The sequence below is a fragment of the Pinus tabuliformis genome, chromosome 3_2 (genome assembly GCF_031772625.1).
Source record: "Pinus tabuliformis cultivar Carrire ecotype Pingquan chromosome 3_2, CPIR1, whole genome shotgun sequence".
NCBI lineage: Eukaryota > Viridiplantae > Streptophyta > Pinopsida > Pinales > Pinaceae > Pinus > Pinus tabuliformis.
Genome location: NC_142302.1, coordinates 586,853,289 through 586,925,377, shown reverse-complemented (window position 1 = coordinate 586,925,377; position 72,089 = coordinate 586,853,289). Strand labels below are relative to the sequence as shown.

At 36.5% G+C, this 72,089-nt stretch overlaps 2 pseudogenes across 1 annotated transcript; both read left to right on the top strand.

Moving 5' to 3' along the window:
- The first annotated feature begins 38,658 nt into the window (after window positions 1-38,658).
- On the top strand, window positions 38,659-59,171 carry LOC149181927 (ACT domain-containing protein ACR3-like; annotated as a pseudogene).
- A 7,469-nt stretch (window positions 59,172-66,640) lies between these two features.
- Window positions 66,641-68,910, top strand: LOC149181926 (E3 ubiquitin-protein ligase CSU1 pseudogene; annotated as a pseudogene). The gene is made up of 2 exons (XR_016257575.1): window positions 66,641-66,795; window positions 68,240-68,910. The product of XR_016257575.1 is annotated as an E3 ubiquitin-protein ligase CSU1 pseudogene (transcript).
- Window positions 68,911-72,089: the final 3,179 nt, after the last annotated feature.

Genomic DNA, 72,089 nt, shown 5'->3' with positions numbered 1-72,089 from the left:
GAGGCGTGCCTGGAATCATCTCAGATCATGGACCATGGAAGTCATAGCATGGATCTCCCAATGACATTTTTGAATCTTAAGGAGATGCTCTAGATCTTCCCGAGGAAGCGATCTTGGATACCTAGTGGAAGTCGCGATGGGAGGCTGCAAATATTACTCTACAAGAGCCGAGAACACTATAGTTTAAGGTAATAACTTTCCATTCATCTTTGAGCCATTTTCGATTTCTGATGATTCTTCTTGGAAAACTCAGTTCAATACAGGTTTATCTCATTTGTTCCAAATTTTAATTCAATTTCAAGTCAGTGGCTTTAAAATATGTATAATCTATTAGAGCCTAGATTGACCTTAGGTTGAAGGGAGGCAATCATAAGATAACCACAAACCAAGCTTAACCTGGTAGCTAACCCTACCAGGTCGGGAGAGGGCTCTCTCCTTGTCGATATCAATTGAGATGACTGATTCAAATATGGATTTTAGGCTAGGTATAGTAGCTCTAAGGTTTTTTGGTTGATTTTGATGGTTTTGTTGCTGGATCAAATGGAGCAGGTGGCTTTGGGTCGGGGAAATCAAGTTAGGAATGCAGGGTGTTCTATGGGGCGAGGTAGGTAAGTGTTTTGGAACTTGTAATTGAGTCACATGGCAGGTCTAAGACTGATGAGGAGCTAAACAGGGCATGCGAAGCTCATGAGTCCTCTTCAAATAGCTAAAAACATAAAAAACTAAATGTATTCCCAAGGCAGAGCATTGTTACCAATGTATTCTACCTATCTATCTTGATTTCATTTAGTTGAGAAGAATGAATTAGATTTTGGCACACATAACACATGAGAAAAACTAATGACAGAAGGAGAAACAATGCAAAACAAATTACCACAAGAATCCCAAAAAAATAGCTGCAAATCCTAGTTTATTTCCTTGCCAAATTGTTGTAGAGATGTACAATATAGCTCAAAGCATCCAAGAGAGTCCAACCTTTACAAATGACTGAAAAAATACAAAATATAGACATCAAAGCCACCTATTCTAGCCATCAAGGGTCAAATCCAAGAGATAAGGGATTGTTTCAACCATATCTAAACTAGGAACAGGAATATAGGCAATGGAACAGCTTGCCTCTAAAACCATGGAAACTGATTCATTAACCCCCAAACCACCTCAAAATTATGAATATACCTTCTAAGGTCATTTTACAATTACATTTACATAGAAAAGCATCATTTACAATCATAAATTCATCCAAAATGAGAGAAAAGGTCCACTTGTAGAAAAACTAGGTGAAATTTGGACTTTTGAGCAAACTAGCCAGGTGCGTAGCGCCACTGGCCAGGCGCGTAGTGCCACTTCTTAGTTGCGTTTGGAGGCCTCCCCCTTATCTAAATTGAGCCCAAGATAGCTCATTAGAAAGGTCTTCCTATCTAGTTTTTGGAACATCTTGAATTTTTGCATTTGGAGGTTATTTCCCCCCTCAAACATGGGATCTCCCAATGCTACTTCCTATGTGTCCAAAAAGAGGTAGAGAAGTATTTTTTGATGGTTTTTTGACCTTTAGGTGACCAAGTTTTACTCCAAAATTGCTGAAAATTTCAGGGATTGATGCTCCCATCATGCTTAATCCAAATATGCAAACCATTTCTCCAAAATGTCTCCCAGTCAAAAGCGTAGCGCTGGTGGCGCTACACACCTAGGGCAATTTTCTGTGTTGCAAAATTCCAAAAATTGAAAATGACCAAAGTTTTCCAAAACTTGTCTAGATTTGGCACAAGGCTCCATCATTAATTGCTTTGATGGGCTAGTGAGGCTTTAGCCAAGAGTTTTAGCTTGTCTTGCTCCTTTTTGCTCCTCAAGGCCTTCCTCAACCTTGCCTTAAGCTTCCTCGTCCTTATATTGCATATTTTGTTCTGGGTCATATAGTGATAGGCCATGTGGCAAAGCATCTTCTTGTCTCTATTGGCCTTCTCAAGCGGCTTTTCAAGGTGTATGTTGACTCTTTCAAGCCATTTTTCCCGGTCATTCTCAATCTCTTACTCAATCGAGGTCAACTTGACCTTTGCCTTCTTAGCCTTTTGCCAGTTCTCCTTGATCATTTGCAACTCCATGAGGACTTGCTTGTCGGTCAATTGTTTGTTTTCTTGCTATAGATATTTGATGACCCATTTAGCCCTCTCTAAATTCACTGGCAAAGCTTGTATCTCAGCCTCTTGTTCCTTAATGATCATGTCTTTGACAGTCCTTGGATCTTGAGCATCCAAGTCAATGACATCCACTCCTTGTGTCTCCTCATGATCAAAAAGGTCAAAATCTCTCTCTTGCCCATCACTAGGATCCTTCTCATGCATTTTTCCCTTGCCTTTACCTTTGCCCTTGTGTTGTTGCCCAACCTGTTCCTGTTTAGTTGAAGAAGAAGGAAAAGCCCCTTCTACTCATTGTGGAGATAGCATTTGCCTGTGACCTAAAGATGAAGGCGAGACCCCTTCCACACCTTGTGGAGATAATACTCACCTGACAGTAGAAAAAAGTTTCCTAGTTCCCCTCTCATATGTCACAAATACTTGCACTCCAACAGTTTCAGTCTCTTGGACCTTCTCATGTCCTGAAGTTCCACCTTCTTCATGAGGAACCGATGAAAAGACTTGAGGGCCTTTGAACATTTCATGAGAAATGAAGGTCTCCCATGGCATGTTAAGAAGCTTTAGTTGATGCAAAACAACGATTTTAATCAAAGAGTAGTGGTAGATGCTGGTTAACTGTTGGGGGTATGATTTCTTCTTTATAATGAATGCCATCTTCTCTATGTTTTTGAACATGAAGTAGGGGATATTCATCATTCTCACCCTAGTGAAATGCATCAACAGTCTAACGTGGTAGGCATACAGTCGGGAGAACCTGCCTTCACAAGTAAAGTACTTGATGATGATCTTCATCAATGGAACAAACATGTCCTCCAAGAATTTAAAGGGGAATACTCTCTTGAGTCCGTTATGATATTTAGCCTTGATGTAAGGCTCATAGTACTCTATGTCAATGTCCTGACCTTTGTTCCACTTTTCACCCACATTTGGAATACCTGTAGCCTCTGAAATGACAGCTGGTGAAAAAGTGAATGTAACTCCAGCAAGGTTTACCTCATTGTTGTCCAAATGTGTCACAAACAACCTTGCTAATTCATGATGAGATTTTACCCTTTCCACCATTTCACAAAAACTGGAACATGACTGATGTCTGAAACAAGAAAGGGCAAATGGGAAGGCTTGCAGCTCCCTCAAACTGGTGGGCTCCTCTATGATATGTTTTCCTCCCTTATGAGGCTTTCTGCCCTGTGTGTCTCTCTCCCTTGAACTGTCACTATGTGTTTCTTCCTCCATTTCATACTCATTGTCCTTCTCCATTGTTGTACAGTTGTTCCTCTTTGTGGTGAATGAAGAGCGGTGGATTGGTGAATGGAAGTAAGATGAGTATGAAGAGATTTGAATATGAAAACAAGTGAGGATGAAAAAGAATGGGAAAGGGATGTAGGGAGTGAGTAGGGTTAGTGAATAGTGTAGGGTTTGGGAGTAGGGTTTGGGGTATATGTATGGGTATAGGGTATGGGATGTATGGGTATAGGGTTTGGGAATTAGGGAAAAGTTTAGGGAATGATATCTAGGGAATTATGGATGGGAGGGTAGGGTTTAGGGAAACAGTAAAAGATGATATAGGACAGCAGTAATGAGTGTGTTTTTACAATATATGAGATAATTTAGTGACAATTAGGGTTTGATGTTTTGTTTGATGTTTTTTGAGATATATGATGAAACTGTTAATGGGAATCCTTACACAAAAATGCAACCTGATGATGTGACTGTTTATATATTCTGGCTATTTGGTGAGGAAGGAGAAGGACCAGCAGACATGGTGACCCAGAAGGCAGCGGATGATGCAACAATTATTTTCAGCAAGAATAGGGACGTTACTTACTTGCAATGGAGGAATTTGGGAGTTTTCAGGCAATTTGATGCAATTTGAAATAATTGGTAGCTCAACTTCCAGGTGTGTAATGCACTCTCCCAGGTGCATATCGCTAGTTCAAAATGACACAGCCAGAAAAACCCAGGTGTGTAGTGCCGCTCCTATGCGTAGTGCCGAGCTTTGGTGTGTAGCGCCAGGCAAATTTCTCCAAAAACACAACAATTTCCCTCCCTTTGCTCAATAACACCTCAAATCATGTTTTTGCTCTTGAACCTCAACTTCTAACAATGAAATAACTTGAGAGTAAAATGACCTTTATATGGCTTGGTAACTTTTGATTTTTCATTCTTCAAAACCCACTTTATAATGTCTATTGCCTTTTTCAAATACTCTGTTTTTTGGATGCTTGCTTTTTGCTTGAAATAGGTGAACTAATGCTTGTTTTATTTGACTTTTTGAAGTGACATGTATTTGAAATATCAGCAGGTGACTAGGAGCAGCATGAGACCATTAATTACATATGAGAAATAATAAAAATTACATGAAATTTACAAATAAATACCAATGTTTTGTTTTCACCTCAAACTGGTTTTGAGGTGAAAAACTTATTAAGTTTACAAATTATGATATTAAAACTTTCTTGATGATTATTGTCATACTCATGTGTCTGCTAACCAAATAATCAGTCAATGGTTACTGAAAATTTGACATGGTGAAACCCTAATACCTAATGAGACTATAACCCTAAAACCTAAGGCCTATGTAATGAAATAAACTGAAAATGAACCTGGACCTAAAACATCGACTAAATCACACATGACAAGAGGTTAGAAAATAAGTGTCATGAGGGAAAAACTGAAATGTTCCTACCATCAGTTGATCCATGACCTAATGGAATGCAACTCATTGAGAATGGGACTCCTAATATGAATGCAAAAGAGTGAATTTTGATCACTGATGGTAGTGTGAAGACACTGACACTAACATAATCCACATGGCTTAAATTGTATATTCTGATAAAGAAGTCTGGGCACAAAATGCATGAATAAATATATATTAAATTTTAATGTTCGTTGGCCTTAATTATTACTCTTAAGGAAGCAGAGGCTTGTCAATTATTCTGGCAAACCGAGAGACACAATAATGACGGTATACGTCTGAATTCAAGCAGTGACAATGCCAGCCCCATTGAACATCCAAGGGAGGTAGTAGAGAGCATCCAAAATTGTTTGTACTTTTTAATGGCCTGTAAGACCAGAGGACCAAGCATATTACCCATAAATTTGAGAAACTGAAGCTTTTTTGTCGCAGCAGCCACCAAATCAATGCTAATGAAAATTTTCTTGGCAGCTTTGATTTCATTTCTTTCAGCTTCGAGTGTAGTGGAGTGGAGTGTCAAAAGGGCACCTGTGTGGAGTCTATCATGAGTATTATTTTCTTGCAGATCAACAATGATAAATAGGGTGAATGGTAAACTCAAAAATCATAGTTGCCTTTGCTAGAATACATGCTTGACTTGCCTTGATTGTTTTTGGTTCATGAAACCTTAGTGGCTTTGCTGGAAAGTTTGATAATAAACAAATTTTGAATGCGTAAATGTGAATAGCGATGAGGTTCAAGGTATATAGTGGAAAAAATTTCGTTAAGGCCAAATTCAATGATTGATATCTCAAAGGAACCGAATGGTGTGTATACATTTTAAGCTTAAAAGAAAGCCTTTCATCACTTTTTATAAAGTGACTTCATAAAGTTCATTACATTATGGAAAGTATGTGAAATAATTTTAAAGAGTGATCATATTTTTTTTTTTATGGAGGGATAAGAGTGGTATGTAATAGTGAGGGCATATTTTGTATTTGGAGTGATAAGAAAATTTTCTTTTTTGAGAAAGTCATTGTTGTACTCCAAAGTAATATCTTACTTTGAGAGAGATTGAGTAAGTGAACATCCAGTTTTTGAAGACAATTTGCCTCAAAGATGAAAGGTTGATGTACTTAAATACTTAATAAAGACATATTTTTTGTGGTGTTGAAGTGTCCTAGATCCGCCCGAAATTGAATAAGGGGATCTTAGGTACACCTTGTGTAGTGATTGATTGTGCATGTTTTGTGTCTACTTTTGACACTATTATTATATTATCTAACACACACAAGGAGTCTAAAGAAAGTGAATGAAACAAGCACATTAATCAAAGCACCTTAAGTTAAGAAGTTGCAACAAGCATTCAATAAAGCACAAACAATCACATGCATTTGCGCAACTACAACACATAATCAAACATCAACATTCTACATCAACAAGAAAATTCACTCAAAGAAAATCACGTTAATAAAGCTAAAACCTCAAGGGTTCCAAGGAAAAGTCTACGTCAACATTCAACGGCACTTAGTCATTGTATAACTTGCCAATAAATCTATTTTTTGTAAGTTAACTTGTAAACAAATTCAAATAAAATTGATTTGAATTGTACTGGTGCATTCTTGGTCAAAATCAACACCCAAATTGTGAATTTATAGGAGGTAAATTGCGTCAGTTCTCCTCAAATGATTCAATTAAGTGAGCCAATATCATTTGAACTTGTCATTGTAAACATTGGGTGCATTTTTGGTGGTATCTGACACCCTCATCCTAGTACAAAATTCAAGCGAGCGTGAGTTCAACCATTCCATTGATAAACTAAATCAAGCACACAAGTTCAAGAATTCAAGCGAGCGAGATCTTCAAATCCCGCAAGTGTTACAAGCAAGCATCAAGAAAAATCAAGCAAGCAAGCAAGCTAGTACAAGCAAGCGTGTCAAAAGTCATAATGGGTAAAGGAGGAAAACGTCTTCAAAGTGCAGAACTGGAGATTAAAGATTTGTAAGATTGCAATCATGAGTTACAGAACAAAGTTGAAATACTGGAATGGAAGTTGAAGCAGAATCAAACCTTAATCAATCAAATGACCAGTACATTAGAAGCAGAGAAAGACTTTCAATATGAACTCAAAGTGAAAGAAAAAATCATTCATGCACTTCAAACTAAGTTAAGTGAAAAGAAATATTTGCTAGATGCACAATGGTACAGAAGATAGATGTAAGTTGTGACATAGAAGACCTCATCACAATAACAAATGAAAGTTGTGATACAAGTGATCTTATTCAGCATATTAATGAAGGTTGCAACATAGATGATCTAAGCAAACTAGTTGATATAAGTTGCAACACAAGTGATCTCATCCAATCAGTTGTACTACTAAATAATGCAACAAGTAATACCAAAGATCAAATTGATCATTTTGATGCATCATGTCAAAGAGATGAACCGTTAATGATTGATTCCCAGTGTGGCACAGAAGGTTTAATAATTCAAGGACAGGATGTTAGCAGTAACAACAAGTATGCAGAACAACAGTAGGATAGTCTTTCCAAGAAGGTGATCAGACCTTGGGAAGAAATCTCCTTCAACAAAGATCGACATGGCCTAGGATACAACAAAGACAACACTTTGTTTGTTCCAGATTTCTCAAAACCAGTTCAGTTTGTAAGTGCTGGTTTTCTAGACATTGATTAGAATATGGTTAAGTGTAACCATTGTAAACTAAATGGCCATGTGGAGAGCACATGCTTTGACCTCCATCCTTGTCATCATTTTGGCAAGAAAAATCATTCATTTGAAAGATGCTGCAAGCGAAATCCACCTAGAGCGAAGATCAATTACGCATGGATTGATCCTTGGAAGTGGTCATCTACAGTCAAAAAATTGTCTATGTGTCACCAAAGGATTCAATCTCACATGAACACCAATTCTATAATAAAATGAAGATAGTGAAACTATCCTACACCTGAAGGGGGGGAGTTCAAAATTCGAGTGCAAATGATTGTCTCTCCTTTCAGATGACAAAGGGGGGAAACGATAATGGAATTAAGGGTGGTTGTTAGACTGAAAGTATCGACAACATCATCAAAATCAGCTAGTGGGCATCATCAACAAATCAGCCAGTGGGCATCGTCAAATTATCCAGTGGGCATTCATCAACATCAAATCAACCAATGGGCACTTTCAACATCAACAAATTCGCCAGTGGGCGTTCTCAATATTTTGTTAGTGGACAAGCAAATTCGCTAGTGGGCATCATCAACATTTTGTCAGTGGACAAAGGATGCTGATTGAAAGCAAAGGACAGATGGATCCTTTTGTATCTTCGCACATGATGGAGTCATCAAGCAAAATTCAAAGATGAATTAGACTTGCAGTTGATTCATGTTCTCTTCAGATTAAAGTTTTTTCAGCATCCATCTTTGGCATTTTTTCAAGCAGTGTTTTTGAGGATCAACAGTTTCAGCATGAGAACTTGGAAGATGGTTCCTAGTTCTTATTTTGGACTTATCATTGAGGGGGGAAATGTTAGCCTCACTCTCATGTGATGAAAGAAATTATAAGTCCAAAACAATTAAATTAATTAAAATCAAGAAAGTTGGATTTATTCCTACCTTTCTAGATTGAGTTTGTTCCTCATGGTTAGGATTCAGTTTAGGCTTAGCTAGTTGAGATATTCTCTCCAACTAGTTAGGCTCCGAAATTAGTGTTTGTTTGAGAGATTTTCTCAACCATAGTGTCCAAGATAGATGTATTATCTTGAGACAAACTTCCTCATGTATTTATATGTGTATCATAAACATTACATTGAGAGTGTGAGGAATATAATACAGTGAGGTTCTCAGGCCTTTTCCGCCATGTCTGATTTGTATATATGTCTGTTTTTTATTTTATTAATGTTTTATTATTTTATTGAATACCCTCCACGCTATCTTGGGGAAACCTCCCCACACTACAAGGTTTGAAAAATCCCACTTGCGGCAAGGGATATTTAGAGAAATACAATATACACTGGAGAAGACCTCCCCTTCAAGTGATAATGAGAATAGAATGTTAGAAATTCATATTGGTACTTAGCATTAGATGTCACATGCTTTTCCATGTGGGGGGATGGTCACACCACCCCCTCTTAGATGAATTCTTTGGAGGTGCAATGGCAGGCTCGCCCCCTAACCCCATGCCCTGCCTTGTTTTCCAGCCCCATTGGGAGCTATCCACATAACTTTAAAAGGAATTCCTAAACTCGTATTTTCCTCACACATATGATTTCTAATATGAGATCTTAGAGAGTCTGTAACAACACTAGGCTTTGGAGCAACAATAGAAACTTTGGAGGTTTTTTATCATCTTGGAGTTTGTTTGTAGCTATCTAGTGGAGTTAGTGTCTTTGAGGTAAGGCTTTAACAACTGGTTTTCATTTCCAGGTATGATTTCTCTCTTGAAAATTTTTAGATTTGACTGTTGTCCCCATTTTCATTTTTTTCCTTCTATTTTAAGTAAAAAGGGTTTGGGTAGGCTAAATATGTCTCTTTTTTTGTTTTGAAATTTATAATAGGTTTTACATTTTACTTAGATGCATTTTTCTTCTTTTATTTGTAGATCTCTTTCCATTCAAATCTTCAATTTCATCATCCATCATGGCCCCAAAAGCCAAAGATCCTATATGGCTCACTGTGATGTTGTTGGTGGAAAAATGTTGGTCAAATACTGCAAGTGCCCAATCTTTAGTGGGGACATATATAGGTTGAACAAACACTTGGGATATAGTGGCCATGTAATCCCATGTGATGCATCAAATGAAGTGATAAGACCTAATAGGGCAGGATACCTTGAAAAGTTTGATAAGTTTGAGGAGACGAAGGGTAGGGAAACAGCTATACAAGCATAAATTTGATGAAAAATCGATTCATATTGTCTATTAATTTCAATTTTATATTATAGCAGTGACCTAATACTTTGAGCGATGCATTGTTTTTGGACTTTAGAGACCATTTGGAAGTTAGAACCTTGTTGATTATGTATTTTGTTGATGATATGTATTGCACTTTGTGCCATTTTGATGCATGCACCCTAACATGGTATATAGATTTGCAAAATTTGCAAATTTTACCTCTAATAATTTGGAACAGTGTTATGAAATTCTGAAAACAAAATTTTCCATTAAAAACAATTGTTTTATATATTCTTTCTTATTTGTTTGATCTGGTTTAATTGAGTCTCGATTCGACCTAATTTGATATATCACCCATTCAAAACCTAGTTCCAATTTTGTTACTCTAACTTGTCATTAAAATTAAGTTAATTGAATAACTTAAACTATTGTACACATTTACATAACTGTTGGGTTTTAAAGAACTCTCAACATCTACATATCAGTTTGTTTTTAAATAATTTATAAAAAACTATTTAATCAACACTAAAAAAATGCATACGTTTTGACAATTTCAATACCCAAATATATTATTATACCCAAGAACATATCAGTGTTACATTAATTGATTCTTCGCGTATGACAATGACATTTTTCAATTGGAAAATTTTATTGAACCTTAAACATCCAAAAGAAATGTGAAAACACGCCATAAGAAACAAAACAAAGTCATGATGGAAGAATCTAATTAAATATTTTAAAGTATGAATATTTAAAGATATGGTCATTTATAGGAATTGAACAGAAAAGAGATATTGGATAAAGTCCTGAAATAACATTTGTAAAATTTGATAGATATTTAGTGATAACACCATTAATACTAGAGTTCCAAAAAATCTTGAAGTGTAAGTGAAGCATGAGTGGAGATTAATGTCTATAGGGCTTTAAAATATCATTTACATAATCATATTTATGGAGAATATATTAATTAGTTGATATGGGATTTGATTAGATAAATTTATACAATCTATTTGTAGTATTTTATTTTTGAAAAAATATTATTTTATTTTTAAAAATTAATTTTAATTTAATAAATAAATAAAAACAGTGCTATAATATTGTTGGATTATATATAGCTCACTGAATATAGAGTAAATAGTGATAGCTTTATTATTAAGATATTTTGTGATGTAAAAGTTATTGAAATTTAATAAACAAAAATCCAATCATGCTAAAAATTTATATAGTAATGATTTCTAAGACTTAAATACCTTTAAATCACAATTATTCAAATCACAAATTAAAGATATCATTAATATAAAAAATCAAAACCTAACGAATTATATATATCATAAATTAATTATTTCTCATTCATATATATATCTTCCGATGGAGACTGATGTGGGCATGTATGACTTAAGACTTAGTTTTTTCCACGTGTTAGTTATTTGTGAACCAATTTATTATCATCAGTCTCATTTATAACGCTTCCCATAACTTTCATGTTTATAAAATCTCGCTTTCTTATTATCACTTAGTATTAGTCTCATTTCTACTGCTTCCCATAATTTTCAGGTTTATAAAATCTCTAATTTAATTTGATCCGCAAAGTTTCTATACTAATACTCGTAGATTAAGGGGTTATAATTTTGCTTAAAGAAAATTTTGTTTTAAAAAATTTGACCATAAATATATTTGAATGGTTTTTTTAAAAAATAGATTAACATTATTAGGAACTCTCCAAAAACTCTGCTGTACATAAAATTTGGAAATCTTACAACAATAACTTAAATCTCCCCCCCCCAAACAAAAAAACCAATAAAATATATCAGATTTTCTATTCCTTTTAAACAAAAACATAGTTTCCTTAAACTACTCATTGCTCTTTTGCTAGTTGTTTAAATATTTCTTTCTAGTTACAGCGAATTTCAAATTTTAACTATTTTATAGAATAGAACTTCAAAATCCAATTATTCTTACAAAAACTAATATAACTTGTTATCATAATTAAAATAAGTAATATTAAAAATGGTAATACTTTAATTTCAAACTTCAAATATTAACAAAACAACATATTCGATTTTAGGAGAACCAGAGATTAAATTATATTGTATAAATAATTTATTTGACTAACCTACATTAACTCGATGTCTTTATGGCTGAAGATGAAGGTGAAATATGATGTAGTATATTTCGGACTCAAAACCTTGGCACGCCCTTGCGACAAATATAAAAAGGAGTTCGTAAATGACTCTGAACTTGCATTTTCCGTTGCAGCGCAAATGCTTCCATCTGTACAAATGCTATGAATTTCCACCCTATGCTGCTTGCATCCTGAGGAAAGAGCTCGTTTAGCGCGTCTCTGATGATAATATTTCCTCATAATAACACCATCGCAACTTTAACAGACTGTACCGCCACTGAGCCTCTTTTTATTTATGACCCTTGAAGCTTCATGTTCATGGCAGCTGCTTTAAGAAATAATTGAACACTTTTTTCAACAAAATCCGCAACGATCGCTGGATGCCAGAATAAATGTGTAAGCAAACGCCTTCTGCATGGTCTCCACAATTAATGGAGCAGAATCAGATCGAGACGCAACAACCCCAATTCCATTATAAATAAACTTCACGCGTAGGCATTCTGCAGTCACATCAGAGTTATCCATTGGAGCTGTCTGCAAACATTCGATTGAATTCTCACAGTGAAATTCTTGATGTAATGGCACGTTCTGTAATTCCCGTCATGTGGCCCATTCTAGCGTCCATCGCAGTTGTATTGGTTTTGATGCCCAATATGACTTTGGAACTAGATGACCGGGAGAGCCGGGATCTGTGGGAAGCAACTCCAAGCAAACCTAACGCGTGTAATTCTATGTCTAATTCTGATCCCAGAAACCCTAGCGGGTCTGGTTCCGGTCGGGCTCCCAGAAAACCCGGTGCTCCTGCACCACGAATCTCATCCACTGGCGGAATATAGATTCGGTTTGCTGTTTATATGAATCTAAATAAATAAATGACAGTTTCAAGGTTATATGTCTGTATATGGATTAGATGATCGGCCGGGGTGGCCAACTTTGGGACTCCTCGTTAGAGTAAAATTCAGGGCTGTGCTATATATAATCAGATTACAAAATTCCTGAGGAGATTTAAGTAAAAAATACAAAAGAATTACGTGTGAGAATCCTTATGCATGAATAATTTTCTGATTGCGTTGATTTTGTTTCAGTATATCATGTTCTTTCGTATAAAGGTTAGAAGATGATGCAATAACGTGGAAGAAACTTTTATCGGTTTTTCCAATGTAAGTAACCAGTCCAACTAATTAATACATTTGAATAATATTTCATGATGTATCACGATTTTCAATCCACCCTTTTTAAACAAATGTCAACCCTGTTAATGAAATGCCAGAAACTTTATGGATGTCTCATCACCTATTTCAGCGCAGTTATCTCTGTACAATCGACTTTGGCCTAATGTTTTAAAGCAACATCTAGGATGGTTGACATGATCATAGAAAAATTGACAAGAAATACTCAAATTTTCAATCCACTGTGGTTAGCCAACTATGTCAACCCTGTTAATGAAATGCAAGAATTTTTATAGATGTCTTTATCACCTATTCCAAGAGAGTTATCTCTATACAATTGAATTTGACGTAATATTTTAAAGCAACTTCTAGGATGGTTGATATCACAGGAAAATTGATTAGAAATGCTTAATTTTTTTGGTTAAACAATGTTATAAAATCATCCATGATTTCTTTTCTTTATCCCCGGAGAGAGATTAAGCAATCCACTGAATACGATATCGTATTAATATGTTCCGGAATCTTTCAGAATTGATCGACTAAAACATGGGTTCATTTTTAATAGGGTGAACCTAATCATGTTGAGAAAAAATAATTTACATGGGATTCTTGTTTTTATATATGATAAGACTCTATTTCATATATATATAAAATTTATGTTAGTAATAATTTTAATTTTAATTTTTTATTTTTTTTTATTTTTAATTAGCTTTATAAGTTTATAAAGTAGTTGGCAGTGGTTGTAGTACTGGAAGTTTTGGGTTGAAATCTTGTGCTATCTCTCCAATCAGGGTGAGAAGTTGGACAAGCGAGACATCAAATTGGTGCATGAGACCCCTTGTTTGTGGGAATGCATACATACTCTACCCCTCTTGGTGTATGAGACCCCCCTGTTTGTGAGACAAGGGACCCACCTCCGCAATTTGACTACTAAGTCTACGAAGGCATACATACTCTATCCCTTTGGTTTTGAACCCGTGACCTCTTAGTAGGAAACACATGCTCTTAACAATTAGACCTACTCAAGCTCTATTAATAAATTATAACTATAAATTTATAAAAAAATTAATAATAAAGTATAACTATTGACTTTATAAAAATTTAAAAGTTATATATCTAAAGTTAGTTAGTATAGATTTTGATATCTAAATTTTAATTTAGAAAATAATATAAATTATTATATTAAATGTTGTTTTTTTTGGGTTGAATATTAACTTAGCATTCATAGTTGTGAGCTCCAACATATAATTTAGATCGAAAATATAACTAAAATCATATATATATAGATAGATATATATAATTTTGAGGTTTTCATTATTATGTTAAATATAATTAATTTATAAATATTAAATACTAGTAGTGGGTTGGTTACAATATGTTTTTATAAATATTTTCACCAAATCACTTGAGATAAAAAATAAAATAAATAAATAAATTACTTTTTAAATACTTATTTTTAATAAATTTATTTAAATTTTACCTTTAACATACAATCAACCCATCTTCATTAAAACTCCTATACAGCCTTAAATTTTTGGCCTATTAACAATTTGCTCATATTTTTCAATTCAACTCTCCATCCTTAATGGGTATTTCCTATTTCATTATGCTCCTTTAGACATAGAAAACATAGACATTTTATATATATATATATATATATATATATATATATATATATAGCCATGAAAGTAAGTATGTTACACTTAACATAATATGTTATCAATATAGATTCATCTTAATCACTAATCTTTTGAAGTACAATACCTTTTTAGAGAAAAAAAAATAAATAAATAAAAATAAAATAAAATAAAATAAAATTGTATCTAAACACATTTGATCTCTCTTACTATTTTCTATATCCATTAAATTACATTTTTGAATATATAAATGGATTCAATGCTTCGAAATTTTCATTGGTCACTTGGATTTTATAGAATACATAACTTAAACTTGCAATTCCAATGAATCTTTGTTGGAATTTAGACAAAACTGGCCTTAACTTAAAAAGGGTCAAAAGATAGAATAGTGAAACTACTTGAAGTGTTTTAACAATATGATTTTTTTTTCAATTATTTTACATAATGTATACACATTTTTTTAACCATTAGATATTCTTCAAAATAAAAATGATAGATATAAAATATATTATTTGATATGAATATCCACATAAATTACTTTAGGTTGGGAGTGAGAATGAAAGTGATATTTTTTACTACAAATCTTTCACAATTGATTGTAATATGGATTGTGTGAGCAATGATATTTTATAATATTTTTAATCAAAACTAAAGAAATATGTATTTTAAATATTATTACAATGTAATATGGAATGTGTGAGCAGTGATATTTTATAATATTTTTAATGAAAGCTAAAGAAATATGTATTTTAATAATTATTGTTATTATTATTATTATAGTTGACATTATTGTTTTATTTAGAAAATATTTTATATTTGTTTTAGCGAAATATGTATTTTAATTTTTTATTATTATTATAGTTGACATTATTATTTTATTTAGAGAATATTTTATTTTATTTTAAAAGGAATAGATGTCCACTTTAAATTGGCAGTCAAGAAACTACACATCTCCTCTATATTAAATTGTAAAATACACCTCTAAATGTAATAGTTTAATATCTAATAATATATTAATAAAATAATAATAATTTTTTTTGTTAACCTTGTAGGTGCTCCTTCTCTATCAAATTTAATAAGCAAGTTACAATCATTTGAGAGATTTGTTAGGTGACCTCAACTTATGTTGGCCACATAAGAGCATGGAATGCCATCCAAAACCGAAACAATTTGATCCTTCCTAACCAAGCTATGGAAGACTGTATGTCCATATCTATTTTCCTATTTAACTGCAAACTAACATAACTATAAGTACAACTGAAAGTAAATGTTATCTGCATCAAAACTAATAGAAGAGACCTTGATTCACTTATCTGCAACCTTTGCTAAGGCATAATCCACTAGTGTTGAGTCTTTGACATTCGACCCCAGAAGTTCATAGGATGGCAAGATGCAAATCAAATGTTTCTCAATCTATTTGAGGTGACCATCTTTTTTCTACAACTGAAACATGATTTTTGAAATTCCTTTTTGTAGTCCGAGAATGTATGCACTGTGATGGAAATGTCCAAGGCAATTTGTTCCGGGACCTTGCCAAGGATTCATTTCATTGACCAGTAAAGGAAGAGGGCATGTTTGAATTGTTTTATTTTGTGGCTGGTGTGACCGGGATCCAGTACTAAGAACCCCCAATCCTGAGCTTCAATTTCCATGGAGCCAACCTACCGATAGAGGTCGGCCTCCTATTTTTCTATGAGCTGCCAGATTTCCTCATCGATGCCCTCGTGGTATGCTTCTACTGCTTACTTGATAATGTTCATGCTAGCTTGTGGCCGCTCGGCTTGCCTCTCATATTACAGGACTCCCCTTCCTCATATTTTCCTATGGCTTTTCTACCTTTGCCTCGTCTGCATGGAGCTGGGCTGCGTGTGGTGCTACCTAGACCATCTTAACTCACCCCTTATAATATACTATGTGGCAGTGGAAGCATTTCGATGGGTTGAACCACCTGCTTATAGGCTGCCCGAGACTCGTTCCTTGCAATATACCTATACACAATCCACGTGACATGCATAAAAATTGGACAAGTTATTCACCATCCAAATTAGGTTCAAAACAATTTGTAATTCGATTTCCAGATACAACACAAATGAATCCAGTCGCTGCACTATTATTGCTAGGCTCCTAGATCCTTCAGCAGAAAGTCAAATGCCAAAAATCAGGGAAATGATGGTGCCTCCAAGCCAATTTCTGCTGTGGACCCCAGACTCAGCATTAAATAAAACAAAGTAGGGCTCGGACTTATAGAACCCTGCCAACTGATGCCTTGCCAACCCAAACCATACACCACGAAGACTTCAAGCATTTCAACTAACAACATACCAATTCACCCTCACTATGGCAGTGTGGATGCAAGCCTAGTCTGTACACCTGCCTTTGTTTTGATGCCCTCCTTTGCGGCAATCTCCTTGCTTACTCCGATCACCACCCTACATGGAAACTTTCAGAACCTCACTGCCATAATGGAGACGGACGGCCATCCTATCACCACCCTTCGAGCTATAACTCTCACAACTGCCCGATGTGACCTTGCCAGCCTTGCCACACATGTGGAAGGTGGTGGGTTGATACTTTGAGGCTCTCATCATTAAATTTCTTGATTTCATCGATTTCCAAATACATCTCGATCAAGAGAATAATAACAATAACTTTTTAATAGTTATAAAAATAATACTATTTTATTTCTTATAACTAAAAAATTAAATATCATAAATTAAAATAATACATTATGGTCTGGCTAGAATACAAATAAATATACCAAGGACTAAAACATTGAATTAAAACCTAGTGTGTGCTAGAGTCTATGAAATCATAATAAGTATATTGCCTTACAAAGTACAATAATAACAAAGCTTCTCTGAAAAATATCAACAATGAAAGTATAAAACTAAATGTTTAGCGAAGATGGCCTATAAATGTTTTAACCTAAAAATAGGTTACTTCCTCTTTTTAATTCAATAAATATTATTTAAAAAATTTATCATTGTTTTATATTATTTTATTTTTCGATACCATTTGCACTTTACTAGGGTTAACACAACCACATCTCATAATGTTTAGGTATTAGGCACAAGTGGGTGATGCCCCTTTCACCCTTAGCTGTGTTTCCTTCTGCTAGTGTATCGGTCCTGCATCTTCGATTACATTGTCATGCTTCCGTGACGGATATTACAGTTTAATCTGGTGGGGTGGCGCTGAATTAATGAAGCTTATGACCATACTGCCAGTCGAGGAGCACTAGTATTTCCCATCATTCTTGTTTTTTTCCCAACATTATTGTTATACTTCTTTGGTACAGTATGACCCTCACAAAATCACATCATTTGCAATCATGAAATAGAATTTGTATCCCAACAATTTCCATTTCGAGCTATACACATTCTTTGGACCTGCTAAATTCTTTACTCTTATCCCTTCCATTCTATCCCAATCATTTCCATTTCCCACAATCACATCCTTTGGACCTGCCAGATTCTTTACCCTTATCCAATCATTTTTCATTTCCCACAACACACAATCACACCCTTTGGACCTGCCAGATTATTTACCCTTATCTCTTCTTTCTTTTCATGTTTACCCTCCTCTCCTTTCGCTTTAAAAACATAGGCTAACCGAACAACATTATATCCGGGGTTTTTCTTAAATTGTGATTTCACTTGTGTTTCCATTCATGTTTAAACCTCTTATATATTGTCATTTTTTAATTTTGTGAAACTTTTTAAAGATAAAATATCAAAAAGGAATCCAATCATATTAAACAGGGTGTGATTCAAATAACTTTAATGGTTTAAAAGATTATAAATTATGGTTTTTTATATTATATATGAATGTAACTAATAACAAATATATGAGAATGGAAAATAATATTACAATATTTATTTATTTAATTAAATACCAATGTAGATAAAGATTATAAATTATCGTTTTTTATATTATATATGAATGTAACTAATAACAAATATTTTTTTTCCGTAGAAAAAGTCGTAATTTTATTCATGTGAAAAAAATTACATTTTGTAGATGCTTAAGCATATTCAGATGACTGTCCCTGTGTTCACAAGCGAACACAGATTACAAAAACACAATAAAAATAAAAAATAAAAAATAAGTGTCGGCGGGCCTATGCTTTCCGGCCCTTCTTCTTCTCCACCCTTCGCCAGCCATCAGAGTTGGTTGCAGTGATAGCCAGCTGATTTTCCGATGTATTGATTAGTTGTTCCTTGTCAGATTCCGAGCCTTCAGATCCATGAGTTCGTTTGATGCGCTTCCAACTGTATTTCTTGTTGTTGTTTCATATTGTCAGACCCCAATTGTGTGTCTGTGGCGTTTCCTTCCTGTGTGTATTCCTGTTCCATTTGTGTGTCAGGTTTTGATTGGTTCCCTGTAGGTTCTGTCTGCATATCCTCTTTTTCCCTCCAATCGGTGTGCTGCCATCCTTTCAGTTTTTTTTGTTGTTTCTTGTTCTCTTTGGGGTCCTTCTTTCCCAGTGGGCAGGTGTTTTGAAGATGCCCTGTTTGCATACATCTTAGGCACCTGAATGCTGTATTTTCATAATCAAGCGGTTGTATCCTCTGTGTATTATTATAGTTCAATGTAATGTGATCAGGTAGCCCCAGGCTTAGATCCACTTCTACACATATTCTAGCATAGGTGAATATTCCTTGGTTAACTCTTTCTCCATCTATTTTAAGGAATTTCCCCAAAGAATTTCCAATGTCTGATAAAACTTTGTAGTGCCAGAAGTGGAGAGGGAGGTTGTGAAGCCTTACCCAAACAGGTACTGTTGTTACTTTCATAGTATTTGCATCAAATTCGGGAAACCAGGGGGTGGTGAAGAGGCCAGCTTTACCCCAGAACCAAGGCCCCTGATTGATAATATTGTCACGTTCTTGTTCTGTTGTAAAACCAACTATGAAGAAACCCTTTGAGCATAGGTGAATTTCACAGTCAGGTGACCATGTTGAGAGGATCCAGTGATGCAGTGCATCTGATTTTGGCCAGAAACCATTAAATCTACATATAACAGCACGTTTGGCTAGATCAGAGTGTAGATTAGTTACCTCCGGCGACGTTACTTGGATCGTTGGTGATTCCAGTGTTTGTTCCACAATATAGGGACCTGGTAGCTCTGGTGCTGGTGCTGGTTTGGGTTGAATGTTTTCCCCTTTACCTTTCACCGCATCCTTGAAGGAGCCTGTATTCTTTGAGCTGGATCCAGAGCAACCTCCTCTCAGACGAAGGTTTATGATGATTGTTGAATCTGTGGTTATATTGTATTCCTGGAGGGTGTAGTGGTCCTGTAGACTGCGCCCCTTGTAGATCAGATTTTGCCCTTGTTCGGGGATGCCAAGAAGGGTTTGTATTCTGTTCCTTAGTTCTAGGATACTACTGCCCCTCCATAATCTCAAGCAGTAACTTCTTCCTTCCGGTGCTTTCAAAAGGAGCTGTATGAGATCCACTTCTCTGGGGTTTGAGCCTTTCTGTGGTTGCTGCCTGACGGTTGCATGTCCCCAGATCTGGGTTCTTTTAAGGCTTCCTGTTCTTCTAGGCGTCTGATCTGGTGATTTAATGGCAGATCTGGGCAACTGATAACCTGCCGTGGATGGGATGCCCGATCCAGTTCTTTGCATTGTCCCTGGATAATGGGGAACAGTGGCCACAAAATGTGTGAGATCGCAGTTGATGCATGTGATTGAAGGATATGATCTCACGGTCTCTGCCACCGTGGTTCCAGTCCCGCTGCCGACTTCCACCAAGGAATTGAGACCGTGGAAACCCTGATACTTGGAAAGGAGAGTCTTCATCACGATCCTCGCACTGCAGATCATGGTGCTGTTGAAAAGATCGTTGAAATCGGGTTGAGCGGAGGCATAATCCCAGATCTCCGCACCGTTAGCTCTCTTGAAAGCTACGCCGTTGTCCAGCGCGCACTGGTTGAAAAGGTGCCACAGCGCATCGTTTCTCTCGCCGTTCTGCATCAACAGCATCGGAGCCATCGACAGCTTCCTGGATTCTTGGACCAGCCACTTGGATGCGGGCGTCTGGCCGTATCTCGTGCTCTCGTTGCCTCCATCGGGATCTACAGTGGCTCGGAACACACCCTTCCCGCTCAGGAAGCGCATGATTCTGAAGAGGCACCAAGCATCCAGTGTTTCTCTGGGGAGGCGCGCCGCGATTTCTCTGAGAGAGAGAGTACCGTGTGGACCTTGGCGGGCGATCAGGTCAGGGGTTCCCAGCAGTATCGTACTCTTCACGGCCAGCGATTCCGCAGAGGCAGAGGTGGATCTCCATGCCTGCATCTGCCCTGTTAATTCCTCTTCTTCGCTCTCGAAGAAACCCTCACCATGCATTTTGCTGCCCATGATCGATTCCCTGAGCGATTCCCAAAACCCTTTGCAAGTTGTCTTCTCACGCCTATCAAAATCAATGAGTAACTAATAACAAATATATGAGAATGGAAAATAATATTACAATATTTATTTATTTAATTAAATACCAATGTAGATTTATTTTGAGGGATCAATTTTTTCATGTATATTTTTTAGAGTGCAAAATATAATATATTATTTAAACTATATTTTTGAATACTAAATAAAATATATATAAGACTAAATAAAAAATTTAACCATATTTTTTTTTTTTTTTAATATATAGATATTTTTGAAATTGATATCCACATAACTTGTAACTTAGTTAACATAAATCTTCAAATAGTTTATTTAAATCTTTTCTTGAAATATTTTTGAAAAGTATAAGATATAAATATTGATTCACACTTTTTTTTTTAAATTATAGTGAACATTATTTTCTATTTAAAATATATTTTTTATTTTTATTTTAAAAAAATCCCTATAGACAAACAAACTTACACATCTCCTCCTATTATTAAACTATAGATTAAGCCTTTAACTCAATAAGCCTTTACGTTCATCAACTCAATCAATATTCACTAAATTAAGTGAACATCATTATGTAATTTAAGCCCCAAGGGTTAGCTCAGTTGGTCAATCACACATTGGGAGGTCACATGGTCCATTCTACCCGAAGCCCTTGGGGTTAGGCCTTGCTAGTGGGCCATTGGATCGATCAGCCCACATTTTTCAATGGACGTAGCTACCACCCCTTGACCAAATTATCCGTGAACCACAACTAAAAAAAAAACACATCATTTAACTTAAAACAAACACCAACCCCACAATGACGTAAACTCAATAAACATTTACGTTCATCAATTCAATCAATATTCACTCAATTAAGTGAACATATCATGTAACTTAAAACAAACACAAACCACCACACAATGACGTAAAAAATTCATTTAAAGTTAACCATTTAAAACACATTCGGTCTAATTTGTTCTAGGAAATTTCCAGATTAGTATATTTATTTCTCTCATTGCTTTCTTGTTTTCATATTATCACTTAGTATCAATCTCATTTTTAAAGTTTCTCGTAACTTTCATGTTTATAAAATCTCTAGTTGAATTTGATGTAAAGTTTTTAAATTAGTATATTTCTTTTACGGCGCAGATTAATCAGGTTATAATTTTTGCCAATTGGTTATCTAAATAATTTTGCTACCAATTGGTTGTCCAAATGAGAAAAATTTTGTTTTAAAAAAATTGATCCTCACAGTATTTAGGTTTTACAACAATAATCTATAATCTCAAAATAAAATCACCAAGATTGTGCCAGCTTTTCAGTTCTTTTAAAGCAAAATTATAATCTTTTTAACCTACTCTTCACTGATTAAATAAAAATCACCGAGATTGGGCCAGATTTTCAGTTCTTTTAAAGCAAAATCATAGTCTCTTTAAACTACTCTTCACTGATTACTCTCTTGCATTCATAGTTATTTAATTTTGGGGTTTTGTTGGTTAGTATATATGAGATTTCTGGAATTGATTTATGGTTTAAAAAATTATAATCTATAATACATTTAGATGATAAAAAAATTCTGAAAAAGAAATTGGAATTCATCTCTATCTATATCATCACCATTTTTTTTTTAAATATTCCTTCCTAGAATCTCAAATTTTAATTACTTTATAAAATAAAACTTCAAAATCCGATTATGTTAACAAAAACTAATGTAATTTGTTCGCATAATTATAATAAGTAATATTAAAAATGGTAATACTTTAATTTCAAGCTTCCAATTTTTCTATTCGATTATAGGAGAACAAGAGATTAAATTATATTGTATAAATAATTAATTCGACTAACCTCCATTAACTCGATGACTTTGTGGCAAGCAAACGCCTTCTGCATGGTCTCCACGATTAATGGAGCAGAATCAGATGGAGACGCAACAACCCCAATTCCATTATAAATAAACTTCGCAGTCACTCAGAGTTATCCATTGGAGCTTTGTTTGCAAACATTCGATTGAATTCTCGCAGTGAAATTCTTGATATAATGGCACGTTCTGTAATTCCGGTCATGTGGCCCATTCTAGCGTCCATCGCAGTTGTATTGGTTTTGATGCCCAATATGACCTTGGAATTAGATGACCGGGAGAGCCGGGATCTGTGGGAAGCACCTCCAAGCAAACCTCACGCGTATAATTCTATGTCTAATTCTGATCCCAGAAACCCTAGCGGCTCTGGTGCCGTCCGGGCTCCGAGAAAACCCGGTGCTCCTGCACCACGAATCCCATCAACGGCGGAACCACCACGAATCCCATCCATGGCGGACGGTAGGGCTCCGAGGAAACCCGGTGCTCCTGCACCACGAATCCCATCCACGGCGGACGGTCGGGCTCCGAGAAAACTCGGTGCTCCTGCACCACGAATCCCATCCACGGCGGACGGTCGGGCTCCGAGAAAAATCGGTGCTCCTGCACCACGAATCCCATCCACTGGCGGAATATAGATTCGGCTTGCTGTTTATATGAATCTACATAAATAAATGTCAGTTTCAAGGTTATATGTCTGTATATGGATTACATGATCTGCCGGGGTGGCCAACTTTGTGACTCCTCGTTAGAATAAGATTCAGGGCTGTGCTGTATATAATCAGATTACAAAATTCCTGAAGAGATTTAAGTAAAAAATACAAAAGAATTACGTGCGAGAATCCTTATGCATGAATAATTTTCTGATTGTGTTGATTTTGTTTCAGTATATCGTGTTCTTTTGTATAAAGCTTAGAAGATGATGCAATAATGCGGAAGCAACTTTTATCGGTTTTTTGAATTTTAATGTGGTAACCAGTCCAGCTAACATATAAATCTGAATAATATTTCATGATGTATCACGATTTTCAATCCACCCTTTTTAAACAACTATGTCAACCCTGTTAATGAAATGCCAGAAATTTTATGGATGGCTCGTCACCTATTTCAGCGCAGTTATCTCTGTACAATCGACTTTGGCCTAATGTTTTAAAGCAACATCTAGAATGGTTGACATGATCAGAGAAAAATTGACAAGAAATACTCAAATTTTCAATGCACTCTTGTTAGCCAACTATGTCAACCGTGTTAATGAAATGCAAGAATTTTTATGGAGGTCTTTATCACCTATTCCAGGAGAGTTATCTCTGTACAATTGAATTTGGCGTAATAATTAAAGCAACATCTAGGATGGGTGACATTACAGGAAAATTGATTAGAAATGCTCAAATTTTTAGGTTAAACAATGTTATAAAATCATCCCTGATTTCTTTTCTCTATCCCGGGAGAGAGATTAAACAATGCACTGAATACGATATGGTATTAATATGCTCTGGAACCTTTCAGAATTGATGGACAAAAACATAGGTTCACTTTTATTAGGGAGAAAGAAAATGAACCTAATCATTTTGAGAAAAATTAATTTATATGAAATTCTTGTTTATCGATGATAGTACTCTGTTTCATATATAACTTAAGCTAGGAATAAGTATTAAATTTTATTTACAATAATTAATTTTAAATATAAATTTATAAAAAAGTTAATGCAATATAACTAAATCAAAATATTATTGATTTTACAAAAATACAAAATTACATATATCAAGTTAGTTAACACAGATTTTGTTAGTGAAAATTTAATTTAACAGATAATATAAATTATTATATTAAATATTTGAAATTATTTTCATAAAAATATAAAATTACATATATGAAGTTAGTTAACACAGATTTTGTTATCTAAAAATTAATTTAAAAAATAATATAAATTATTATATTAAATATTTGAAATTATTTTCCTTGAATATTAATTTAGTATTAATTTTAAAGTAAAATTTAATTTAAATCCAGGGTAGGGTCTTCGTCTAACCAAAGAGGATTAGGGTTGGAACGATTGCTTAAAACAATAGCTTGGTTACTTGAAGTTCGGGCATTGAAGTCACCTATTAAAAGGATATTACCATCATTCCTTAGGCTAGAAATATCGTTCTCTAAACTATTGTAAGGGTTAGTTTTATCTAGATTCTTCTTCTTATAGAAGTTAGAATTAATGGGGGGGAAATAACATATTGCTATGTAGGACTTTTTATTATTAATGTCTCTGATCTCTATCCAACTAAATTGGTTGTAAGGGTCGTTTTTATAAAGCCTAACATAAGGGGAGATGTTCTTCTTAATGTAGCAAGCTATTCCCCCAATGCCTCTACGGGAGGATCGCTTGTTCCATGTAGACCATAGCGTAAAGCCATCTATGTTAGGGACCTTAGATTCTTCGTGCTCCCAAGTTTCAACAAGCAAAATAATATCAACATCATTTGAGATCCAACTTAGCTTGGGGCCTTTGTTCCATGGGAAGCCCCGACAGTTCCAAGAAAGGATCCGGAGCATGTTTAATTGCTATTGATTACTATCTTTTTGGTTTTTGTCTCGAATAAAGGCTTTTCTATTTCTGATTATTGCCCATTTTCCTTCCTTTCTAGCTTCTTTTACCTTTTGAACCTCCTTTCTTAATTCTGCTTGATCTTCTGGAATGAGATCTTCATTTATGAATATTCCCGTTCCTTTTAGACTTGAGGTTTTACTAAGTATGTTGTGCTTATGATCAGTAGAGCTCACCCTTATGCGGATTAATCTTCCTTTATTCTCGGTTAATTTCCCCAACCTTGTTGCTTCTGTGAGACATGTTGTTTCAATTTGTAATCTATTATGTAATTCTGTCTGGACTAAGGCTAAAGTATCCTCATCTTCTTCCTCTTTTAAACCGAAGATTATAAGGTTTAAGGTCCTTTTGTTCCGTTCGTGGTCTAATTCTATTAATTTTTTCATTTCGTCTTTAATTGGTTTAATATCTAACTTATCTACTACACTATTTACGGTGAGGCGGCTATTAACTTTTTCTTGTAATTCTTTAATCATGTCTTTCATTTTAAGACCCTCTGAGGTATCAGCGTCTCCTTGCTGGGATGGTTGGTTAGTATCTTGGTTTTGTTTTTCTATAACCTGCAATCTAGTCTCTATTGCCTCCATTTTATTCTCCAGTAGTTCTATTTTATTTTCTATTTGTTTCTGGATAGTGTTTTCAAGAGATGCAAATATGTAACTTAAACTGAAAATTTGACTTAATATAAATTTCAATTATATATATATATATACTTTGTTTAGTTAAAATATATAATTTAGATGAAAGAAATAACTAAACTCAGATAAAGATTAATATAAATTTCAATTTTATATATATATATATATATATATATATATATATATATTGAATATAATTAATTTATAAATATTAAAAATGAGTCAATTACAATATCTCTACCAAATTATTTGAATTAAGACTATTTAATTATATTTAATAAAAACAAAAACAAAATTGTTACTTTTTAAATATCTCTTTTTTAGCAAGTTTATTTCAATTTTACCTTTAAATTTCTAATAACATTCCAAACCTTTGGATAAATAACAATTTGCTCATGTTTTCAACTGAACTCTTAATCTTTAATGGGTATTTCCTATTTCTTTTGAATTGATCGGAGAATCCACAGTATAAACATTTTTGAACCAACGTTTCGAATCCCAAGTGGGATCCATCATCAGGGTTGAAGAATGATGATAAGAGAAGAGCAAGCAGGGAGAATAAATACTAACGAGGCCAAAACTATCTAAGGAGGAACAAACAGTCGGCTAGAACCCTAATTTTATATTATTATTATTATTCTTATTTTTATTTCATTTTAATTATTATTAATAATTATCATTTAAATAAATTAATATAATAATAACTTATACATTAATTAATATAATATTAATATTAATATGATAATAAATAATTATTATATAATAAATAATTAACTATTACTAAATAATAATAATTAATTAAAATTTTTTATAATACCAATTATTAATTAATAACTAAATTAATAAGACCAAAACATATTCTAAATGATTAATATTTACAGTTAACCTAAATAATAAATTTTTAATTCATATTTATTGATTAATATATTAATTTAAATTATATTAGAAAATATAAATAATTAATAATTAAAATAGATGAATATAATAATTCATATATTAATTAATAAAATAGCTGATAAATAAATTAATATAAACTTTTTATAAAATTCTTTTTATATAATTAAAATAATAATGATCAACTATTTGATTTCAAAATAAATTAAATTAATAAATATTTGATCTTATTAATAATTAATCATTTATACTAGATTAATATAATAATTCATATATTCATAAAATAACTAATGTATAAATCAAAATTAATAATAATCAATTATTTTATAATAAATAATTAATTTCTATTTATATTTGAATAATGTATAATAATTATTTAATAATTGATTAATTATTATTATTATTATATAATAATAATTAAATGTTATATTAATAATTATTAATTAATTATAAAATTAATGTCTTATAATAAATTAATAATTCTTATAATAAATATTATAAAGAATAAATTAATAAATTTTATATATTTATTACATTATATTAGAAAACATAAATAGTTAATATATAGTTAACTAATGAATAAATTAATTGATAGCTCTATATAGAAAGAAATTAAATTATTATAGAATAAAAGAGGACAACATACCTGAGGACGCATTACCTGGGGATGGGATGGCGACTTTTAACTTCATTGATCAAGGGCAGCCAGCTTCCGCTAATTTCCAAACCATTGTCTCTGTTCAGATTCTGAGGATACTTCATAATTTCAATAGCTTCTCTGATCTTCCGTCTTTGATGGTGTTCCTCTCTTGCGATAATAGAAGCGTTTTCCAGGCAAATGTGGTGCTTGGTCTTCAAGGAGTGTTCTGCCAGTGCTGAGGTACGAGATCTTCCATTCTTGATATCAGCGCCATGTTCTTTGAGCCTTGTCTGGAGGGAGCGACCTGTTTCACCTATGTAGCTTTTTCCACAAGAGCAGTCTATCTTATAGACTCCCTTAAGCTGAAGATTGTCAATATCATCTTTAACAGACTTCAAACCTTGTCTGATGGTACCCGGAGCTGAGAAATGAGTGAAAATGTTCTTCTTTCTTAGGATTTTAGCGATTTTGTCTGTAACACCAAGGATATAAGGAAGAAAAATCTTACCCTGAGGTTGATCTTGCGCCTTATGCTCATGGGATGACAACTTTCTTTCAGCTCTCTCTATGGCTTTTTTAATCTCATGCTCTTTGTAGCCTATATTCTTGAAAACTGAAACCAAATGCCTCTTTTCTTCATTCAGATGCTCTGAGTCGGAAATTCGAAGGGCTCTGATGGCAAGGGTGTTTAGAACACCAAACTTCTGGGCCGGGTGATGGTGGGAATCCGCATGGAGGTAACTTTCCGTGTGGGTTGACTTTCTGAAAACTTTGTGGCCTAGAGAGCCATCTTCCTTTCTGATGATTAGAACGTCCAAAAATGGGATGCTCATATTTTCTTCAAGCTCCATTGTAAATTTTATTTCTGGAGAGATGGAGTTTAAGTGAATGAAAAACTTATCATGTTCTGCTTTACCATGGGTCCATTTTATGTTGGTCTCATCGATAAAACGCTTCCACCACGCCGGCTTTAAAGGATAAGATTCAAGGGCCTTCTTTTCAAAGTGTTCCATATACAAGTTGGCTACGATCGGTGATAGGGGTGATCCCATAGCCACACCTGTTGTCTGCTCATAAAATATTCCTTGGAAGGTGAATACTGTTGACCTTAAGCTCTTTAGAGATAGAATATATATATATATATTTTAGAGATAGAATATATGTATATATATATATATATATATATATATATATATATATATATATATATATATATATATAGAATATATATATATATATATATATATATATTAATTACAGGTAACAAGATATATTATCAATATAGATCCATCTTAACCATTAATCTAGCAATTGCTTAAAAGGATCAAATCTTTTGAAGTGTGATTTTCTTTTAGAGAAAAAAGCTTGAGAAAAATGCATCTAAAGATATTTGATCCCTCTTATTACTTTTTATATCCATGGTTAAGATATATATATTATTTAAATTACATTTTTGAATGTATAAATGGATTCAATGCTTTGAAAATTTTATTGGCGAGTTGGATTGTATAGAATACACAACTTAAGCTTGCAATTGTAATGAATATTTGTTGAATTTTTTAGACAAGACTGACCTTACCTTAAAAGTTGTTGGACACCTAATCCTAAGTGGGTTAGTGTGGAAGTCGAATGGACAAAAGCAGTCCAAGAGACCTTGGGATCTGAAACCCAAGAGTCACAACATTGTATTATAAATGTATATCTCCTGTTAATAAAAAAAGTGTACTGAATGATTTATCTTTCATATTGTCTTTGTTGTCCATGTATGTTTAACATGGTATCAGAGCGGGCGAATTCTGGCCCTGCTCATATTTGAGCCACTTGGTTTGTGGTCTCTACCTACATGTTAGTTCTGTCTTTCTACTAATCAGAATTGAGCAGAATTGCCAAGCGTTTTACTCTGTGCAGACCTGCAAGTTCTGCCCATTCCCTGACCTCTGTCACTGTGTACGTTTTTGCTGGTAACGCCATCTCAGACTGACAACGCTGTTTCATAAACGGTTGAATTCTCCATATGTTGGCTGCATTGTAATAAATGTGAAACTGTGCGTTGTCTGCATTTTGTCCCTGAGGAGTCTGTCCACTGCCCCTCCACAGTCGCTACCCATTAAACGCTGCCACTGTTTAGACGCTGCAAATATCTGACATTATTCTCCGCCTTCTGTTGTAACTCCTCTCTTCCTTGACAGGGTCTTTGATTCCCTGGATATGCACTGATTTCTTTACTCATTCTCTCTCTATGGATTTTTGTCATTATCTGGCTGTTCTGGTGCCACGGGTCTGACAAAATGCATTTTTCCCTCCAGCATTGTTGCATGCACAAAATTACCAGTGTGAACACGGGCCAGGTAGAGTGGGAAGCGTTGGTCGTGCAACAGAAACGTGACAGCATAGAGGCTCGATTGGGATGAATTTTGTGTGTGAGAAATGTCACTGAAGCAGTGTGATGGGTTAGTGCACGTAGAAACGAGCTGTCTGGTATATTGTTGTTGGCTGTACATATTGTTTGGTAGTAGCAACTCCTACGCAGAGTTAGTGGCTGTCTTCAGAGGCCACAAAATCCCCCTTCTGGGCTGTCTGATAATATTTCACAGCACGTAGCCTGTTAATGGTTATCTGTGTATGCTGGAGTGGTCAAATAGTGAAGAAGGGCACGTTGTTCACCTCATCTCTGGTCCATTGACTGGACGTTGGGGTCATATATTGAAATCTGGGCTATTACTTCACAACTGGGCAGCCTATGACTTCACCTAGTGCTGGGATGTGCTACACTTGAATGGATATTAACTTTGGATAAATCCGTATAGTGGGCCAAATTATTTTGTGGAGCGGAGGATTTATTTAGCGGATGAAATTATTTTGTGGAACGAAAGTTTATTTGGTGGACCCAAATATTTGTCATGTTAATATCAGAACATTACTCCAGAGGGTTGCAATTTCCCTTGGTTAATCAATATCAGCAGAGGCCGAGTTCCATAGTCAGTGAAAAAGGCGGAAGTTGTCTTACTGGTAGATTGAACTCAGGTTAAATCTCTACATTTTCTGAGCATAACATTCATTTCCAAAATAAGCCCACTCTTTGTTGGAGGCTAAGGTTTATTTTCCAGGGGTCAAATATGTGCTGAGATGTTATGTCCAGGCATTATAACTTCAGTAGAATCATGAAATCAATTGTCCTCTTGTCATCTAAAGCAAAACCCTGATTCTGACTTGTAATCATGGTGAATCAGTCTCGATAAAATCTCAGCTTATTGCCTCAGAAATATTCTTGTTTGCTCTTGAAATAAGAAAAAAAAAAAAACATGGTTGTTTGCATGATTAACAGCGGAAGGTGTTCTCTGAATTTTCCTTTGTCAAAGGTTGCACACTAACTATTTGTAGAAAGGAGTTTAAGAAAGATTTGGAATCAAGGAGAAATTTGCAGGAATTTGCTTCGCAACATTACAGTGCACCCTTTGAAGAAGACCAAGCACGAGTTTCCTGAGGCTCGTGAGGGTTGTTTACTGAGGACGTCGTCTTAAACTCATCAAAGTGGAGGCAGTGGACCATCTCTGAGGCCTTAACTGAGGCAACAGTCTATCTCTAAGACATTAAACTACCTCGGAGGAATTAACAATGGCAACAGCCAATATTTAAGGTATTATCTCTGGCAGCAATCTCTCTCTGAAACAATTCTGAGACAGTCATATACCTCTGAGGCACTGTTGATGACCGTGGATCATCCCTGAGGTATCAATTGTGGCAGTGTATAATTTCTGAGAACTTATCTGAGCAAGCAAATTGATTCTATCTCATCAACTGTGGCAGCCACTTCATTCTAAAGCCTTCTCTGAGCCAGTGAATTGACCTTAGCACATTAATTGTGGTAGCAAGTCCATTCTGAGGCCTTATTTGAGGATTTGGACGATATTGCTTTGCTTATCCGAGGTGAATATTCTGTTGAGCACTTGTTCGGATTCGAACTCGGATTGTTACCTGGATTGTTTGCCTTGAAGGGGTTTTAGGAATCGCCCTCTGGAGCAGTGGAAGGTTACAGAGCTGAAAGACGAACTCAAGAGGCGAAGCATAACAACTAAGGGCATAAAGAATGATCTAGCCCCAAGGCTACAAACTTGTATTTTCTGTGGTTGTTTCAGTTGAGCAGCATATCACTGTACCTGTGCTTGAAATCTTAATGAGTATAGACTATTGGAAGTGATGTTTGGTGATGTATCTCTGCTATAGAGGGTCTCAAACTTCCTCATCTCATTGGATGTGTGGCTGTGAATATATTGAAGACACTCCATATTTATTTCTCTGTCTTGGAACTGAATACGTTGCATATATTATCACTGTGGTGTTTTCTCTGTAATGATGGAGCTTCTTTGATGTTATAACACTTATCTACAACCATTGTTCTTCCTAATATTTGCTGGTATATTCTACTTCAGATCTCTGTTATTATTAGAGTTGATATATCAGAGGTATATGTAATCCATTCCTATAGTTGAAGTTCGAATTTCAAAGAAGGAAGAAGTCATTTAGTTGTGCATCCATACAAAGCGTATCTTGGTATACCTGAGCATTTTAAGGGTGAAACATATCTATTGTATCTGTGTTGGAAGGACTTTGAGCCTCTCATTCTTGCTGGACACAAATCTGTTAGTGATTGGCTAAATCCTTAGCTGGAATTAGTTGAGTGCCTTTTTCAAACTGATATTCTTAATTTTTGAAATCTTCAATAGCTGGGGTTTGTCTAGAATTGCTATAGTCTCCACTAGGATTGTTGAGTGTTCATTTCGTTGTTGAGACAATGGCTAGATTTGATTATGTATTAGAGTTACTGAATACACTAATACACTCCACTATTGGTGGGAAGATAAATGTTAGCAAAGACACTCTTTGTGACATTCAGACCTGCCTGCATGATGCACAAGAAAAGATTGATTTTTTGCAGCTAGAATCTCAGTTCCAGCAAGATGAGCTTCAACAGATTTGTCATTCCAAATTTTTTTCTGCTCAAAACAATATGTTGTTCAAGGTTAAACTAGCAAGTGGTGAAATTATTAAGATTGAGGTTGAATCAGATCCAGAACCCAATAAAGCAGCAGTTGTACATGCAGATGCAGAAACTCAGTCTGCACTTCCCAAGCCCATCATCAGACCTTGGGAACAGCTTGTCCACAACAAGCACAGAACTGGTCTTGGATATGACAAGGACTTGTCCTTTCATATTCCAGACTATGCCAAGCCCATTCAGTTTCAGAGTGCTAGATTCATTCATGACAGTTCACCTGCTTCTCATGACAGTTCAGCTTCAGCTGTTCCAGACTCTGCCCCTCTTCCACAGCAACAACAGCAACAACAACAACAACAGATTGTGAAATGCCAACACTGTGACCGAGTTGGCCATCTGAAAGATCATTGTTTTGATCTTCATCCATGTAAGAACTGTCATAAAACCAGTCATTCTTCACACAGATGCTTCAAAAACAAACGTCCTGCAAGAACAAAGATTCATCTTGGATGGATCACTTCTTGGCAATGGGCATCAACAGCCAAGAAGATATTCCGAACACATGTCAGATTTTGTTCCAGAATATTGAACAGTATTGCAGTTGAGTTTTCTCCATCTTCTCACCTTTTATCTGACAGGGGGGGAAATGATCGTCATCTACAAGCTTCAAAGTCACATCAAGCGAGCCTGAGCCACAACCTGCCACACCAGATTCAGAGTTGTAGCCAGAGACAAAGATGCCCGTGAACAGATTGAGAACACTTCCTCTAACAGAAGACTCCATCTTCTTGCCAGTTTTGGAAGAGTTCCAGGAATTGCATTAAGCATTCCAGAGTTGTTGGTTATCCTTAAACCATCACAGGTTGAGACTTCCCTTTTCAGGTTGAAGTTTTACCTTTTATGCGGGGTGAGACCTCCCTTTTATGGTTGAAGGTTTCCCTCTTTAAAACAATAGGATCACTTCCTCTTGCAGAAAACTTCAGTTTCTTGCCAGTTTTGGAAGAGTTCCGGGAACTGCACTAAGCGTTCCAGTGTTGGTGGTCATCCTTAAACCACTGCCCTTTATACCAACATTTCAGAGAGCATATTCAGCCTAGTGCTGCCATGCATTTTTGCACATTTTGTATTACAACTCTCTTCTTGGACTCATACATAACCCTTCAGATTAAGGGGGGGAATGTTGGACACCTAATCCTAAGTGGGTTAGTGTGGAAGTCGAATGGACAAAAGCAGTCCAAGAGACCTTGGGATCTGAAACCCAAGAGTCACAACATTGTATTATAAATGTATATCTCCTGTTAATAAAAAAAGTGTACTGAATGATTTATCTTTCATATTGTCTTTGCTATCCATGTATGTTTAACAAAAGTGTCAAAATATAGAATCTATTTTAAATATTTTAACAATATGATTTTTTTTCAATTAATTCATATAATATATATATATACATATCTTTTAACAATTAGATATTCTTCACACTCAAAATGATTGATGTAAAATTATATTATTTGATATGAACATCTACATATTTTACTTTAGGTTGAGAGTGAGAATGAAAGTGATATATTTTTACTACAAACCTTCACAACTGATTGTAATATGGACTCTCTGTTTTATAATTCTTTTAATTAAAACTAACGAAATATGTATTTTAATTTTTTTATTATCACTCTAGTTGACATTATTCTTTTATTGAGAGAATATTTTATTTTTATTTTAAAAGGAGTAGATATCAATTTTAAATTGGCATAAAAAGAATGCAGTTGTCTATAACGCGACTTTTTGAAAGTCTTTCCGGCGGGTTTTTCCGGTCAAAATCTGGCAGGAATTTATTGGAATCGCAAGTTTGATAGCTAGTTTCTGCACAGTGAAAGCGTCCTAGGGGTTTTCGAGGGTGCTGAATCCAAATATGTAATTAAAAAACCATTTTAACTGCAACAAATCAAGATTTAACCTCAATTTCTTCTGCCGGATTCCGTCACCGGAATCTCCAAAAAATCGCGTTATAGACAACTCCAAAAAAAATTACACATCTCAACTATATTAAATTGTAAAATACAGCTTTAAACAAAATAATTTAATATCTAATATTATATTAATAAAATTATATATATAATATAAATATAAATAATAATAATAACTATATAATTTTTTTAATAATTAAAAATAATAATAAATTTTTATAACAAAAATATTAAATATCATATTTTAAATAAGACATTATTTTGATGGTCTATGGCTACAACTCATGAATAAATTAAAATCTATTCTTGTTGACTCTATGCAATCATGATAAGAATATTGCCTTAAAAATGCAATAATAACAAAGCTTCCCTCAAACGTATGAATAATTAAAATTTAAAACTAAACATTTAGCGAGGATGGCCTTAAATTGTTTTAACCTAAAAATATGTTACTTCCCCATTTTAATTGAATAAATATTATTTAAAAAATTATCATTGTTTTATATTATTTTATTTTTGGATACCATTTCCGTTTTACTACTCTTAATCCAACCACATCTCATCAATCTTTGGCAAGAATTAATGAACTTGCCATAGGGCATTAAATGTTCGTTCAACTGCAAGCTCGATAGCCCGATAACGCACCGTGCTTATTTTTTATTTATCTGGTCACTGCCGCGTATTATATCGGATTATCAAGCTTGCAGCTAAGCGCACATTTAATGCCTTATGGCAGGCTCGTTAGCTCTTGCCATCATCTTATTTCGCATGAGTGGAAGATGCCCCCTCTCACCATTAGCTGTGTTTCTTTCTTCTCATGTATCGATCCTACATCTTCGATTACATTGTCATGCTTCCGTGAGGGATATGACAGTTTAATCTGGTGGAGCTGGCGCTGAACGAATGATGATTATGACCATAGCCAGTCCAGGAGCACTAGTAATAGTAGTTCCCATCATTATAATTGTTATCTTTCTTTGGTATAGTATGACTGATGTGGGAGCATCTAGCCCAAAGGGGAAATTATTGTAAATAATAGACATAAGGTCATGCATTAGTTTCCTAAATTCCAAGTTAATTAGATATTCTCAAATAAAACTAGGAGAGCTTTTAGGCATCAAGGAGTGGATGTGGATCTTTAAGAGATAAGAAAGCTTTTCTATTTTAGAATAGGAAAAAGACAGAATAAAGCTAAAAAGATGCTTTTGCCATATGTATGCATTGCATGAGCTTTAGTTGAGTGATTTTAGGATTTTCTTATCATGCTGAGTTTAATAAATTAAGAAGCCTCCAAGGCATAGAGAAGTGTGAGTGTGAGGGAGTGAGTGTGAAGGTTGATCAAGGATTCTCTTTGAGAACCTTCGGGCAGTTTGTAAAAGGGCCATAGATTGTATATCTAGCCAATGAATGTAGAGTCTGTGTGTATATTTGTTTTATGTGAATATAAGTATGATTTGCATGGATATGATTGTGGTTAATGAATTCTGAGATGGTTCTGCGCTTGATGGCAGAAAGCGATGTTGTATAATGTGAAATTTGCACAAGTGGTAATGGCTCTTATTTTTACTATGCGATATAATCCTGCATATAAATCGTTGAAGGTTCCGGTTAATGAGGCGTATGGGTTCCTTTGAGGATATAACGCCGAGAGCGAGAGCGAAAGTAGAACCGGTACCTGTCAAAGCCATATATAAATGTATCGGTCGTAGTTGGTTGAGCAGTTACAGTGTTGGTTGTTTGCGCAATTATAATTATCTACACTCCAGCCACGCTGCGTATAAGGACATCGGGCCTGTTGGGAAGGCGTGCTTTGAACAATTGCGAGATATATACATTCCGCACCGAATTGTTATAGAGTGGAGGTATATATATATCCCCGGTGCGATCAATACATGTCTTGTGCATGTCACCTGAACCGAAGAACAATGGAACCGTGACTGTATATATAGTCGGTTGCTGTTACAGTTAATCATTGGAGGGAGCGGCGTATATTTAAAGGACCGAAGCTGTGTTGTGCATGCGTGGCAGTCCGAGTTGTTTATTCATGGGTGAAACTTTATGAGAGAGAAGAAGTATATATTCGTGATATATATATGCAAGGGCCAGCGCCTTACCAAAGGTATATATGCGACTTATATTTATGTGGACAGAACTGTATGAAGGATACGCCTTTTCGATAACAAGCGATGCATGTGTTCCGATACCCCCGGAACTATGGTTATGATCAGAACCAGGGATACATTGCTGTAAGTCGGTGTGTGGTAATTTCGAGTCTTTGTTTAAATAAGGCCAGTGTATATACGCAACGCGATATCAAAGGAAAGAGAAATATATGCTGAGGCATATATGACATGAAATACATGTATATTGTCTGCGCAGGTCCGCAAATCGTATGGTTCTTTAAATAGATTTAAAACAGAGGAAGGTGCGTTAACCAAGCATGGCTAAGATGCATAGGTTTTTATAATTCATGAAGTCTATACGATCTTGGAATAAGCTATTATATGCATGAAAGGAGAAAGATCCTGGTAGTTATGGCCTGGGAGTGGCCTGGGCTACATCAGGTGGTATCAGAGCAGGAATATTTTGTTGAAGAAAGTTTGTTTTTTTTCATGAGTGCAGTTGAAAACTAAAGTATGTTTCTTTGAATGAGTGATGAATGGTTTTTAAATTTGATATGCAAACTCCACAAGTGAGCAGGATTGCAGAAGAAGACAGAAGAAAAGATCATGCAAGGTCTTAAGAGGTGAGATAATTTTCTGATTTGAAATTTATGAATTGAAGTTTATGGTTGCAGAGAGAGGTGGCAGTGAACCTGAAGAATCCAATAAGGAATTGGATAAAGAGGACAACTGAAGTGTTCTTAGGAGAGAGAAGGAGATTGCAGAAGCCTAGAGGGAGCAAAGGTGTTGCTCAAGAGAAGGTTCTAGACAAAGGACCATGCTTACCAAAAGACTAAGTAAGGAAAAGGTAAGATTGAAGCCAGGAGGACTAGCTGTTGCAGAGGCTTGTTGCAAAGGAGAATCAACAGAGGTTGAAGAAAGTTGTAGATAAGAGAAGCCTGAAAGAGTAGTGAAGAATGCTCGAAAGGTTCCAGCAGAGGACCAATGATTACCAAAAGACCAGATCCGGAGGGAAGGACTGGTGAGGTAAATGGCAGCAAGAGAGCTTGCTGTGGCAGAGGCTTCATGCAACTCATAGGTGAGGAACTCATGGCGAGGAAGATGACTACTGATAGTCATAGCAGAGGTTCAGGAAAAGGCCATGATAGAGGACATAAGAAAGAGGATGCCAAGGTAAATGGCAAGAATATAAGTCCAGAGGAAGTTGAAGAATACATTTGTGAACCAAAACAAGGAGAATTTCTGGGAGATAGTGAAGATGAAGGCTTGAAGACTGAAACTTCAAGTAAGACCAAAGGGTCATATGGTTTTAAATATGACAATTTGTTGATGTTTGCAGGTGAAAGACAAAGAAATGGGATGACTGCAGGAGTTCGAGAAAGAGAGAATGCAGTAATGAAGGTACAATTGCAGGTACTGGAAGAATGGCTACAAGAGCAGAAAGATCAAAATAGAAAATGGATCTTTCCACTGAGGGGAAAGAGAGTGATTTGGCGACAGTTGCAGAGGAGGTTGAAGCAAATTGTGATTGCCTTATTGAAAAAGGGACTTAGAGTTCTTGCGCCAAAGTTGGAGTTTGAAATTCCCGCATGCAGATATATTAAAAGAAAAATGTTGAAGGAAGCAATCAAGATTAAAAAGTCTCGTGATTTAAAAACTAATGAGTTGCACATGTTTGCAGGTACAGAACAGGAAGATAAACAAGCTTTAGAGTTTGTGCAAGAAGAGTTGAACGTGAAGACTGTTCAGAAGCAGGTGGAGAAGAAGGAGCTTCCCATGTATGTTGATGCAGAAAGAGAAGGACCAGCTGATGATTGGTCAAAAATCAATGGAGGTATAGAAAATCCTGTGAAATTTCCAAGGTCTACTCCTAATGAAGTTGTTGAATTGTATAGGAAACTAGATCTCCAGAGAAGAGAGTTGGAGAGATAGAGGACTGATTGGATGGAGAAACAAGGGAAGAGAATCTTTAGGAATGACAGTCATAAAGCTGAAGATGGTAAGAAGGAAGGACTAGCTAACAGTCTCATGGTGAAGGCAAATCAACATACTGATGTGCTGATTGGGATGGAACAGCCTACTGAAATATTGGCAGAGGGAAGTAAGGCACTGATGCCTTGTGATTTTAATTTTAACATGTGTTCTGCGAATGCAGGTATGGTCGCCGGTGCTGAGAAACATTTGACTCAGCTGAACAGTCAATTAAAGGGGAAAGAAGTTCTCTGTTCCAAAAGACAAGAGAGGGTGGATGATCGGGTGGCAGTCAGAATAGAGACCAGCATAGAGGCAAGAAATCAGCAGCTTGAAGATTTACTGGACAAGGAAATTGAATTAATCAGAAGAATCATACTGAAAGTGTCTCAGAAAAAGACATCAGCAAAGAAGAGAAGTAGCAGAAGCAGCAAGGGGAAGACAGCAGAAGATTGCAAGAGTGCGGCTAGTGGAGCAAAGCAGCATAAAGTGTGGAGACCTGGAGAAGAACAACAGACAAAAGCAGCGGCAAATGGAAAGTTATAGTACAAGATATGGGATCCAGGCAAACATGGAGCTGAACACATGATCAGGAGATCATGAAATTTTTCTACCTTGGGAGTATGATGCGGGAGCATCTAGCCCAAAGGTGAAATTATTGTAAATAATAGACATAGGGTCATGCATTAGTTTCCTAAATTCCAAGTTAATTAGATATTCTCAAATAAAACTAGGAGAGCTTTTAGGCATCAAGGAGTGGATGTGGATCTTTAAGAGATAAGGAAAGCTTTTCTATTTTAGAATAGGAAAAAGACAGAATAAAGCTAAAAAGATGCTTTTGCCATATGTATGCATTGCATGGGCTTTAGTTGAGTGATTTTAGGATTTTCTTATCATGCTGAGTTTAATAAATTAAGAAGCCTCCAAGGCATAGAGAAGTGTGAGTGTGAGGGAGTGAGTGTGAAGGTTTGTTGGTAAGGTAAATCCCCTCTGCGGACAGAGGCGATCCCACTAGCCTATCACAGAACTATCCACAAACAAACCACGCTGCTATGCAAGTTCCTAGTTATGCATCAAAGGTGAATCAAGAAGACTAACCTGGAGTCCAACGCTATGATTGAAGCAGAGTTGATATCCTCGATCCCTTGCTCCAACAGATCATGACGAATACCTGCACATGCAAAGGAAGAGACGGATACCAACATAAAAACTACCAAGGCACAACTATATTTCAGTCAGAAAGGAAATAAATCAACATATCACCATGACAGATAATGAGATTGGAACTATAATAGCAGTCGCTCATCAATTAATAAACAGGAAAAGTTACAACCATTGTTCTGACGTCGACCCTTCTCCTGGCTGGGTGAGTAACTATATGTGTCTTGACATGCATCTCCTCTCCGGCAGCATAACCTCTCTAGCACTCATTAGCATTCTCTCCATGACCAATAATCATCACTACTATAACTCAATTACCAAATCACTAGCATAACACTAACACCAACACTCTCGCACTAGCTTGTCCAATGCATAATGACAAGCTTATATAGATGGAGAAGGGAGGAGGATGCGATGAACCGGGACACCTTTCGTGGATTTAGCAAAAGCCATAAAGATGGATAAAGCTCGACAAAAGACTGATTTTCTCTCCTCAGAAAAGCTCCATGTAATGAAGGAAACAACAGTCGAACGTGCATTAAGGCAAAAAGCATGACTAAATTTGGTTGGCGCGACCGTTGCTCTGAGACAGAGCGCCAATGGTCGCGCCCCCTTTTGAGGATCTCCATCATTAGCGCGGGTAAGATATTGTGGACTTGCGCCAATGGAAAAAGAGCACTTTTTAGGGATGATCTGCAGAAGGTGTCTTCAGGGAACATGGAGTACATACTCAGGGGAACATAATGCAAGTGTTTTTAGACTTTGTCACTTCTTATAACTCCCGGGATGGGTCCTCCAAGGTACGACAAGAGGAGTAATAGGGATGGTGACAAATTACTGTGTAACAGATGCCCCCTAAAGCATGAAGTCCGAGAGGTGGAGAGGGGTGAAATGCTTTACAAGAACACACACAGAAGAGCACACAAGAGCACATATAGTTACTGCCGCCGAGGAGTTGTATTAAGAGACATGACTGATAGTTCAATTACAAGATGTACGTGGTATGGTCACAACCATCCATAAGAGAGTACATAAATAATCTGGATCCATAGTATGGATGCAGCCATCTGGTTAGGATCAATGAACTGACTCAGGTATGGTCGCAGCCATCCAGTGAATGAGTGAAGTACCAAGAATCACGCCTGGATTACAACAGACACAATCCAGGGTCTTGCGCTCCATCTCGACCCGAACAAGAGTACAAGTCCAAGCATGTGAATATATGAGCTGAAGTCGAACATGCATGAACATCGCCTGATTACCAGTCAATGATGGAAACTGTTAACAGACGCGAGAGGTACCACCAATAATGACAATGTCCCTCAAGGTACTATAGGTACAATCTACGGCGTGTGAATCAATGAGCTGAAGTCGAACACCCATAGAATCATTCGATCGGAGGCCAATGATGAAAACCTCACGTCGAATACGAAGAACCTGCCATTGAGGCATGCAGGCTCCAAGGCACCGGAAGGGAGTCTCTAGGTCAACTTCCTGGATAATGAGCTGAAGTCGACAAGGAGTGACCTTGATCGAAGGTGGGCCATAATGTTTCCCACATCATCGACACGAGACAGAGAGATAATGTCGTGAATCAAGATCGTGCGAACTATCAGAGGGAGGTTGTTTATTTGCAGAGGTCAACTTCTCTTGAACATATCGGCGGCACATTAACGGAATTGGCAGTATTCGACATCAATGTATCAAAGGTCATTATGACGAGGCAATGAGTGAATGAGAGGTCAAATAGGGTACCCAAATCCATGGAAGCAAGTGAAAGATATGAGATGAAATATCCCCACCCTGGACACGAAAGCAAAAAGTGCCATGTTCAAGAGCGACATACTGCCGTTACGGTAATAATTATGGTTCAAAAAATTTTATTTTCCCTCACCATTTCTGGCGAGTACCCCAGTTATTTTTAACAAGCTTGATGGGGATAGCATATGCTTGTGTTGTGACAAAATCCGATGTCATTAAGTTTTAACGAGTCTGACAAAGGAAGAAATCGACGTCTTTTCTTGTTTAGAGAGTTTGAAAAGACAGCAGAAAAGGAAACTCCAGGGATGTCCTTTTTCGTAAAGTTGTGTCTCTCGGGCCCGAAAAAGTATAAAATAATACCCGAAAGAACTGCCCGATCATTACGATCGAGGAGTACTTTTCATGATTAGTGACTTCGACCTGAAAAAGTAAAAAAGCGGTCAAAACCACGTCGTTTCATAACCACTAACGAGTTTGAAACGACAAAAACCCGGTAATCTTTTTATGTTTTAACGGTCGACAAAAAGAACTTAAAACGACCGCCCCTTATCACCATTTAATGAGTCAAGAGGAGCGACTCGGCAATCTTTTCCTCTTTAAATGGTCAAAAAAGAGCTGAAAGCGGACCTCCATTTTTATTTTCTTTAACGAGTTAAAAAGGGAAAAATACTCGGCAATCTTTTCATATTTTACGAGTCAGAAAAGAGCGTAAAGGCGACTCGTCCTGAAGGAACGAGTGGTATAAGGGATAGCAACTGGTTCCGGTAATGGTGGAACTTTACTTGAAACATGTAAGGGTTAAGAGGCTGGCTAACAAGACCACTCATCGCTGCGGTTCCCCAGGAAAGGAGAAACAACCAAGTGAAAGCATATGATCGGCAAAAAAGATGGTAGCGATGGAATGAAACAACCAGGGCTCATCTAGCAGAATTTTAGCGGATAAAAGGCAATCACGGGATGTAAATGGGTTCATTTTTACACAAGCTTGAACCATGGAGAACTTTGCTTGTTAAAAAAAAATTTGTTACATGCCCCCAGCATGATTATGCCAATCGAGGTACATGCCCCCAAGCTCCATGGCATTCACGGAGTGGATGGAATGAAGGTTTACTTGGAAAGACTCGATTGGAGGATGCCCCCGGGCTTCAGTCACGCGCCCGGGCGAGCCGCCGTCATCAGAATGACGGTGTGGGTGCTGGGGCATTTCCTGTGGAAATAAGACCATTTAGGAATGGCAAATGGCTATATGTGAAGTGTGAACCGGGGAATGAAAGTTGGTCTACGACTTTGATCGTTCTTCCTTCATGCGGAAAACACATCACTCTGAAGAGTGAGGACACAATAGCACGTATGCGATAAATATAGTCTCGTCCAAGGAGTAAATTGTAATCTAACGGACCGTGGACTACCATGAGACCCATTTGGATAGTCTTCCCTTCTAACGTGATAGGTACGTTGGGAAGAATTCCTAAAGGTCGAGTGATTTCTCGATGGAAACCTACAAGGCTTCTCATCTCAGGCAGAAGCAGTGGGGAACCAAGTGCTTCCCAAGCTGTTGAAGAAAGGATACTAACAGGAGATCCTTCATCAATAATTGTACCAGCCATAACCATGCGATAGACTTGAACTATAATTCGAAATGGTATGGAGGCTGGTAACCGAGGATTGACTAGGTAATCCCAATTAAAGGAAATAACTAGGTTGCTCAGAGGTGGGACTGGATAGACAGCTGGGTATGCCTCTAGTGGACTTTCTTCCTGTTGTGAAGAAATGAGAGGGATGCTCACTTGATCATTAACGTCTATGTCAATGAATAGAATTTGGACGGTGGGTTCGTCATTCTTGGCAGTGATAACATCATCTGAGGAGGTAACTTCTGAAGGCGAAACCGGGTCACTTGTAATCCGGACCGTTTGACTGTTGTCTGGTTTGGATTCAGATGTAGGATCATCTAGGGGTGGAAGTTCTGAAAGCAAAATCGGGTCACTTGTAATCCAGACCGTTTGACTGTTGTCTGGTTTGGATTCAGATGTAAGAGCAGCTAAAGATGGAACTTCTATAGGCAAAACCAGGTCACTTGTAAGCTGGACCTTTTGAAAGACCGGGTTACTTGTAAGCTGGAACTGTGAACTTTCGGTTGGTTTGGACTCAGGTGGTTCATCTTTGATGATCAAGTAGTGCGTAGATGATGAATATAAATCACTTGTTCCGACCAGGGACTGGTCTGGAGCAGGCGGAGCACAGGTAGGTTCAGGAAGAGAAAGCTGGACCAAAGAGGAATCATGTTTGATCACTTGGTTAGTGGAGGGACGCTCTGCAGGTGTAACAAGACGCTGATATCCAGCGGGTAGTTGGGGTAAGGAATCCGACAGACTTGCAAAAAGACGGGAAGCTTCATCCATCAGTGGACAAAGGCGAAGGAGATGATTAACTTCAAAAAGTCGACAAGGGAAACGAACCTTCCCTTTTCTGTTACCAACTAGTAAGGTATCGTCAATTTGCGACAATAAGGGGCGAGTCGGGTCACGGGACCATATATCTAGGATCCTGGGAATGCCAGGACAATCAGAAAGAAAATGGTCCCCTTTGCATAATCGACAAGGAGACCGGAGCTTCCGCAGAGGAGCAGAAGGTGGTTCCACTTCTGATAGCTTCGTGGTAGATACGACCTTTCCCTTAGGAGACTTCTTCTTTTTGGTCTTCTTCTTCTTCTTCTTAGCCACCTAGTTAGTGAAATCCAAGGTTTCCCCAGGCGAAGTAGAAGATGAGGACGCAGCAATAGGCGAAGAAGGGAAGGGGTCCACCTTAGAATCAACATGGGGTTGTTCGGGTGGAGGAGGTGGTGGTGGGACAGGAGTCATCACACTTGAGACCACCGAGTTTGAAAACAACCATACAGGTAAACCAATGGTCAACCCAGGCAAAGACAATGTTGCGATATACTGAACACCAACATTTCCAACAGAAGGAAATGGGCGAGGGTACCCATCAGGAGGAACACCTTGGCCGGTGGGCATCGAAAAGGCTGCCATTGAACGAGAATTAACCCTACTCAAGCTAACGCACACAAAAGCTAATTGGGTAATGTTATCGTGGCCAATAAATTTTAAGACGCAAAGACACGACTTGACCTTTTCATGTTTTAAGAGTCGAGAAAAGGACAAAAGATGACTCTAGTCTCCTTCGAATATTTAATGAGCACGAAGTGACAAGACGCTCATAGGCACCTTTTCGTTTAGGGAGTCCGAAAAGGATCAAAAGTGACTGCTCTAGAATTCTAGGTAGAGGGTGTGCCAAACTTTTCGCAAAACCACAGAATACTTTTTAGGGTACGGGTGGTCGATCTTCGTGAATGCTGTGTTCACTGCATTGCGAATCGTAGGGCGGCTGACATGGCTTCCTATGGATAAAGGCTTTATTCCTATAGGGGTCTCCCAATATATACTCGACGGTACGTGGGAGCACAGTCCGTATTGGCAGCTACCGTTTCACCGTGGAGGAATCACCCAACCACTCGACGATAAACTGCCAGGTTTAACGACGCCGGAACACGTCTCTACCCTAGACCTCTAGAGTGTTTGCGTTATGTTCCAATGCGTTGTTATGTTCATTGAGTTCATTTTAAAGTTTATCTTTGATTATGTTTCAGTTTTTTGGTCCTACCGTATGTGATATCTCGAAAACTTCTTACATGCAAACTATATGCCGGAATTAAATCATTTGATTCGATGAATTCTATCTACATGAGGGTTGAGATCTTTTTCACAAACGAAATGATCACTTCAACAAAGAACAAAGATCCTAATGCAGCTAATAACAAGAAACGAAATTTTGTCTTTTTCTTTTTAATAGCAACAAATAACAATAAATGCTAACTACTATAATGCAAGAGAGTTTTTGTTTTTCTTTCCTTTAAGATGGCATGATGCATGTAAACAAATTCTAAGAGATATGCACAATCCAAGTTCAGTCAATGAAATAGAACCAATTCTAAAACACAAAATGAACCATGCAAGCAAGGAAAAACATAAAAACTAGTGAACTTCAAAGAGGCTAGAAGTGAAGTATTCAGAGTATAGAAGATCAAGCTTTAACAAAGCACTGGATAGGTGTAGAACAATCAACAAGCTGACTGGATGATCAAGAGATCGAAACTTCCCACATAAGGCTAGACATGCAAAGTCACTGGAAATAAGAAAACAGCTGAGGGATACAGGCTAAGACCAGTCAAGCAGAGGTTCAACACAGTTCCAGAGGCTGAAAGAGATATATAAAGAGACTGAATGAGCTTTCCACCCACACACAGGCAAAATTTACAGAGCTGGCGCGACTGTCAGCCTGCAACTTGCGCTACCACAGAATTGGCGCGAGTTGCTTTTGAGCAACGTGCGCCAATTGGTGCGACTGTCAGAGAAATAACCGTGCCAATTAAGCTTGCCAACTAAAAAGATAAATGATACGACCTCAGGTCGGGTTGATAGTGCTCAGATGGGTCAAACAGTAAAGAATCAACTCAAAACTGACTCAGGAAGCTCATGCACTCAAGCAAGCAGAAGAAAATTAACATGCAAGACAGAAATCAAAGAGTTACTCCCCAGCGGAGTCGCCAATTTGTTGGTAAGGTAAATCCCCTCTGCAGATAGAGGCGATCCCACTAGCCTATCACAGAACTAGCCACAAACAAACCACGCTGCTACGCAAGTTCCTAGTTATGCATCAAAGGTGAATCAAGAAGACTAACCTGGAGTCCAATGCTATGATTGAAGTAGAGTTGATATCCTCGATCCCTTGCTCCAACAGATCATGACGAATACCTGCACATGCAAAGGAAGAGACGGATACCAACATAAAAACTACCAAGGCACAACTATATTTCAGTCAGAAAGGAAATAAATCAACATATCACCATGACAGATAATGAGATTGGAACTATAATAGCAGTCGCTCATCAATTAATAAACAGGAAAAGTTACAACCATTGTTCTGACGTCGACCCTTCTCCTGGCTGGGTGAGTAACTATATGTGTCTTGACATGCATCTCCTCTCCGGCAGCATAACCTCTCTAGCACTCATTAGCATTCTCTCCATGACCAATAATCATCACTACTATAACTCAATTACCAAATCACTAGCATAACACTAACACCAACACTCTCGCACTAGCTTGTCCAATGCATAATGACAAGCTTATATAGATGGAGAAGGGAGGAGGATGCGATGAACCGTGACACCTTTCGCGGATTTAGCAAAAGCCATAAAGATGGATAAAGCTCGACAAAAGACTGATTTTCTCTCCTCAGAAAAGCTCCATGTAATGAAGGAAACAACAGTCGGACGTGCATTAAGACAAAAAGCATGACTAAATTTGGTTGGCGTGACCGTTGCTCTGAGACAGAGCGCCAATGGTCACGCCCCCTTTTGAGGATCTCCATCATTGGCGCGGGTAAGATATTGTGGACTTGCGCCAATGGAAAAAGAGCACTTTTTAGGGATGATCTGCAGAAGGTGTCTTCAAGGAACATGGAGTACATACTCAGGGGAACATAATGCAAGTGTTTTTAGACTTTGTCACTTCTTATAACTCCCGGGATGGGTCCTCCAAGGTACGACAAGAGGAGTAACAGGGATGGTGATAAATTACTGTGTAACAAGGTTGATCAAGGATTCTCTTTGAGAACCTTCGGGCAGTTTGTAAAAGGGCCATAGATTGTATATCTGGCCAATGAATGTAGAGTCTGTGTGTATATTTGTTTTATGTGAATATAAGTATGATTTGCATGGATATGATTGTGGTTAATGAATTCTGAGATGGTTCTGCGCTTGATGGCAGAAAGCGATGTTGTATAATGTGAAATTTGCAAAAGTGGTAATGGCTCTTATTTTTACTATGCGCTATAATCCTGCATATAAATCGTTGAAGGTTCCGGTTAACGAGGCGTATGGGTTCCTTTGAGGATATACCGCCGAGAGTGAGAGTGAAAGTAGAACCGGTACCTGTCAAATCCATATATAAATGTATCGGGCGTAGTTGGTTGAGCAGTTACAGCGTTGGTTGTTTGCGCAATTATAATTATCTACACTCCAGCCGCGCTGCGTATAAGGACATCGGGCCTGTTGGGAAGGCGTGCTTTGAACAATTGCGACATATATACATTCCGCACCGAATTGTTATAGAGTGGAGGTATATATATATATCCCCGGTGCGATCAATACATGTCTTGTGCATGTCACCTGAACCGAAGAACAACGGAACCGTGACTGTATATATAGTCAGTTGTTGTTACAGTTAATCATTGGAGGGAGCGGCGTATATTTAAAGGACTGAAGCTGTGTTGTGCATGCGTGGCAGTCTGAGTTGTTTATTCATGGGTGAAACTTTAAGAGAGAGCAGAAGTATATATTCGTGATATATATATGCAAGGGCCAGCGCCTTACCAAAGGTATATATGTGACTTATATTTATGTGGACAGAACTGTATGAAGGATACGCCTTTTCGATAACAAGCGATGCATGTGTTCCGATACCCCCGGAACTGTGGTTATGATCAGAACCAGGGATACATTGCTGTAAGTCGGTGTGTGGTAATTTCGAGTCTTTGTTTAAATAAGGCCAATGTATATACGCAACGCGATATCAAAGGAAAGAGAATTATATGCTAAGGCATATATGACATGAAATACATGTATATTGTCTGCGCAGGTCCGCAAATCGTATGGTTCTTTAAATAGATTTAAAACAAAGGTGCGTTAACCAAGCATGGCTAAGATGCATAGGTTTTTATAATTCATGAAGTCTATACGATCTTGGAATAAGCTATTATATGCATGAAAGGAGAAAGATCCTGGTAGTTGTCGCCTGGGAGTGGCTTGGGCTACATCAATGACCCTCACAAAATCACATCATTTTCAATCATGAAATAGAATCTCTATCCCAACCATTTCCATTTCCTGCTATACACATTCTTTGGACCTGCTAGATTCTTTTACCCTTATCCCTTCCACTCTATCACAATATACACAATCACATTCTTTGGACCTGCCAGATTCTTTACCCTTATCTCTCCCTTTTTCATGTTTACCCGCTTCTCCTTTCTCTTTAAAAACATAGGCTAACCTAACAACATTATCTTCGGGATTTTTTTAAAAAAGATTTTACTTTTTTTTTACATTTTATATTTTATCATTTTCAAATTTTGTGAAACTTTTTAAAGATAATTAGATTGTGATAGCTTCCTTTTATATAATATTTGAAACTCGGTAATATCTAAAACTCAATAATAGTAGAGAAGAGACACAAAGAAAAAATTCAGCAATGTTAAAAGATCATACAGTTTAGATTAAATATCAAAAATAAATCGAATCATATTAAACATGGTGTGATTTAAATAATTTTAATGATTTAAACGATTATAAATTATGGTTTTTCATATCATTTACTAATCGAATTAATTGCAAATATTGAGGGGAAAATTAATATTGTAATATTTAATTATTTATAGATATATAAATAATATTATATTTTTTTATATATATAAATATTTTTAAAATTGATATAGACATAATTTAGTTAATATAGATCCTCAAATAGTTTATTTAAATATCTTGTTGAAATATTTTTGAAAACTATAAGATTTAAACATTGTTTCACACATTTTTTACTTCTAATTACTTTTTTAAAATTATAGCTAATATTATTTTTTTATTTAAAATATAATTTTCAATTTTATTTTTATTTTAAAGAGACATATATAGATACACAAACTCACACATCGCTTCATATTGAGTTGTAGATTCAGCCTCTTAACTCAATAAACTTTTGGACTCACCAACTCAATCAATATTCACTCAATTAAGTGAACATCATCATGTAGCTTTGTTATCATACATTAAAACTAACCCAAACCACACAATGAAGAATCTAGGTAAATTCATTTAACGCTACCATTTAAAACACATTTGGTTTAATCTTTCATTTTAGTCCCCATCATGCTTACCGATAACACAACACACACCACTTCCACCCACCCTCTAAGTGAATGCAATCATGGAAAGTTTATCTGGTTTACCATGAAATTGGAACAGGAAATACAGAAAATGCAAACAGTCAATAAATGCCACGCCATAAGTGTGTTTGATGTTCAATGACCACTAGTACAAATTGACACCAGGCACGAACTAAAAACCTTATAATAAACTCCAATAAAGATAGAATGTAGAGTGATAGGCATATATTTTATCACTGATAAGGTCATCCAAGTGGCTAGTCACTCTAGATGCAATTGAGGCACCAACATCTTAGTGTCCAGTCTCAACATGATATTCATGTCTAGAGGGTTCCACTATTATGTGTGAATTGTGCTACTAGAGAGGAAACCTTACCCTTTTAAGGGACTTTTATATACATCATGTAAAATTAATTGTGCACGGGTGCCATGAACCACTACAACCTCTTTGATAGCCTCGACTACCTCAAGCCTAGATATAAGAGCAAATGTGTACCAAAACATGAAATTCAACTAGAGAAGTTTCATAGGAATGGCTTCACTATCGTGAGGAAGCCTCCCCACATTGCAACGTCTAGAAAATCCCACTTGCAACAAGGGATTTTTAGAGAAATACAATATACACTAGAAAGGACCTCCCCTTCAAGCTAGAATGAGAATAGAATGTTACAACTTCATATTGGTACTTCGCATTAGATGTCACATGCTTTTGCATGTGGGGATGGTCATGCCACCCACTCTTAGATGAATTCTGAGGAGGTGCGGTGGCTGGCTTAGCCCCCAACCCCGTGCCCCGCCTTATTTTCTAGCCCCATTGGGAACTATCCACATAACTTTAAAAGGAATTCCTAAACTCCTATTTTCCTCACACATATGATTTCTAGTGTTTGTGAGCATATGAGATCTTGGAGAGTCTGTAACAACACTAGACTTTGGAGCAACAATAGAAACTTTGGAGGTTTTTTATCATCTTGGAGTTTGATGGTAGATATCTGGTGGAGTTAGTGTCTTTGAGATAAGTTTTTAACAACTGGGTTTCATTTCCAGGTATGATTTCTCTAGAAAATCTGTAGATTTGATTGTTGTCACTATTTTCATTTTTTCCTCTATTTTAAGTAAAAAATGGTTTGGGTAGGCTAAATATGTCTCCTTTTTTGTTTTGAAATTTATAATAAGTTTTACATTTTACTTAGATGCATTTTGCTTTTTTTATTTGTAGATCTCTTTCCATTCAAATCTTCAATTCATCATCCATCATGGCCCCAAAAGCCAAAGATCCAATATGCGTCCATTGTGATGTTGGTGGAAAAATGTTGGTCAAATACTGCAAGTGCCCAATCTTTGGGGGGGCATATATAGGTTGAAGAAACATTTGGATGGTATAAGTGGCCATGTAATCCCATGTGATGCATTAGAAGAAGTGATAAGACCTAATAAGGCAAGATACTATGAAAATTTTGATAAGTTTGAGGAGACTAAGGGTAGGGGAAAAGTTATACAAGCATAAATTTGATGAACATTCCATTCATATTGTTTATTAGTTTCAATTTTATAGTATAGCAGTGGCTTAGCACTTTAAGCTATGCATTTTTTTTGGACTTTAGAGATCATTTGGAAGTTAGAAACTCATTGATTATGTATTTTGTTGATGATATGTATTGCACTTTGTACTACTTTGATGCATGCACCCTTACATAGTATATAGATTAGCAAAATTTGCAAATTTTTCTTCTAATTATTTGGAATAGTGTTATAAAAATCTAAAAATAAAATTTTCCATTAAAAACAATTGTTTTATATGTTATTTTCAATTTATTCGATCTGATTTAATTGAGTCCCGATTTGACTTAATTTGATATATTGCCCATTCAAAACCTAGTTCCAATTTTTAAAACCATGAATTTTGTTACTCTAACTTATCATTAAAATTACGTTAACTAAATAACATTAATAATATTACAATATTCATTTATTTAATTAAATACCAATGTAGATTTATTTAGAGGGATCAACCTATTGCACCCCTCCGTGTACAAAACACCCAACAACCTTTTTAGCGAGAAAGTCAACGGGGGTTAAAGAATCAAACTCCAAAGAGGAGTTGTCATGGGCCGACACTCAACGCTAGAGAAATCCACGGGCCACAAATACATCGATGGTGCAAGGCCACTAGAGAGAGGGACGTTCGCAAAGCGCACACCACAAAACAAAGAAATGACACAAGTCCCACAAAAAACCCACAATCCAAAGGGAGGAACAAAGACACAACCCGCTACTTCTTCTTCCCTTAGAAGGGGAGTGGCTCACGAGAGGACGAGGAATTCCCTCGACGGAAAAGGCACTAGATAAGATTGCCACCCTCATGCCCGTCAACGGGGAAAATTGCAATCTCGATGGAGCTCAGACCGAGGGAGGGGTTTTTCATTACTTGGACACCCAACCCTTCCGCGAGGGCATGTCGAGGAATGGTCGGGAGGGACTAGGGTGGCCAGCCCAACGGGTTGAACCGCTCTTCATCCATCCCATACTGACCGCACCCCGACAATCTCCCCTCACAGAAGGTTTAAGCTACTAGGCGCACGCACAACCACTCCCTCGACCTAACCACTAGCAAAAAGCTCACCCAAGAAACACATCAACCACCGCCGCCTTTTCGAGAGAACCAACTATGGAAGCCCGCACCCTTGGCCCATGCCTTCCAACAAACAAAAGACCAAGCACCGCCACTACGAATGAGTCCGAATTTATCCATTGTATTTCCGAAGCACCTCAACTGCAGCAACCATGCCTGGTCGAACAGATCGTCGGAAGGGCTCCCAAGAAACAAGCTTCCGAACCCCCTGCAGAAACACATTGGGGGAAAGAAAAACAAAGGATGGGTGGGACAAGCACAAGCATGGCTTGCAAGCACACACGAAAAAACAAGCGTTACCTCAAGACAAGCAACCAACAATGTTCCCGCCAAACACCAAACCGCCTCCCCTAGAGACGCACCACAAAGTCCCACATTGCAATCGAAACCCAACCAACCCGAACCAAAAAAGAAAACCCCCGCTATCATTGATCCTACCGCAGGTTCACCTATGGTAACCTTGTTACAACTTTTCCTTCCTCAAAATGATAAGGTTCAATGAACTTCTCACGACGTCAACGGCGGCAAACCACCATCGTCGACGCAATCCGAACACTTCACCGGATCATTCAATCAATCCAAACACTTCACCGGATCATTCAATCAATAGGAGCGACGGGCGGTGTGCAAAATATAATATATTATTTAAATTATATTTTTCAATGCTAAATAAAATATATATAAGACTAAATAAAAAATTTAACCATAATTTTTTTTTTTTTTTTCTATATATAGATATTTTTGAAATTGATATCCACATAACTTGTAACTTAGTTAACATAAATCTTCAAATAGTTTATTTAAATCTTTTCTTCAAATATTTTTGAAAAGTATAAGATTTAAATATTGATTCACACTTTTTTTTTAAATTATAGTGAACATTATTTTCTATTTAAAATATATTTTTTATTTTTATTTTTAAAAAATCCCTATAGACAAACAAACTTACACATCTCCTCCTATTAAATTGTAGATTAAGCCTTTAACTCAATAAGCCTTTACGTTCATCAACTCAATCAATATTCACTAAATTAAGTGAACATCATCATGTAACTTACCCCCCAAGGGTTAGCTCAGTTGGTCAAAATCAGTGCCTCACAGATTGGGAGGTCACATGGTCCATCCCCCCCGAAGCCCTTGGGGTTAGGCCTTGCTAGTGGGCCATTGGGGTCGATCAACCCAGATTTTTGAGTAGACGTAGCTACCACTCCTTGACCAAGGTATCCGTGAACCACAAACCAAAAAAAAAACATCATTTAACTTAAAACAAACACAAACCACACAATGACATAAACTTAATAAACCTTTAAGCTCATCAACTCAATCATATTCACTTGATTAAGTGAACATCATCATGTAACTTAAAACAAACACAAACCACACAATGACGTAAAAATTCAATCAATATTCACTCGATTAAGTGAACATCTTTATGTAACTTAAAACAAACACAAACCTTCATTTAACGTTAACCATTTAAAACACATTCGGTCTAATTTGTTCTGGGAAATTTCCAGATTAGTATATTTATTTCTCTCATTGCTTTCTTGTTTTCATATTATCACTTAGTATCAATCTCACTTTTAAAGTTTCTCGTAACTTTCATGTTTATAAAATCTCTAGTTTAATTTGATGTAAAGTTTTTAAATTAGTATATTTCTTTTACGGCGCAGATTAATCAGGTTATAATTTTTGCCAATTGGTTATCTAAATAATTTTGCTACCAATTGGTTGTGCAAATGAGAAAAATTTTGTTTTAAAAAAATTGACCGCAGAGTATTTAGGTTTTACAACAATAATCTATAATCTCAAAATAAAAATAAAAATCACCAAGATTGTGTCATATTTTCAGTTTTTTTTAAGCAAAATTATAGTCTTTTTAACCTACTCTTCACTGATTAAATAAAAATCACCAAGATTGTGCCAGATTTTCAATTCTTTTAGAGTAAAATTACAGTCTCTTTAAACTACTCTTCACTGATTACTCTCTTGCATTCATGGTTATTTAATTTTGGGGTTTTGTTGGATAGTATATATGAGATTTCTGGAATTGATTTATGGTTTAAAAAATTGTAAATCTATAATACATTTAGATGATAAAAAAATTCTGAAAAAGAAATTGGAATTCATTTCTATCTATATCATCACCATTTTTTTTAAATATTCCTTCCTAATTACAATGAATTTCAAATTTTAATTGCTTTATAAAATAAAACTTCAAAATCCGATTATTCTAGCAAAAACTAATATAATTTGTTCGCATAATTATATATATATAGATCAATATAGATCCATCTTAACCACTAATCTAGCAATTGCTTAAAAGGATCAAATCTTTTGAAGTGTGATTTTCTTTTAGAGAGAAAAGCTTGAGAAAAATGCATCTAAAGATATCTGATCCCTCTTAGTACTTTTTATATCCATGGTTAAGATATATATATTATTTAAATTACATTTTTGAATGTATAAATGGATTCAATGCTTTGAAAAATTTATTGGCGAGTTAGATTGTATAGAATACACAACTTAAGCTTGCAATTCTAATGAATATTTGTTGAATTTTTTTAGACAAAACTGACCTTACCTTAAAAATGTCAAAATATAGAATCTACTTTAAATATTTTAACAATATGATTTTTTTTCAATTAATTCATATAATATATATACATATTTTTTAACAATTAGATATTCTTCACACTAAAAATGATTGATGTAAAATTATATTATTTGATATGAACATCTACATATTTTACTTTAGGTTGAGAGTAAGAATGAAAGTGATATATTTTTACTACAAATCTTCACAAGTGATTGTAATATGGACCCCCTTAGCAATGATGTTTTATAATTCTTTTAATTAAAACTAACGCAATATGTATTTTAATTTTTTTATTATCATTATAGTTGACATTATTGTTTTATTTAGAGAATATTTTATTTTTATTTTAAAAAAATAAATGTCAACTTTAAATTAGCATGAAAAAAATTACACATGGCAACTATATTAAGTTCTAAAATACACCTCTAAACAAAATAATTTAATATCTAATATTATATTAATAAAATTATATATATAATATAAATAATAATAATAATAGCAGCCATATAATTTTTTAATAATTAAAATATAAATATATCTATCTATATAGATAACAAAAATATTAAATATCATAAATTAAATAAGACATTATTTTGATGTTCTATGCATACAACCCATGAATAAATTAAAACCTAGTCTGGTTGACTCTATGCAATCATGATAAGAATATTGCCCTACAAAATACAATAATAACAAAGCTTCCCTAAAACGTATGAATAATTAAAATTTAAAACTAAACATTTAGCGAGGATGGCCTGAAATTGTTTTAACCTAAAAATCTTTTACTTCCCCTTTTTAATTGAATAAATATTATTTAAAAAAATTATCATTGTTTTATATTATTTTATTTTTCGTTATCATTTCCACTTTATTATTCCTAATCCAACCACATCATTATGTCGTAAGGTGTAAGGTGTTTCCCTCTGGAATCAACTCCTCTAATTGCCTTTCTGTCCTAATCCGTAAGGTGTTTCCCTCTGGAATCAACTCCCCTAATTACCTTTCTGTCCTAATCCTAACCGTCAGATGCATTGTTAAACGATTCAATAATGGTATGCCATCCAATTTAATTAAAAAACATTAAAAAACTTTTAAAATAAAATCGGTTAATTAAAAAGTTAATTAATTATGTCGTTGTGTTTTTCTTTGCCGCAGGAGGAGGATGAGGAGGGCCGCGGAGGGTAGGGAGGGAATACCTTTTTTTTGCTACAGGATGAGGAGGGCCGCGGATGGGAGTGAGGGAATCCCTTCTTTGCTGCAAGATGATGACTCAGGATTGTTGAGGCATGGTTAGGGTAACGACCCACGGGAAGCAGGGAAAACACCGCCATTTGCTCACCTTTCTAGAATGAAATCCAGATCTTTTAAAAATCTCTGCACTCATTCTATCTCCATGGTACATTTGTCCCTTGATTGATCCAACAATGGAGATTATGGTAGTTCAGTAGAGGTAATAACCATCGTCAGGGTTTCTGCTCATTCTTATTGATACATTGGTTTTGAAAGAGATCACCTTTTCAGCTAAGGATTTTTCATTGCTTCTCCAGGGTCTTCCATTTGTAGGTTTACGGGCGAGTTTCCTTTTTTTTTCTTTTTAAACTTCAAAAAATGTTTCTTCTCTATTCGGGTTTGCGCCTGATATTCACATTTGAAATTTCCTTCTATTGGGGTTTCCGTCTGATCTTCACATTTGAAATTTCTTTCGAGTTCATTATTGTGCTGGTTAACTAGATCATGGAGGCCATTGCCATGGCAAGGCATTGCTAGCGTTACAATGGCTATTTCCAATCATGGTAAGAAACCCCTCCCACCTATCCTTGTCCTCATGGGGATGGAAGGATTGTTGGCTTCAGGCCAAGGCTGAAGAAAATCCTGTGCAACAGCAAGCTGTTGGTAATTTTGTCATGACGATGTGCTTCTCTCTCAGTAGTTGGGGTTGTGGATGATCTCTGTGCAGGTGGATAGTAGGAATAAGCATGGCATACTTCTTGAAGTGGTCCAACTTTTGACTGATCTAGATCTAACCATTTCGAAAGCATATATTTCCTCAAATGGTGGATGGTTTATGGATGGTAAGCTCGCTCCTTTAGATCTATCATTGAACATTTCCCTTTTTATCTCTACAAATGCTGCTATGTGGACATTGCATGGGACTCAGCCAATTGTTTGATTGAATGATTCAATTTTTACTTTTGTGTTACAGTGTTTCATGTGACAGACTAGCTAGGGGATAAACTTACAGATGAAAGCATCATTGAATACATACAGCAGGTAGCTTTAGCTTGATGTTGGAAATTAACTTATTTTAACAAGAGGACTTTGTGCAGATTGTTGGTATATTGGATATGTTGAAATTGTTTATGATAATTTACTCATTAATATTTGTTGATTTTCTTGTTGCATTCCTTGGGAACAAAGCGTGTCACTTCCAGTAGAGAGGTGAAGACTTGTTTAGGTAGGATTGTAGGTGTACAATCCATTGGAGAATACGCGGCAATAGAATTGACTGGGACAGATCGCCCTGGTATTCTTTCATAAATTTCTGCAGTGCTTACAAGCTTTGGTTGCAATGTAGTAGCAGCAGAATCTTGGACCCATAATATGAGAGTAGCATGTGTTGTATACGTAACTAATGAATTATCAAACTGGCCTATAGAGGATGAAGTTGGTCTGTCTACCATTAAGGAATGACTTTCAAACGTGCTTAAAGGGAATGACAATGGCACCAAAGGAGTCAAGACAGATTTTTCCATGGGCTTAACTCACCGAGAGAGGCGTCTGCACCAGCTGATGTTTGCTGATAGGGACTATGAGTGTTCTTCTGATTCCTCACACCCTAATTTGTTGGATGAAAACAAGAAGCCTGTCATTACCATCGAGAACAACAATGAAAAAGGTTATTCTGTGGTTAATATGCAGTGTAGAGATAGGCCAAAGTTGTTTTTTGATACAGTCTGTACTCTGACAGACATGTAGTATGTTGTCTTTCATGCTTCAATCACTTGCAATTTACCTTATGCATTGTAGGTAAGTTAAAGAGGTTAAAATATATGCATTTTCTTCCATCAGGCGGTGGCTTAGTGATTGAGATGGGAGTCAGCATGCAAACTGTTTAGATTCAAATCTTAGTTGCCCTTTGTATGTGAGGGAAGGTGTTTGACCCTCCCAAAAAAAATTTTCCTCAAGAACTGAACACATAAACATGTCCTTAATTAATGTGTGGCAATAATGTGTTCAGTCTTTCTGATTAGGCTAGTGGGTATATATTGTGATTTGTATATGTTGTGATTAGGTGTGCTGTTAAGGCATTTCTTAATATTAAGGTTACTAGTTCAAAACTCATATTCTCATCTGTCTTAACCCAAAAAAATAAATTATAATTAAATAAAAAAAATTTCACTTACAGGAATATTACATTCGGCATATGGATGGTTGTACCCTAGACACAGAAGATGAGAAACACAGAGTTGTCAAGTGCTTGGAGGCTGCAATAGAACGCAGGGCATCTAAGGTCAGTGGATTTTGCCTTCCATATTCTAAATCTTTCAAGTTTTATCCAACTAATTTCTCACTGAGATGTTGATCTGAAGATTTGAATCTCTGCTTCTGCTGCTGAATCTAATAACCTCTACCTCCTGCTGAACAGGGCCTGAGTCTTGAGTTGTGTGCAAGCGATAGAGTAGGCCTCCTTTCGGATGTCACTCGCATGTTCCGTGAAAATGGTCTCTCAGTGACAAGAGCAGATGTGACAACCAGAGGGGATAAAGCGATCAATGTATTCTATGTCAAGGATGCTTATTCGGGAAATCTTGCCATGAATATCGATATGAAGGTAGTCAAAGCTATGAGGAGAGAAATTGGCCATACCGTGTTTCTGCAGGTTAAGAATATGCCAGGTGACATTGCTAACTCTCTCCCAGTTGATTTTGGATCGAAATTCAGATTTTCTTTTGTTAGTTTATTCAAAGCCCAACTTGACCGTCTCTCATACAATTTTCGTATGATCAAGTTCTGAATCTCAATGGCAGAATGCTTACTACCACTAATGCTTCTACTCCTTGTTTGCTGAACTTGATCCCATGGCCACTTTCGAACCCAGTGTTGCTTCATTCGCTTTGTATCTTATAGTGGCAGGCAAGATTATCAGACGAACTTATGTTTGGAGTTATTTAACCTGTATGTATGAATGACTGACTTGGGATAGAAGGGTGTTTCAGACAAGCTCGCTTGTAATGATATCTTACTGGTTATTATCATGCCATGCCTTGTCTGTTTATTTCTTTAATGGAATGGAAAGCTAAATTCCTCCCTCTTCTTCTCCCTCCAGGAAGAACGTTAGTAAAGTTTTTTTTGTATTAGATTAGAATGACATTATTGCATGTGTTTAGTCAATATTCATTCTATACTATTTTCATCAATCAACCATTTCATAATTTTTAATGGTAAATAATAAAGACTCAACAGCGCAGTTTTTAATGAGTATAAACTAGTATAGATGCATTTCAAATCTAAATCTATCAAATTCCCAAGAAAAAATCAAATCTTTTGAAGTACAATTGTTTTTTGAATCTAAACCTTAACACCAAAAAAAATTTGATCTTCTCAAACATAAATAATAGAAATATACACCATTCAATAACACATATCTCACATATATCAATAGACACACGAAGTGGATATATCTGCCATTACTCTTGAATGTGGCACCTCATCACTGTTTTACTTTATATTAGTCATTCGAGTGCAGAGTAAAGCTATCACAGACACAGCTTGACTGATTTCTTTTAAATTCAATTCTATTTTTGGCTTTTAAATTTTAGCTATGGAGCAGAAATTAAGTAGGGTTCTCACGGTGTAAGGTTTTTATTCTATTTATAATTAATTACGCCATTTCAACTGTAGAGTTTTGATGTTAAACCCATCAAGTAGCACTTGACCTTCATTCACAGAAATTAAAAACAGTACTTTTGAGAAGCAATTCATTAAACTAAAAATCGAAGTTCAGGGTATGAAAATGCCATGTAAAATCATGTATTGGATACCTTCAATGGGGTCATAGAAGCGCTCGACCAGAGAAACTATAGTACTCTTTCCCGACCCACTTCGACCAACCATAGCTACAGTTTTTCCTGCTGGAATGTTCAATGAGAAACGACTGAGAACAGGTATCTCTGGTCTAGAGGGATATGCAAAACTCACCTGTGTCGCTTCAGACCTCAGGGCAAGCGACTCTTCACTGATCAGAACATTCTTCACTGATGATCTAATGGCTGGAGATTATTTAATCATCTAACAATCCATTCTGGGGTTGGGTCTGCAACTCCAGGTTGGTGAAAGAGGTGGTCAACTATCAGGCGGACAAAAGCAACGCATTGCAATAGCCAGAGCGATGTTGACGAAACCGGCCATACTACTTTTGGATGAAGCAACCAGTGCTCTGGACTTTGAATCAGAAAAACTTGTTCAGGAAGCCCTTGAAGGTTCATGATAGGAAGAAGAACAATAGTTGTGGCACATCGTCTCTCAACCATTAGGAAGGCTAATCTGGTGGCAGTTGTTCAGCAGGGGAGCATTTTGAAGATGGGGACTCACGATGACCTTATCTCAAAAGGGGATGACGGGGCTTATTCAACATTGATCAGACTCCAAGAAACTGCCCATGAGCTTGGTAACAATGCAAGAAAGAACAGTGCCAGGTAAAGGTTTTATCCCAGAATGTTAATTCAATAATGGCACATTGTGGTTAACCTATGCAATAGTTTTCTCACTGAAAGTCCATAGAATTGGAATTGTTTTGCTTCTCCCATAAATCCTCTCACCTTCTTTATAAAATTGTAATTTTTTTTGCAGTCCCATAAATCCTTGGGGCCTTCTTTGTAAAACTGTAATTATAATGCTTATCCTCAACTTCTTCTTCATAAAATTATACTTGTTTTGTTCGTCCTTAGATTAGCAGTTTGTGAAATTATAATTGTTTTGTTTGTTTATAGATCCTCAGGGTTTTCTTTGGAAAATTATTTAGCAGCTGCCAAGTTTTTCTGGTTTTATTACAGTGAAAGATTTTCCACCAAACTGTTTGGATGCCTTCTCATACAATCCTTCATTTTTTTTCCTCAAATTATAATGGTTTTGTTCGGTCCAGAGATAAATCTTTTTTCTTAAATTGTAGTTGTTTTGCTCCTCCCATTAACCCTTCTAGTGTTTATTGGTACTTTAGATGTTACTCTGTAGAAGTTTATGGACTTTTACATTTTGTCACATTCTGAATGACCCACTCATTCATCACCAAGATAGAAAGGAAACTTGTTCTGTACCTTCCATAAATTCTCAGTATTTATCAGTTTGAATGATCCTGGGAAGAAAGGGGAAATAGAATGAACATATATTTGTATTCTCATTTTGATTTTTTGTTTGTTTGCCCATTTCCAGGCCCTCCAGCGCAAGGAATTCTGTGAGCTCGCCCATAATTGGAAGAAATTCTTCTTATGGCTGATCTCCCTATTCCAAAAGGCTTTCAGACTTCTCAACTTCCGATTTCAGCACATCTGTCAATGTCAACTCAGCACACAAAACAGAGAAAGTACCCTTCATAGAGCAGGCAGGGTCATTCTGGAGACTAGTCAAGATGAATGCCCCAGAATGGGCCTATGCCCTACTAGGATCTGTAGGGTCCATGGTCTGTGGTTCCATAAGCGCACTCTTCGCTTACATCCTGAGTGCCGTGCTGAGCATCTATTACAACCCTGATCTGTTATACATAAAAAATGAAATCAAGAAATACTGCTTCGTTCTGATAGGGATATCGTTCGGCGCCCTCGTTTTCAATACGGTGCAGCATTCCTTCTGGGAAATCGTTGGCGAGAATCTGACCAAGCGAGTCCGACAGACAATGCTCGAAGGTGAACAAAACGGTTTCCATGAAAAAATTCAGATTGACATGGCATTCTGAAATTGAGATAGAAGAGCACATGATTTTCTTCTTTTATCTTCTTCTGAAGATTCAATATATGCATTGAGTGCTACCTTACCAATGGAGAAAAGTAAAATTTAGATATTACATCAAAATTTAGAAAGTCATACTTCTTAGACTGAAAAATTATTTTCTCAATTAGCCTACGATATTCTGAGGATATTAACATTGTTGTTATTGGACAGTTTGAAGTCCTTGATAAGAAACTGAGATTTTTTATTCCATTTTGCTGACCAGGCAGTAAAAGTGGTTACAACAATGCTTTCAAAAGGTTATACCCTAGGAAAAGATACTTTAAGCAAAGCCAAAGAGTTAGACTAGAAGTATCAAGTGATGGACACTGCTGCAGCAAATGTGGCAGATTTTGGCAAATTCTTCGGAGAGATATCAAAAGTAGCTTTGATTACAGCTAGGCATGCAGCTTGCAATGCAGGAACAGCTCCTGTCAACAACAGTTATTTTACAACAGGAGCACTGATGGTGATGGGGTTCTTGACAGGGCAGCCAAAGCTGCTGCTAATTTTGGTAATAGGAATAATGCAGCAAAGAAGTATACTTGAAGTATTATGGCACTATCAAGTTAGAACTGTAATGTAGTGGTGTTGGCCTTTAGGTTTATCTGTCTCATAATTAAGTATGCATGTAATGTTGCTTACCCTACCATAGTCGTTCTTGTATCAAATCAATTTTATGGTCTCTGTATATGTGTTTAAATGTCTGATCTTTCTGCAGCCCTTCACATTGAGATACACTATATATCTGTGGGCTTCAACCCCCAAATGCATGCTAGATAGCTGTTGACACCAACTAACATCAAGAAATTGGAGACGCTTCAGACCACTCAAGCGGTTGGGCAACTTTTTGATGTTTGTTTTGGATAAATTTAGGAACTTCAAATGTTTTAAGTTCCCAATAGATGTGGGCAATGACTGGATGGAAGTATGACTTAAATCTAACAAAGTCATCTAAAAAAAATAAACAACGTCTTCGTTCTAGATTTTTATTCATTCCTTCAAAACATTTGTTAATTCTGTCCTGAATTCCCTTTACACCCCCTTCTTTTTCCTCAGACACTTTTATCTGTCTGCACGTCGATAGCAGCAGCTCTTCAATGACAAATTTTGGTGATAAAATTTCATGAAGAGGGCAATGCATTAGGAGTATTTTCATTTACTTATTTTTACTCTTTTATATTTTTTATTTATTTTTATATGTGGAGGAACAATGTTCAAATAAATTTAAGAAGAAATCGGTTTCCTCAAAATAGCATTAATACTACACTTAGATCTAGACCTTGCTTACCCTGCCATAGTCGTTCTTGTATCAAATCAATTTTATGTTCTCTGTATATGTGTTTAAATGTCTGATCTTTCAATTTTGTTTTAAGGTCTTTGATAAATGAGTACCATTCATGGGTAAACGACAATACTTTTTTCCTGTTCTATAGTTCCAAGATCAAGATTGGATCATGTAGATTACCTCAAAGGCCATTTTGGTCAAGGATATTGGGAGTAACCTAGAATAAGATTTTACTTGTGAAAAGAAAGGAAAATAATGAAAAACAAATTTCATTTATTTCAACTGTTTTGTAAGAAAAAGTCTTAAATATAATCTTACTTTACAAACTGTCTGTAAATAACTATTTTCTGAGAAGGAAGATCCTACCCTTTAAATTCTACTTATTCCTGTAGTTTTGTAGAATAGAAGTAGCTTAAAAAGGCCACCTACCTTGCCAATGGAGAAAGGAGTAGTCTACCTAGGCAGAGGAATGGCCCGGTTTCCGTCACCGCCCAGAAAATCGTCCTGCTCCGGCCGTCGGCAATCCCTCCGCCCTCCGCCACCCTCCCCTAGCTCTGCCACCCTCCTTCTCTGCCACCCTCCCATGGCAATCCTGACATTTCCTGATAGAAAATCTGATCGGTGCTGGAAATCTTGACATCCCCTGACAGATCGGATCCGAGCAGGAATTACAGCCGTGGAGAGTTATTGCCATTTCCAATTCGAAATGAGGAATTGCGATCCCGCGGGCTGCTCACTCACCTTCCCCCTCGACTTGGCACTTCCGATTTCAGCACATCTGTCAATGTCAACTTAGCACACAAAATAGAGAACGTACCCTTCATAGAGCAGGCAAGGTCATTCTGGAGACTAGTCAAGATGAATGCCCCAGAATGGGCCTATGCCCTACTAGGATCCGTAGGGTCCATGGTCTGCAGTTCCATAAGCGCACTCTTCGCTTACATCCTGAGTGTCGTGCTGAGCATCTATTACAACCCTGATCTGTTATACACAAAAAATGAAATCAAGAAATATTGCTTCATTCTGATAGGGATATCGTTCAGCGCCCTCGTTTTCAATACGGTGCAGCATTCCTTCTGGGAAATCGTTGGCGAGAATCTGACCAAGCAAGTCCGACATACAATGCTCGAAGGTGAACAAAACAGTTTACCTGAAAAAATTCAGATTGACATGTCATTATGAATATAGTCACATTCAGATTGACATGGCATTCTGAAATTGAGATAGAAGAGCACAAGATTTTCTTCTTTTATCTTCTTCTGAAGATTCAATATATGCATTGAGTGCTACCTTACCAATGGAGAAAAGTAAAATTTAGATATTACCTCAAAATTTAGAAAGTCATACTTCCTAGACTGAAAAATGATTTTCTCAATTAGCCTATGATATTCTGAGGATATTAACATTGTTGTTATTGGACAGTTTGAAGTCCTTGATAAGAAACTGAGATTTTTTGTTCCATTTTGCTGACCAGGCAGTAAAAGTGGTTACAAAAATGCTTTCAAAAGGTTATACCCTAGGAAAAGATACTTTAAGCAAAGCCAAAGAGTTAGACTAGAAGTATCAAGTGATGGACACTGCTGCAGCAAAGGTGGCAAATTTTGGCAAATTCTTCGGAGAGATATCAAAAGCAGCTTTGATTACAGTTGGGCATGCAGTTTGCAATGCAGGAACAGCTCTTGTCAACAGCAGTTATTTTGCAATAGGAGCACTGATGGTTGTTGGGGTTCTTGACAGGGCAGCCAAAGCTGCTGCTAATTTTGGTAATAGGAATAATGCAGCAAAGAAGTAGACTTGAAGTATTATGGCACTATCAAGTTAGAACTGTAATGTAGTGGTGTTGGCCTTCAGGTTTATCTGTCTCATAATTAAGTATGCATGTAATGTTGCTTACCCTGCCATAGTCATTCTTGTATCAAATCAATTTTATGGTCTCCGTATATGTGTTTAAATGTCTGGTCTTTCTGCAGCCCTTCACATTGAGATACACTATATATTTGTGGGCTTCAACCCCCAAATGCATGCTAGACAGTTGTTGACACCAGCTAACATCAAGAAATTGGAGACGCTTCAGACCACTCAAGTGGTTGGGCAGCTTTTTGATGTTTGTTTTGGATAAATTTAGGAACTTCAAATGTTTTAAGTTCCCAATAGACATGGGCAATGACTGGTTGGAAGTATGACTTAGATCTAACACAGTCATCTAAAACAAATAAACAACGTCTTCGTTCTAGATTTTTATTCATTCCTTCAAAACATTTGTTAATTCTATCTTGAATTCCCTTTACACCCCCTTCTTTTTCCTCAGACACTTTTATATGTCTGCACGTCGACAGCAGCAGCTCTTCAACGACAAATTTGGGTGATAAAATTTCATGAAGAGGGCAACACATTAGGAGTATTTTCATTTACTTATTTTTACTCTTTTATATTTTTTATTTATTTTTATATGTGGAGGAACAATGTTCAAATAAATTTAAGAAGAAATCTGTTTCCTCAAAATAGCATTAATACTGCACTTAGATCTATACCTTGCTTACCCTGCCATAGTCGTTCTTGTATCAAATCAATTTTATGTTCTTTTTATATGTGTTTAAATGTCTGATCTTTCAATTTTGTTTTGAGGTCTTTGATAAATGAGTACCATTCATGGGTAAACGACAGTACTTTTTTCCTGCTGTATAGTTCCAAGATCAAGATTGGATCATGTAGATTATCGCAAAGGCCATTTTGGTCAAGGATATTGATAGTAACCTAGAATAAGATTTTACTTGTGAAAAGAAAGGAAAATAATGAAAAACAAATTTCATTTATTTCAACTGTTTTGTAAGAAAAAGTCTTAAATGTAATCTTACTTTACAAACTGTCTGTAAATAACTATTTGCAGAGAAGGAAGATCCTACCCTTTAAATTCTACTTATTCCTGTAGTTTTGTAGAATAGAAGGAGCTTAAAAAGGCCACCTACCTTACAAATGGAGAAAGGAGTAGTCTACCTAGGCGGAGGAATGACCTGGTTTCCGTCACCGCCCGGAAAATCGTCCAGCTCCAGCCACCGGCGACCCCTCCGCCCTCTGCCACCCTCCCCCAGCTCTGCCACCCTCCTTCTTTGCCACCCTCCCATGGCAATCCTGACATTCCCTGATAGAAAATCCGATCGGTGCTGGAAATCCTGACATCCCCTAACAGATCGGATTCGAGCTGGAATTGCAGCTGTGGAGAGTTATTGCCATTTCCTATTCGAAATGAGGAATTGCGATCCCGCGGGCTGCTCACTCACCTTCCTCCTCGACTCGGCACCTCCCGCTTTGCAATTCCTCCGCTCTGCAGCTCACCACCCAGGGACAATTCGGTGACACCTCCGACTCTGTTAACGACCGATTGACACATGCACCATTTATGTCCTGTATTTGTCGCCGGCAATCGTAAATCCCCGAGTTAGGGAAGATGCCGCAGAGGCATTCAAAGAACAACAATGACTTGGCGTTCTTTACATACGACGAGAAGAGAAAGCTTAGGTATGGTACTCAAAAGGAAAGGCTCAACAAGAACTCCATTAAGCCCTTTGATGCCTGTTCTCTGTGCCTGAAGCCATTGATAGACCCCCTCTGCTGTCAGAAGGGCCACCTGTTCTGCAAAGAATGCATTCTAGAATGCCTGTTAGCGCAAAAGAAAGACATCAAGAGGTTAGATTCGTTAGCCTGAATAAACCCAGTTTTTAGTTTTGAACTTTTTGGAGTATTGAGTATTGTTTTCCCTTGATTTGGGCAAATAGGTTCCTGCTACCAGTGTCTTATAGGATGCTATAAGGGTTTTCTCTTTGGGTGTTACTGGTCCTCTGTCGGGAATTGTTCCTGTATTAGGGTTTTTCATGGAATCCTCCAATTGGTTTGTGGGCATTTTCTGTCCCATTTTTTACGTTTTGTTTTGGGTAATGAATTCTTGTTATTAGGTTTCTTGGGGAACTATGCAAGATCGAGAAATATCAGAGAGAACATATAATTTTTAGATGCGTTGCCCATAAAAACATGCATTGTAAATTAAATATAAGTAATGTCTCTTCTTTTCCACAACTACTGGCAAGTGAATATATAGGTTGGTTAGGGAAACTATAGGACACCAATACAGAACAAGTAAAAACTAAAGTCAAATGATGAGGCGCGATAAACCTTCCTTTTTGTAATTAAATACTCTTTTGACTTGATAGGCATTAACTTCCTTACAAGATCCTCATTACAATCAGGCTGTTTTTAAGCTGTGAAGCTGTGACCGATGGCATCCATTTTATCAGAGTCACCTAGGACTTCCATCTAACATTTATCCACCAATGTTGCAGCATCAACACAACCCACGGCCTGAAACTATTTGGTCAACTGTATTGAGGGTCAAGGCTACCAGATTTTAACCGTGTCATCATCACTGCAAGTGCTTCAACTTCTTTCCAAACTACAACTTGTTGTACTGGTTACTAGACCTTCTTTGCCTGGGTAGATGATCTCCCTCCACCTGCCAGAATAAAGCTCTTATGTCTATCCAGGGTCTATGTTATTTTCTTTGAAGGAATCATATGGTTACATTTTGTATGAATGGCACTGCCTTTTGATTTGTTGGGAATTTCAGATCTGCATCAGATGGCCAACAGGATTATAACATTATTCCATTTATTTCTTGATGGCTATTGTTAATCTGGATTCAATGGAATTTGACATTTGTATGGCTTAGTTATCATAGTACCAAGGTAGATTACAATTGACATTAGTCTGCTTTGATGGCTCTTGTTAATCTGGATTCAATGGAATTGGACATTTGTATGGCTCAGTTATCATAGTACCGAGGTTGATCACAATTGACATTAATCTGCTTTGAGCTTTGGATGCCACTGTGCATATTTTGACTATGGGGTCATATTATTCGTTGCATATAGTTTAAGCTAGAAGTTTGGATACTACATGGTAGAAACGAGTGTTGTTGGGATTGTATCCCTATTCATTATCAGTAGAATGACTAGTTTAGGTTGCCGGCACTTCAATGTTGAGAGTACAAAATATCTGATATATTTAGGTTTTTAATTTAAATTTTTTATGAGTGGGTATTGTAAGTTGCTGGTGTTATCGGTGTATGATTTGACAGGAAACTTGCAAGCTATGAAGCACATCAAAAACAGGAGGAGGAGGAAGAAGAGAAGCTGTTGTTAAAGAGGCAACAAGGAACTTGATGCATTTGATCAGCAAAACAATGGTGTTGTACCTCAATATAATGACAAAAATCACATTCGAGACAAAAATAGTTTTCATGGGGCCAATAGTGTTAAAGTGACTTCATTTGAAGCGGAGGCTCTTCAGACAATGAAAGCATTTTGGCTGCCATCAGCAACTCCTGGGGCTCAAGCAAAAGTTGAGGCACCTTCACTTGATACAATCTTCCCAGAGGGTAAAGAGAAACTGAAGTTGAAGTCTCTTTTTCTAGTTATTTTTACCAAGGATCCACATGATAAAAAATCTGAGGTTTTGGGGGCTAGTTCTATTTGCCCTAGTTGCAAAGATACACTAACAAATAGGCATACACTAATGGCAATCAGCACTTGTGGCCATGTTTATTGCAAAAAGTGTGCAGAGAAATTTGTGAAATTAGATGGGGTTTGCTTTGTCTGCAATAGAAGCTGCAAAGAAAAGCATTTGATCACCCTGGAAAAAGGAGGTACTGGATTTTTTGGTCACGGGGACCACTTGGAGGCAACCGATTTTAAACATGTTGGAAGTGGTTCTGGCATGGGACTTATGAGGCCAATAGTTAAAACATGAACATCAAACTCATGTTGAACTACTATGTACAAATATGATTAAGCAGTCCTCGAATTTTAGTTTGTTGGATTTCATAAATTTGACCAAATAAAGCTTGATTTGCTTTTGTGTTCTAATTTTGAGGCTCTTATGCATCTAGAGTTTTAGGATGACGGTGCATCTCTTTTCAGGCATGTGATCGAAAAATCATGCAGGCATTTACTTTTTGCTACATATCATCCTAAGCTTTCTTTAAGAGGGTTTAGAGGATTTAATTCTATTTTGTTCTGATATATATATTAGTCAGCCTTGTTCAATTAGCATGGTTCTAGGAATATGATAAGCATGGTATTAGTATATATGTGGCATTTGTATGAGAATATGGTTGCCTCTATGTCTGAATCTATTGGATAGTATGTATGCTGTAATAATATCCTGGGTGAAGTTCATGGAATCAAATATTCTTGACTAGGGAACGAAATACGCTAAAACATCAGTTTTCAAGAGATCAGTCCTAGTGTTGTATGTATCATTTAATTGCGATACAAAATATCCGATTTCTGATGCCATTGATCTTTGATTGGGCTTAATATGTAGTTTGCTCTTTTTCAGTATCTTAGCTTTTCTGCTTGGGGGCTACTGATATCCATGGGTGACCAGTGATGAATTTGATAAAATAATTTCTATGAAAAACTTTGTAATGCTCACTTATTGAACTCGGCCCCAATCTCAATCATATCTCTCACATGCTTTTCTGTTGCTCAAGTCAATTCAGCAAAAATCTTACCAAGAATGGACACTATGTTACTTTATGTAGATTTGATTTTTGTTGTATTTTCGTTATTGATCATTATGAAGGAAAAAGGAAATGTTCTATTAAGCTTTATAGAGAAAACTGGAAGTCTTCGAGGCTACAGATGGCAAAATCCCTCGTAATATTGGCGTGATATACATTAATCTTTATAACATATTTAACAGATTGAAAAGACTGATTTCTGGAGTTGCAGACATGTTACCAAGTTCAATGAAATCAATTCTTAACAGCGTAAATTTTATATATCAGGACTTTGTATGTAGTAGTCCATGGAATAAAGCTAATTTCCAGCACTCAAGTTCAATTAAATCCATTCTTAATAGCGTAAATTTTATATATAAGGACTTCGTATGTAGTAGCACCCCCTTCTTTGATGCCTAAATATGAAAGTTGAATGTTTCAATGGAAAAGGAAACATCAAAGAAAATAAAATATGAATGCACACCATGTAAAATACAACTCCCAAGAAGTAGATTCTCCCAAAATATAGTATTTTTGTATTTTCCTTCTATTGTATTCATCTTAGAATCCACATCACCCAATTGTGTTGCAATTATACCATAAAGTGTCTAACAAATGGAGTTGAACCAATAAAACCATTTCCACCGTACAAGAATTTTCCACCAAAGAACACAATGAACCCATAGAAGAGATTCCAAGAGGAGTACAAAATTTTCCACCAAAGAACACAATGAACCCATAGAAGAGATTCCAAGAGGAATAAAAGGTTGATGAAATGATTGAAGCAATGTGGTAACCTGGAGTAATAACCACTGACATCATCCCAAAGTAAGTGAAGTAGAGGAAAGTGAAAAATATGAAGAAGAGGGACCATAAAATTTTGGCAAATGTCCACTCAAGAGAAATCATGGAGCAAACACAAACTAATTTGCATTAGTAAAAATGAGTAACAACTTACCACATCCAAGGCTTAACTCAATTCTTTTCAATGTGAATCATGTTTATTACTATACTTTTGGAGGTGTGCCTCAAATCCTTCTTTATGCATGTTGAAATGGGGTATCAATGTCTTCTGCATGAGCCTCGATGAATATGTGCTGAATATATAAAGAAAAGAAAGCATTTTGTGTTGTTGCTAAATTCTTGTTGCATTTGCTTTATGAAACAACCTGATTGCAATGCGGATCTTGTAAGGAAGTTAATGCCTATCAAGTCAAAAGAGTCTTTAATTACAAAAAGGAAGGTTTATCGCGCCTCATCATTTGACTTTAGTTTTTACTTGTTCTGTATTGGTGTCCTATAGTTTCCCTAACCAACCTATATATTCACTTGCCAGTTGTTGTGGAAAAGAAGAGACATTACATATATTTAATTTACAGTGCATGTTTTTATGGGCAGCGCATCTAAAAATTATATGTTCTCTCCGATCTTTCTCAATCTTGCATAGTTCCCAAAGAAACCTAATAACAGGAATCCATTACCTGAAACAAAACATAAAAAATGGGACAGAAAATGCCCACAAACCCAATTGGAGGATTCCATGAAAAACCCTAATACAGGAACAATTCCCGATAGAGGACCAGTAACACGCAAATAGAAAACCCTTATAGCATCCTATAAGACACTGGTAGCGGGAACCTATTTGCCCAAATCTAGGGAAAACAATACCCAATACTCCAAAAAATTCAAAACTAAAAACTGGGTTTATTCAGGATAATGAATCTTACCTCTTGATGTCTTTCTTTTGCGCTAACAAGCATTCTAGAATGCATTATTTGTAGAACAAGTGGCCCTTCTGACAGCAGAGGGGGTCTATCAATGGCTTCAGGCACAGAGAGCAGGCATCAAAGGGCTTACTGGAGTCCTTGTCAAGCCTTTCCTTTTGAGTACCATACCCAAGCTTTCTCTTCTAGTCGTATGTAAAGAACGCCAAGTCATTGTTGTTCTTTGAATGCCTCTGCGGCATCTTTGCTAACTCGGGGATTTACGATTGCCGGTGACAGATACAGGACATAAATGGTGCATGTCTCAATCAATCGTTAACAGAGTCAGAGGTGTCACCGAATTGTCCCTGGGTGGCGAGCTGCAGAGCAGAGGAATTGCAGAGCGGGAGGCACCAAGTCGAGGAGGAAGGTGAGTGAGCAGCCCGCGGGATCACAATTCCTCATTTCGAATTGGAAATGGCAATAACTCTCCACGGCTGCAATTCCAGCTCGGATCCGATCTGTCAGGGGATGTCAGGATTTCCAACTCCGATCGGATTTTTTGTCAGGGAATGTCAGGATTGCCAGGGGAGGGTGGCAGAGAAGGAGGGTGGCGGAGCTAGGGGAGGGTGGCCGAGGGCGGAGGGATTGCCGGCGGCCGGAGCCTGATGATTTTCCGGGCGGTGACAAAAATTGAGCCATTCCTCCGCCTAGGTAGACTA